Consider the following 70,529-nt stretch of genomic DNA (forward strand, 5'->3'; position numbering starts at 1 on the left):
GGAAGTTGGTTTGGCTGCAATGCACTAGCATCCAGCGATCTTAGTCCTTTAAGGTGAGAATTCTATTAACATGCCCCAAAAAGTAGGGAGAAATGGGCAATAGGACCCTGTGATTTTCGCAAGGGAACGTGGCCTGCTGGCATGTGCCCGCCCCTCCCCACACTTACCCCCCACCTCGTGGGGCAGGATTCTGGTTTCCTCACTCACCACCACCCGCCCCCCCCCACCCCCGCCAGGGGCAGACACAGGTGGCAGCCAGCCCAACATCCATCCATCCCCCTGCCACATCCCAACGAACAGGCCAGATAAGGCTCCTGGGGAAAGGACTGGCAATTCACTCTCTCGAAGCTCGGGGTGGCCGCAGGACACTTCTGGCAAACAAGACGTCAGCAGGGACCTGCTGGGGCTTTGGGGAACACGTCCTTCCCTGAAACAGGCACCTCCTTCTCCCCTTCCTCCTTCCTCCTTGGACCACGGCAGGAGCACCTGGAGCAGCGGGCGCCGTCTGTGATCACAGAGCAATGGTCTGAGGAAGGACCATCATCATCGGGGATGGTAGGGGAGGGTGCTGGAAGGGGTGCGGGTCCCTGATGGCACCGTGGGGCCACTGCCCCAGAGCGGGACCTGGGTTAGTCAGGGCGCATGTTATTGGCAGGTGACCCAGAGCTCCTATGAGGTTTATAGTAGGATCGGGATAGACGGGGGCTGGAGTCAGGAGGACGTGTTGGCCTCCCCTGTATTGTTGCTCACAAGGACACAGGAGGCACATGGCAGGACACCGAAGGGGACCCCCGGGATGAGCAATGACTGCTGAAGTGTTGGGGGGCCCCGCCTGCCCCCAGAGCCCTGCACACGTGGCTGGATGCATGTCTGGGCCGCGAGTTCTACGGGGTCCACCACTAAGGTGTACGGCACAAAGGCAAAATCTCCGCTTCCCTGGACCTCAGCTTCTGTTTGCTGGATTGGCTCTATTCGTTCTTCCTATAGGTTAGAGCTTCTTCTGCTGGTGGCCTTCCCTCACCTGGCCTCGGGGGCAAGGGGGCCAGTAGGTGGGGGTGGGGAGGGACAGAGAGAGATTTCCCTGGAAGACCTTTCCTGATTCTGATGAACGACCATGTACTGTTGGGGTGTCAGCAGGAAAGTGTTTCCACATAAAACAGAACTATTTTTATCAGAGAAGTGTTTTGTTTTCCTTCCTGTTTTACAAGAATGTACACAAAGTATATAATGGGGTTGGTATGAACTCGGTCACCCCCACACCCAAATATTTACATTCCAGGTGACTTAATGTTGCTCTCACGTCTGCTGGATCAGTGCAGGTGCCGGCATGTGTACGGGAAAGGATGCCCCGCCCGAGATGGGGGTGGCTGGGGGCTCCCGAGGGCAGCCACGCAAGGCCCTTGACCCCCACTTGCTGGGTGAGCCTGCTGAGAAACCACAGAGTGTTTCTGTCCCCACGGCCCTCGCTCTGCAAACACTCCATCTCAGGCCAGACCCATCCGGCTGCATTCCGTGAACTGACGGAGCAGCAGGACAAAGGACACAGGACACAGGTCACAGGGTGAGGTGTCCCTCTGCCTCCCGCAGGAAGAGCTGCTCTGGGCTCCCCAGGGGCCGCCTAGGGACACTAAGCCCGGTCACTGCTGTAAGACACGTGTGCTGGCTGCCCGCTCTGGGAGGCCCTCTCACCTGCCCCTCCTACTTAGCATCAGTGCTTCTTACTTCTATTACTCCTGTGCCTCGACTGTTGCTGGCACAGTCTTGCCGGGGCAGGGGGTACATGGAGGAGACTCTGCCGCAGAGTACCGAGGATACACACATCCTACATCCACATTTTATCGAGACTCAGATCTTGGGGCACCCGGGTGGCTCAGCGGTTGAGCGTCTGACTTCAGCTCAGGGTGTGACCCCGGGGTCCTGGGATCGAGTCCCACGTCAGGCTCCCTGCAGGGAGCCTGCTTCTCCTCTGTCACTCTGCCTCTCTCTCTCTCTCTCTCTCTGCATCTCTCAGGAATAAATAAATAAAATCTTTAAAAAAAAAAAAAAAGACTCAGATCTCATCCAATCGTAAAGATGCCTCATGATTTTACGTACCTCTCAGCAAAATAGAACAGCTTCCAGCTAGACAAACTGTGCTATGTCATCACCTGAGAGACATCTCCCTTTTCGGAGGCCTGGAGTCAATGAACGTGGCCTGGAGTCCATGAAATAGTTATTTACCTTGGGTGGCTCAGCGGTTTAGCGCCGCCTTCAGCCCAGGGTGTGATCCTGGAGACCCAGGATCGAGTCCCTCATCGGACTCCCTGCATGGAGCCTGCTTCTCCCTCTGCCTGTGTCCCTGCCTCTCTCTCTCTCTCTCTCTCTCTCTCTCTCTCTGTCTCTCATGAATAAATAAATAAATAAAATCTTTAAAAAAAATAGTTATTTATCTTGACTTGGCTTGTGCTGCCGTTTGGAGAGACCAGATTTATATGCATGAAATGAATTTAAAAACCGGGACACCTGCACCCCGATGTTTCTAGCAGCAATGTCCACAATAGCCAAACTGTGGAAGGAGCCTCGGTGCCCATCGACAGATGAATGGATAAAGAAGCTGTGGTCTCTGTATACTGTGGAATATTCCTCAGCCATCAGAAATGATGAAGACCCACCATTTGCTTCAATGAGGATGGAACTGGAGGGTATTATGCTGAGTGAAGTAAGTCAATTGGAGAAGGATAAATATTATATGGTCTCATTCATTCGGGGAATATAAAAATAGTGAAAGGGATCATAGGGGAAAGGAGGGAAAATGAGTGAGAAATATCAGAAAGGGAGACAGAACATGAGAGACTCCTGACTCTGGGAAACGAACAAGGGGTGGGGGAAGGGGAGGAGGGCGGGGGGTGGAGGTGACTGGTGACAGGCACTGAGGGGGGCACTTGACGGGATGAACACTGGGTGATATGCTATATGTTGGCAAATTGAACTCCAATAAAAAAATACAAAAAAAAAAAAAAGAGAAAGAAACACAACCTGTATTTAAATGTATATGGTACTTAAAAATCTTGATTTTAAAACATACACAGGGGCAGCCCGGGTGGCTCAGTGGTTTAGCGCCTGCCTTTGGCCCAGGATGTGATCCTGGAGTCCCAGGATCGAGTCCCACGTCGGGCTCCCTGCATGGAGCCTGCTTCTCCCTCTGCCTGTGTCTCTGCCTCTCTCTCTCTCTCTGTCATGAATAAATAAATAAGATCTTTAAAAAAATTAAAAAAAGAATAAAACACACACACACAAGAAAAGAAAAGTTTCCAGAAATAAAAAAGGATCTGATTCTTCATATTTTACAAGTCCATCAAGTACTTGGGAAAATTGAACTTCAACAATCAACTCCAAGACATATCCTAGCAAAATTATTAGACTTCCTTAAAGAGAAAAATCCCTAAGTGAAATAATAATAAATTTATTGGATGTTGTAATAATGTAATATATATCCTAAATGTGGGATATATATGCATAATATAAAATTATTGGACATTAAAAAAATTTAAAAATAGATAAAAATAAAAACCAAGACACTTCACCATTATGAACTCCATGGTTTGGCCCAGGGGACAGATGGCACTGGGATTCAGAAAGAAGTGCCAGCCGGTGCTAAGGGAGACGGGGGAAGGTTTGAAAAGAACACGAAGCTACTGAACCCTGAAAGGAGAAGCTCAGGGGTGAAAGGGGAGGCCAGGTAGTGGAGTCGTGGGAGCACCCCGCTGTGGCACGGAGAGGGGGCCGAGGGTGGCGGGGGCACGGCCGGCCAGACGACCGCAGCAGCAGCCACTGTGGGAGGGGTGCTCACCTGTACGCGACACCCCGCAGGCACGGAGCGCTCCGCACGCTGTCACCTCTCGTCCCCATCGCGGCCCTGGGAGTGACGCAATTCTCCCAGGAGCCGAGCCAGTGACGAGGACACGTGCACAAGCCCAGGAGCGGGGCAGGCAGCCCAGGAAACTGGAATAAGAAGGTAGACAAGATGTGTGGCTTCAGGTCAAGTTCGTTCCAGCCTGATCCCAGGGGGAGGATCTCAGCGTAAGGAAGCTGGGGTGGGGGTGCGTGGGTGACCGTAAATCCCCAGCTGGGTGGTGACAGCAGTGCTCCCACGGAGCCCTGGGTGGGGGGGTGCTGTCAGTAGCAGACCCTCACGGGGGCAGGTGTGGTGGGTGACAGGCCGGAGAGCATCTGGGGGCAGCACCAGTGGGATTGGCCGCAATGGGCCTTATTACCCTCCTACACCGATGGACTACCGGAAACACACGGAGAGCGATTATGGTCCCCAGGGGGACACTGGGAGGACCCAGAAACGGGCTCTCTGACTCTAAAGAAAGCACTTCCAGAGCACCCGGGTGGCTCAGCGGTTGAGCACCTGCCTTCGGCTCAGGGCCTGACCCAGGGGTCCTGGGATCAAGTCCCGCATTGGGGTCCCCGCAGGGAGCCTGCTTCTCCCTCTGCCTCTGTCTCTCATGAATAAATAAATAAGATTTTTTAAAAAAATAAAGCACTCGTTGCATTTATCCATTCTGTGATCGATTACTTATATTTTTCACTTGCTAACCTTAAAAATAAAACTGCTAGTTGTTTTACCAGCGAAAGATGGGTGCATTTGGGATGATGGAGAATTGCAATCCGGGACAAGTGAGAATAGAAGAGAGGAGGCTCTTTGATAGAGGAGTGGGGGCGGGCGGTGGTTTAGGGAGACTGTTGTCAACTGAAAGCCCTTTGGCGGCGTAAACTGGGAGCTGGAAGCGTCCAGGCTTTTCTCATTGGCGGGGCTGTTGCCATGAGCAGAAGAAAACGTCCTCCTCCTGGGGGGAGTAAAGCTGCAGCAAGAGCAAGAGCAGGGCCCCTCTCTTCCCGCTGGCTTTGGGATTGAAGAGGAGCTGTAGGGCCCTCAGCTCCCCGCTGCATGCCCCTCTACTCCATTTAGCGAAGTTTCTCTTCACTAATATTCACACACTCTTTTCACTACACCCAACTACTGGGTAAAGGGTTTGGTCGTACGATGAAGAAATTGGAATTAAGATGGAAAAGACTGAACCACCAGAGAACTGTAGAATTTTTCGATTATCTGATGCTCCCCTTGTTTTTTGTTTTTTGTTTAGATTTTATTTATTTATTCATGAGAGATACACACAGAGAGGCAGAGACACAGGCAGAGGGAGAAGCAGGGTCCCTGTAGGGAGCCCGATGCGGAACTCGATCCCAGGACCCCAGGATCATGACCTGAGCCAAAGGCAGACGCTCAACCGCTGAGTCTCCCAGGTGTCCCTATGTTGCCTTTATTCTATATTAAGATGTATAGACGATAGATAGATAGATAGATAGATAGGGAATGAAAATGCCATAAGGAAAGTGTAAGACAAAAAAACAAGATAGGAAATAATATTCAGAGCCAGTACCATAGAAAATGTGCCATATCCCTAATATTTAAGAGCTGCCAAAAGTCAGAACAGAAAGACCAGTGGTTGAGCCCTTTCTCACACCATATCTAAAAAATCATCTCAAAGTGGATCAAAGACCTAAATATAAGAGCTAATGCTATCACGCACTAGAAAGAAACCGTAGGGGTGAACCTGCATGACCTTAGAGTTGGCAACGGTTTCTTAGATGTGACACCAAAAGCACAGGCAACAACAACAACAAAAGTACATTAATTGGATTTCACCAAAATCTAGAAGGTTTATGTATCGAACCAAGCATGCTCTCCAGAGAGTGAACAGCCAGCCCAGAGAATGGGGGAGATACTTGCAAATCGTCACTCTGATAAGGGTCTAGTGTCCACAGCCAAGAGACAAACAACCCAATTAAAAATGAGCTAAACACTTTGATGGACATTTCTCTGAAGAAGATACACCGACGTCCGACAAGCACTTGAGAGGAAGCCCAATATCCACTGGGCATCAGGGAAAATCGAAATCACGATAAAATGCCACATCAGCCCCACTAGGGTGATTGCAATTTAAAAAAGAAAAAAGAAAGAAAGAAAAAAGAACAGAATCAGGGCATCTGGGTGGCCCAGTGGTTGAGCGTCTGCCTTCAGCTCAGGTCATGACCCCAGGGTCCTGGGATCGAGTCCCACATCGGGGTCCCCGCCGGGAGCCTGCTTCTTCCTCTGCCTGTATCCCTGCCCCTCTCTCATGAATAAATAAATAAAACCTTTTTAAAAATTAGAAATAAATAAAAAGAACAGAACAGAAGCAGCATCGGGGAGCATGTGGAGAAACCTTGCCGGTGGAAAGTAAAAAGGCACAGGGGCTGAGGACAGCAGTCTTCTGGAAGTTCCTCGAACGTTCACACTGAGTTACCACGGGACCCGGCAATTCCACCGCTAACTGGGAATCTGAAGGATTCGAATCTTGTATTTGATTCTTTCGTACCTTCTCCTGCCCCGGTTGTGAGGATTTTTAAAATCATACTAACCTTTCGCCCACCGTGCATCCTGCCAATATTTTCGGGCCGTTCAGTATCTTCAATTTATGTGCCAAAGAGATTCCCTTTGGGCTTTGATTGAAATGACACCAGTGAAGACGGATGGGTGGGGGGGTGGCAAGTAGAAGACGCCGCCGCCCTGTGTTTCTGACCCGGTGGGCACGCACTGCCCGGGGTCTTTGGTCAAGTCGTCCTGTTCTGTGCGTGTCTCACCCTCTTTACGTTGCTTGGCGGCGCTTCACAGTTGGGCCTGCAGCGGTGCTGGGAGTCTCTCCCCCGTGTTCACACGCTGGCGCGGCCCGTGCGTGGGTCCCGAAGGCACAGCGAGCCCCCGCGTGAGGGTGACCTTAGAGACCCTGGCGGCCACTCCGCCAACCCCGCCTCCAGTAGTTTCCACAAGTTGTGTGGAGCCAAACAAAGCGCAGACTCGGGAAAACAGCCTCCTGCAACCCACTCGCTGGTTTAATGAGTAAAAACTAATTGTAGAAAATAAAGCGGCGCTAATGAGGGGTCCCCTGCGACCAGCGCTGGGCCAACACGGAAGGGAGGCGTGGGGAGCCCGGGCCAACACACACGCCTGGGGGGTATAAAAGCTGACAGATGGCTCAAGCACCTCACACTCACACACTCACACCCGCACCCACACACCCACACCCGCCCCAGCACCCACACCATGGCCGCCTCCACCCTGTCCGTCTGCTCCAGTGACCTGAGCTACGGCGGCCGCGTCTGCCTGCCCGGCTCCGGCGACTCCTGCCCCGACCCCTCCTGGCAGGTGGACGACTGTCCCGAGAGCTACTGCGAGCCCCCCTGCTGCGCCCCGGCCTCCTGCCTGACCCTCCTCTGCACCCCTGCGAGCTGCGGGTCCAGCCCCTGCCCACCAGCCTGCCCCGGCTCCTGCCAGCCCTCGTGCGGCAGCTGCTCCCCCTGCCAGGAGGGCTGCGGTGTGTCTGTCTGCTGCAAGCCCGTGTGCTGCACCCCCGTCTGCTGCAAGCCCGTGTGCTGCACCCCCGTCTGCTGCAAGCCCGTCTGCTGCACCCCTGTCTGCTGCAAGCCTGTGTGCTGTGAGGCATCCCCTTGCTCAGCCTCCCCCTGCTGCCAGCAGTCTAGCTGCCAGCCCTCCTGCTGCAGCTCCTCCCCCTGCCAGGAAGACAGCTGTGTGTCTGTCTGCTGCAAGCCCGTCTGCTGCACCCCCGTCTGCTGCAAGCCCGTGTGCTGCACCCCCGTCTGCTGCACCCCTGTCTGCTGCAAGCCTGTCTGCTGTGAGGCTTCCCCCTGCTGTCAGCAGTCTAGCTGCCAGCCCTCTTGCTGCAGCTCCTCCCCCTGCCAGGAAGACAGCTGTGTGTCTGTCTGCTGCAAGCCCGTGTGCTGCACCCCTGTCTGCTGCACCCCTGTCTGCTGCAAGCCCATGTGCTGTGAGGCATCCCCTTGCTCAGCCTCCCCCTGCTGCCAGCAGTCTAGCTGCCAGCCCTCCTGCTGCAGCTCCTCCCCCTGCCAGGAAGACAGCTGTGGGTCTGTCTGCTGCAAGCCCGTGTGCTGCACCCCTGTCTGCTGCAAGCCCGTGTGCTGCACCCCCATCTGCTGCACCCCTGTCTGCTGCAAGCCTGTCTGCTGCCAGGCCTCCCCCTGCTGCCAGCCCAGCCCCTGCAGACCCTCCTCCTGCGTGTCCCTCCTCTGCCGCCCCGTGTGCAGGCCCGCCTGCTGCGCCTCCCCCTCCCCCTGCCAGTCCAGTTGCCGCCCCCAGGCCTCCAGTGTGTCCCTGCTGTGCCGCCCCGTGTGCTCCCGCCAGGCCTGCCGCCGCCCCGCCTGCAGCTGAGCAGCCTGAACTGCCCCGGGAGCTGCCATCTCAGCTGCTGAGCCCCCGGTCCCCCAACCCCGGGACCCCCTGCCCCCGGTGGACATGCGGCTGCTGCCAACTGGGAACCTGAACAGGCCGCCCGCCCCTCTCTGGGGAGACGGCCCGCAGCCCTCAGCAGGGGCGACCTGCGGCCCCGAGGCCCTCGTCTGCATGAGCCGTGGCTTGTAATCCGTGTGACGAAGGCCAATCGCCGTAATCAATAAAGCGTTTGTGTTGTGAAGTAGAGATGGGCGTGTGTCTGTCCCTCCTCCTCTGTGACGAAGGCCAATCGCCGTAATCAATAAAGCGTTTGTGTCGTGAAGTAGAGATGGGCGTGTGTCTGTCCCTCCTCCTCCGAGCCTGAGAGCCCCCAGTTGGAGCCGTGGCTGCTGTGGGTGGGGCCGCAAACAGTGAAGACACAGTCTCACGTCCAAGCTCAAAGCATCTGAGAGAATGTGGATGTCACCTGCACGCACCTGGCCCTTCCCCTCCCAGGACCCCCCCACACCCACACCCACACCCACACACACCCACACCCACCCACGGTGCGGAGCCCTCCCAGCCTGGGCCTGGGAGGTGAGCAGGGCCGCAGAAGGCCCGCACCCTGAGTGGCCTTCAGGCTCTGGCCCACCCGGCCCCCTGCCCTTGCAGGTGAAGGGGAGCTGCACGACCCTAACTGGCGGGACCCCGAGGCTCAGTACCCAGCACCGTGCTGACTCCCCTGGGGAGGGGTCCCCACACAGAGGAGCAGCCGCTTGCTGGGTGGGCACAAGGGCTGGCGCTCTGAGTAAATCCCCGTAGGCCCCGAGAGGGGTGCAGGGTGGGTCAGGCATCATCCACTCTACTCAAGGCTTCGAGGCCTGATTAAGGAGATGGGGGCCAAAAGGTGCCTTGTGGACAAACCCTCGGGACAGCGGGGGAGGACGGGCCTGCAGTCTCAGGGGACCACAGCGCTGGGGGGCCAGGCGGGCACCAGGCAGACCAACCAGGCCGGCATCAGGCCCCCCTTATGTCTTGTACCAGGAACAGGGGGGAGAGGCCCGGGGGCAGAAGAGCAGAGGCGCGGCAGGCGGGAGAGGACAGGCGCCCCCTCAGAGGCTGGCTCCCCTGGCCCCAGGCGGGCTGTACCCCGGGGGAGGACCCAGAGCCAAGGGGCCTCGAAAGGGAAAGGGGCTGGGCTCTTAAACCCCTCAGTTCGCCTGAATTTATTCAAAACCTGTGCCCGTTACTTGTTCATTTAAATTTTAAGAAAACCAGACCATCTGCACAGATAAAGGCGGAGACCCGGGTGGATTCCGCACCCCGAGGCGAAGGGAGGCTCCACACCCCAGACCCCAGGGCCGTGAAGGGCACAGATGTTGACTCCTGAGGAAACCAGCGGCCCACAACGGTGCCAAAATGTGCGCGGGAGGGTTGGGTGGGGCCCTGCAGGAGGCACCCCTGCCCTGGGCTGGCGGCTGGACACCCTGGACCACCTGACGGTTCCTGCAGGAGGCTCAGTTACCCTGTAAAGGCCTGGCCAGCCTGCCTGTGGCCAACGGCTCCTGGCCGGGGTGTCTACACGGTCGGCTGGACTGCTTCCAGACGGGGCGTCTACATGGCCAACCCAGCCACTTATAGATGGTATCTACACGGTCAGCTGGACTGCTCACAGATGGGGTGTCTACACAGCCAGCCAGACTGCTTACAGATGGGACATGTACACGGTCAGCCCAGCTGCTCCTAGACAGGGCGTCTACACAGTCAGCTGGACTGCTCACAGATAGGACGTCTACACAGTCAGCCTGGTTGCTCCCAGATGGGGCATCTACAAGGTCAGCCAGACTGCTCACAGTTAGGGCATCTACACAGCCAACCAACTGCTCACAGATAGGATGTCTACACAGTCAGCTGGCTGCTCCCAGACAGGGCATCTATACGGTCAGCCTGACTGATCACAGATTGGGCATCTACACAGTCAGCCTGGCTGCTCACAGGTGGGGTGTCTACACGGCCAGGCAGTGTGCTCATGCAGGGGCCTCTACACAGTCAGCCACGCTGCTCATAGTTGAGGCGTCTACACGGTCATCCAGACTGCTCACAGACGGGGCATCTACACAGTCAGCCAGACTGCTCCCAGACAGGGCGTCTACACGACCAGCCAGCCCCGGTTGCCCAAGGAGAGAATGCATCGGAGGTGTCAGCGTCCACGATGCCTGTTCCGCTGCAGAGACATGGCTCAGCGCTCAGAGCCCCCACCCCCCACCCTCCGAACCCCCACCCCCCTCCGAGCCCCCCCCCTCCGAGCCCCACCACCCCCAGCCTCAAAGCCCCCACCGCCCCCACCCTCCGAGCCCCCCAGCCCCCACCCCGACCCCGGGGAGCCCCTCTGCGGGCGGCGGCCTGGTGCACCCGGGAGCAGCGCGGTCCCCCTCCCACCCCTCAAGGGCATCCCCGGGGCGGGGCCTGCGCGCTGCCTGTGGCGGGCCCGGGGGCGCCCGGGGGGGAGGGTCCCCGGCTGGACACATGGTGGGGCTCTCGGGGCCGGGAGGAGGGAGCCCCGCAGGCGCCCCGGCCCGACCCTCACATGCTCGCGACCCGAGGCCTGGGGGTGCCGGGCGCTCCCAGAACCGTGGGTGCGCGGTCCCGGCGCGGTCAGGACCCCGCGGGAGCTCCCCGGGGACCACGTCCTGGTTCAGGCGCCCCCCGCCCCCCCCGCCCCCCCGCTGACCCCGGCTCCCCTGGCGCTGCCCTGCCCTCGTGTGTCCCCGGCGGCCCGCGCCCCGGCCCGGGGAGTCAGCCCGAGGGTGTCCGCGGTCCCCCGCAAGGGGCGCAGGCGCGTCGGGGCAGGGCGGGTTGGCGGGTCGGGGGTCCCCACCCCGAGCCACGCGGGCCCCACGCGGGAGCGCGGACGGCGGGCGTCGCGGCTGGCGACGCAGGGGCTGAGTCTGCGCGGGGGCCACGGGGACGCACGCACCGGCGCTGCGGGAGCACCGACCCCGGCGGACGCTCAGGTCCCGGCGGCCGCGCTCTGGGGGGCCCGGTCCTTGCGGAGCGCCCGCACACCTGTCCCCCGGCCCCCGGGCGCAGCGCCGTCCCCGCGCGGGGCTCCCTGCTGCGTGCTCCCTGCTCGGGGCTCCCTGCTCCGTGCTCCCTGCACCCTGCACCCTGCTCGGGGCTCCCTGCTCGGTGCTCCCTGCGCGGGGCTCCCTGAACCTTGCTCGGTGCTCCCTGCACCCTGCTCGGTCCTCCCTGCCCGGTGCTCCCTGCTCGTTGCTCCCTGCTCCGTGCTCTGTGCGTGATGCTCCCTGCTCAATGCTCCCTGCACCCTGCTCGGTGCTCCCTGCTCGGGGGATCCCTGCTCCGTGCTCTGTGCACGTTGCTTCGTGCACGGTGCTCCCTGCTCGGCGCTCCCTGCTCTGTGAGCGGGGCTCCCTGCTCCGTGCTCCGTGTGTGGTGCTCCCTGCTTAGTGCTCCCTGCACCCTGCTCTGTTCCTGCTCCCTGTTTCATGCTCCTTGCTCGGTGCTCCCTGCTCCGTCTCTCTGTGTGGTGCTCCTTGCTCAGTGCTCCCTGCACCCTGCTCGGTGTTCCCTGCTCGGTGCTCCGTGCTCCGCACTCCATGCTCCCCACTCTGTGCTCCAAGCCCGCAGCGCAGCATCCCGTTTCCCACGGCCTCCTCTTCCGTGCCCCCTGCCCATCTATCTTCTCGCGAGTCCGTGGATGACGAGGGCCCACCCGGCCCACCCGGCCCACCTCCCAGTGCACGAGCCTCAGGTCGCCCGTCTGCGGAGCCGCCTCGCCTGCAGGGCTGTATTGACCGGTCCTGGGGAGGGGGACGCTGGCGACTCCGGGGGGGAGTTACCCCCAGAGCCCTGTCCCCGTGGACGAAGGAGGAGCTGTGCTCTTCCCCGGAGCATACACGTCCCGGTTTTCGACCAGGTTGGCCTCGTATGTCAGTGGCTGAGTGGGGACCTTTGTACCTAAAAGGCAGGTGGGAAGGTTGGAGACGCACCCTCAGTCCCTCCCAGCAGAGCAAGAACGAACCTCGGTGGTTCGAGGGACAAAGTGGGACCAAAGGAAGCCCCGGGGGCGCCTCAGGCTGAGCAGGAGGCCCACTCGCCCCCTCGCCGCCTGGGCATGGCCATCTAGTAACCGGGGCGCCTCGGCAGAGGGAGCACTCCTGGATCCTGGGGAGCCACCCGGAGAAAGCAGTTTCGAGAAAGGCACTAAAGGATACACGCCGCGCACACTTGGGGGCTTTGCACACGCTCCGGGATTTATTAGACTCTCGTGGGGGCAGCTGCAGAGCCTGGGCACTTGCACCAGCCAGCTGGGTGCTGTGTGGGTGACCCAGGCCGGGGGACCCAGTGGGCGACCCGCTCTGCCTGGTTAATGAGGATCAAGCGGCTTTGCTGGAAGATGATCCAGTTGGGTCCAGAAGGTCTGAGATGGATGATGCCTGGGCTGCCTGGTAGGAGCTCAGAGCAGCTACTTCTCATTGCAGGGAGGAGGGGGTCCTAGGAGGCCACAGCTCAGCAGCAGTTAGGGGTGCCGCAGGGGCCAGGGGTGCAGACCAGGGTGGGGCGGGAGGGCTGGCAGCAGCCAGAGGACTGACAGGAGGAGGCCACATACACGATGGGCTTGCAGCTCACGGGCAGGCACACGGCAGGCTTGCAGCTCACTGGAAAGCACACAACTGGCCTGTAGCTCACGGGCACACAGCTGGACACCTGGCAGGAGCTGGGCACGCAGCTGGACACCTGGCAGGGGTTGGGCACACAGCTGGATACCTGGCAGGAGCTGGGCACGCAGCTGGACACCTGGCAGGAGCTGGGCACGCAGCTGGACACCTGGCAGGGGCTGGGCACACAGCTGGACGCCTGACAGGGGCTGGGCACGCAGCTGGACACCTGGCAGGAGCTGGGCACGCAGCTGGACACCTGGCAGGAGCTGGGCACACAGCTGGACACCTGGCAGGGGCTGGGCACACAGCTGGACACCTGGCAGGAGCTGGGCACGCAGATGGACACCTGGCAGGGTCTGAGCAAGCAGCTGGACACCTGGCAGGGGCTGGGCACACAGCTGGACACCTGGCAGGAGCTGGGCACGCAGCTGGACACCTGGCAGGAGCTGGGCACGCAGCTGGACACCTGGCAGGGGCTGGGCACGCAGCTGGACACCTGACAGGGGCTGGGCACGCAGCTGGACACCTGGCAGGGGCTGGGCATGCAGCTGGACACCTGGCAGGAGCTGGGCACGCAGCTGGACACCTGGCAGGGGCTGGGCACGCAGATGGACACCTGGCAGGGTCTGAGCAAGCAGCTGGACACCTGGCAGAGGCTGGGCACACAGCTGGACACCTGGCAGGAGCTGGGCACACAGCTGGACACCTGGCAGGAGCTGGGCACGCAGCTGGACACCTGGCAGGAGCTGGGCACGCAGCAGGCCGGCTGGCAGCCCTCGGAGCAGCTGGTGTGGCACATGGTGGAGTGGGGCTGGAGTGGAGTCGGGGACGAGGACAGGCTGGTCTGGAGGCTCCTCCCCGGTGGCCTTTATACCCAGCTGTGGCGTCCCTTCCTGCAGTTGCCTGATGGTTTTCCTCCTCCTCCTCCGCGTCTCTCCCCGGAGTTCCTGGTGCGAGTGACTCAGTTCAGGAAACCCCGTGTCAGCTGCAGGCTTGCCATGACCCAGCGGCCCCGGGAGTTCTGGATTCAGAGCCCGGGTAGGATGGTGAAGGACCATCAGCTGGGGACAGGGGACCCCCACATCGGGATGTTGGGGGGCCTCCCTGAGCTGATACACCATCCTCCATCCACACAAGCACCGTCCCCCTCACCAGACCGGGATCGATTCGGAAATTCCGTGATCCAGAATCTTCCCGACAGACCAGAGCCGAGCAGCAGGACTCCTCGTGGCCGGCGGCCATGGCCACGTCACACATGTCACACTGTCCCAGCCCTGCACCAGGCGCCGTGCGGGACCCTTGCACATGGATCCGCTCATCCCTGATTAGTCACCAATCCCTGTCACCATCCAAGGGGTGGGGGGGACCCCACTTACACGAAGGTGCAGTCAGAGTCCCTGATGTGTGGGCCTTCTCACCACCGGGTGAAGCAGCAGGAATCTGAAGCTGCTCGGTTGCACCCTGGAGTCCGGGGCCTCGACCTCAGTGCCAGATTATGTGGGACTTTAGGGGTTTTCTGAGACTCTTGGATCTGTAAATTAGAATTTAAATAAAAACAAATTTGTGGGGGGAGTCCTGGGTGGCTCACTGGTTAAAGATCCGACTCTTGATCTCAGCTCAGGTCTTGACCTCAGGGTGGTGAGCTCAAGCCCCCCGTTGGGATCCACACTGGGCATGGAGCCTACTTGAAAAACCATCGGGGACTTTGGTCCACTATTTACGTCTCAATATCATTCTCTGCTCCTCCTTGGGTTGGGATCGCTCGTTGTTAGACTTCCTGATATGGTCCCCTAGTCACTCTTCGTGTGTCTTAATTCTGTTTTCTCTTCTTCACATTGGGTCTTTCCCACTCACGTGTCTTCCCGTGGACAGTCTTTCCCATCCCATGGGCCCGGGTGTGCAATGCCTGGACCTCAAGCGTGTGGGCTGAGCCTGGCCCCCTGCAGCCCAGCACCCCCTCTACAGGATCGCCCGCTGTTCCAGGAATGTGCCTCTTTCTGCGGCAGCGTCCTCACACCCCCACAACTGCCTCTGCTTGGAACCCTGCCCCCGCCACGTCACCTGCATGCCAGCTCGGCATCGCCTCCCCCCGGGGGGGCCCCAAACCACCCACCAGCACCTTCATTTTTCTCTACCTGCTGAACCTGTTTTTCTTTCTGGGACTTGGCCTGCTCTGGAATCATTTCACGCATTAACTTTCACACACTCGTTCATTCCTCGCCCGCAAGGCTCACGGGGCCAGCACGTCTCTGTGGCCGGCACACAATACATATGTGTTGCACGAACAAACCAGCTGTTGCATAGATTACTAGGAGGCAGAAGGGGTCACCTCTCCATAAAGGGAGGAGAGTAACTATTTCAGGCTGGCAGTGGCCTGCTCTCGATAAGCACCCCGCATTACAGAGCAAGCCCCAGACAACACGGAAGCAAACGAGCATGACTGTTTCCAATAAAACTTTATTTACAAAACAAGCAGAGGCCCGACTTGTCCCACAGACTTCCCTGCTTCCCAGCATAGGGATCCCCACTTTAATGTTCTCTGTGCAGAACAAAAGCTCAGAATGCATCACTGCCCCAAAGTGCCCCCAGACGGCATGAGGCAAGAAGGGATGAAGGATGCAGTCCGGAGTGGAGCCAGTGGTGCTGTGTGCACAGTGCGGGCCTGGAGAGATCACCCCAACCCCACGCAAAGTCAAACCAGAACAACCTGTTTACAGAAGAAGAAATTGGCCTCTACGCTAAACCTATTTATGGTGGAGCCTGACACAGGAGAGCACACCCGCGACAGGATGCGGGGGGAAGCATGCTGGAAACAACTGAGGAAGTCAACAGGCAGTCATGCTCCAGGACGCTCCAGCCGGGGTATAAAGGCCGCCCTGGGAGCACCCTCCAGACACCTCCACCCTCCTCCCTGACACCAGCCCAGCTCCACACCAACATGTGCCACACCAGCTGCTCTCCGGGCTGCCAGGCTTCCTGCTTCACCTCCAGCCCCTGCCAGGCGTCCTGCTACGTGCCTGTGAGCTGCCGGCCCTCCGTGTCCGTGCCCGTGAGCTGCCGGCCCTCTGTGTCCATGCCCGTGAGCTGCCAGCCTGCCGTGTCCGTGCCCGTGAGCTGCCGGCCCTCCGTGTATGTCGTCCCCTCCTCCCAGTCCTCCGTGTGCCTGCCCGTGAGCTGCAAGCCCCTGGTGTTTGTGACCTCCTCCTGCCAGTCCCCTGGGTCCTGCCAGCCCTCCCGCCCCACCCTGGTCTGCAGGCCCGTCTCCTGTAGCACCCCGACCTGCTTCTGACCATGAGCCTCCTGCCCAGCCACTCCCAAGGCATGGGGGCCACACCTGTACCCTTCCTGGAACAAGCCTTCGGTGGGTCTCCAGGTTCTGCACGGGGCAGATGAAGAACATGCCCAGCAGACCCTCTGAAGCCAGTGACAAGGATGGAGCAGGATGATCTGGATCCTTCTGTGACCCTAGGAAGTGTGCCCCCCACCCCTGGGAAGCCCTGGTTTTCCAGGGGCTTCTGTCTCCAGCGGGGAACCAACCCTATGTGAGCCAAATAAATTGTGCCTTCCTGATGCAGCTTGTCCCTCTAGTTTATTTTCACATATTTTGAAGTTCTTATCTCAAAGACATATATAAGTGTAAGTACAACAGCCCCTCCTCAAGGAGCCCTTTCTCCAACAGCTCAGCTGGGGGTGGGGAGGGGGGCTTGGAGGGTGTAGGGGGAAGGTGCACACCCAGCACCCGAGACTCACTTTATAGATGGGGAAGGGCAGAGGAAGAGCTACCCCCACTGAACAGGGGCCGGGAATCAGAGCGCTGCAAAAGGCGGGGGGGCAGGGGAAGCTCACATAAACCCTCCCCAACTACAAAGTGGAGTCTGGCCTGTTTTGCAGGGAGAAGCAGTAGGAAGTGAGAAAGCCTCACCCTCCACGACCCAGGCACATAGGCCTGCTCAAGACTGACCCTGGGCCAGGACAACAGAGCCCTCCTGGTCCAACTCAGCCTGGCTGGTAGAGCTGCAGGAGGAGGATCAGTCATTGGAGGGGGAGGCAGGCATGTGTAGAGGTCCCCTCCACGTGCCAGACACACGAGGGCAGGAGAAAACTCAGGGCAGAGCAAGAACACTGTGCCTCCAGCCCTTGCCCTAAGCACACGGCCCTGGAAACCCACCATAAAAGAATCTAAACTCTTAGGTACCTTGAAGGTCATCACAATAACAATAAAACCCAAACCAAGGTCAACATCTGAGCAGGTTGATCCAAACTTCCCCCCCATCACACACATAACCTGACTGGAGAGACCCACCCATTTCCAGGAAGAAACACTAGCACATGATATCTGATATTCAATCAAAAATGAGAAGACAGGGCAGCCTGGGTGGCTCAGTGGTTTAGCGCCGTCTTCAGTCCAGGATGTGATCCTGGAGTCCTGGGATCGAGTCCCGCATTGGACTCCCTGTGTGGAGCTTGCTTCTCCCTCTGCCTGTGTCTCTGCCTCTCTTTCTCTCTGTGTCTCTATGAATAAAAAAAATTTTTTTTAATCTTTAAAATCCATAAGGAAGAGAAGATACTTTTACAGTACTATGCTATATTTTTTTTTTAAATCCAGGCCATTCAGACTCATGTTGTTCAAGAGTCAACAGTGCTGTAGGATCTCACTTATATGTGGAATCAAAAAAAAAAGAGAGAGAGAGAATTTCAGAGGTGGGGGCAAGGGGTGAGTGAAATGGGTGAAGGTGGCCAAAGGTTACAAACTTCCAATTATAAGACAAATGAATTAGGGAATGTAATGTACAGCATCTCTATAAAAGGAGAACACCAAGTTAATGTTTAAAGAAATAAAAGACAGAACTATAAATATGAAAACAGAGTGAGAACCTATTAAAGAAGAAGAAACAAACAGATGTGAGGGAAACAAAGACAACTTCTAGAAATAAAAAAAATCAAGTAATGAAAATTAAAAATTTAGTGAACAACCTAAACAGAATATTAGACTCAGCTGAAGAGAGAATTAGAGAAATCAGAAGGCAGATCCAAAGAAAATATTCCAAATGCAGCAAAAAGAGTTTAAAAAGTAGCAAATATGTAAGAGAGGTTAAGAGATGGACTAAATTATTAGGAGGGATATGTGTGGTAAATTCATAAATAAAAGCATGGGAATGATAAATGTTAAATTGAGAATAACAGTTATATTCAGGATGAACTGAAGCATTGAATCATGTGGGAGATGTAAAGCTTCAAATAAATAAGTAAAATAACTAAGATTAATATGTTAAATAATCAGGAGTAAAACATGGATTCCATATATGAACTGATGGAGAATTTTGGCAGAGAGTTGCGCACTATACGAAAGAGTCAAAAAGATTATGTAAAAACCAAAATGCAATATCAAAAATAAATTCCTTCAGTGGGCTCATCAGTAGACTTGACACAGCCAAGTGTGGAATCATTAAAATTTAAAGATAAGGGATCCCTGAGGCTCAGCGGCTTAGAACCTGCCTTGGGCCCAGGGTGTGATCCTGGGGTCCTGGGATCGAGTCCCACATCAGGCTCCCTGCATGGAGCCTGCTTTCTCCCTCTGCCTGTGTCTCTGCCTCTCTCTGTGTCTCTCATGAATAAATGAATAAAATCTTTTTTAAAATATAAAATAAAATAAAATTTAAAGATAAGTTAATAGATATTCCCAGTACTAAAACACAAGGAAAAAACAGTAGGGGAAAAAATAAGAATAAAACCTCAAAGAGCTCTAGGACAGTCTTAAGTCATCACTAATGTCTGTAATTAAAGCCCTAGAAATAGGGGAGACAATAAGGCAGAAGAAATATTTAATTTCTTCAAAATTATCATTAACTTTCTAAAAATAACAAAAGTCATAAAATTATAGATCCCACAAGCTCAGAGCACCCCAAGTAGGATAAAAATATCAGCCCTCCACTCCTACAAAAAACAATGACCTGAGCCCATCATTAAAAGTCTGACTATAAAACCAAAAGAAAAGAAGAAATCTTGAAGGCATCCTCATGAAAAAGACATGCTCCATACAGAACAAACATAAGAATTTCTTCAGAGTCTAACTAGAAATGATACAATTCAAAAGACAATGGAAAGACATCTTTAAAATACTAAAAGAAGGACGCCTGGGTGGCTCAGCAGTTGAGCATCTGCCTTTGGCTCAGCACATGCTCCCAGGGTCCTGGGATCGAGTCCCCCTTCAGGCTCCCCACAGGGAGCCTGTTTCCCCCTCTGCCTGTGTCTCTGCCTCTCTCTGTGTGTCTCTCATGAATAAATAAATAAAATAAAATCTTTTTTAAAAAATAAAATACTAAACGAAAAATCCGTCAACCCTATGAAACTTTTAAGATAACATCTTTAAAAATTAAAATGAAACAAACACTTGCTCAGATAAACAAAACTTAGCCAAAGACATACACTGCCAGAAATATTCAGAAAATTTCTTCAAGCTAGTGATTCTGAGAGCAGAGAGAACCTGGGATGTACACAAGAGAAAAAAACAGCTCTAGAAATGATTCTAGAGAGAAATTAAACCCAAAAAGCTTTATAAGATAATTGACTGTCTGGAGCAAACACTGTAATGGGGGTTCTTCACATGTGTAGACATAAGCAAGACAACACTCACTCAGACAATGTGATGTGAAAGGACACGGCTGTAGAGTCCCGGCTCTACAGGTGAACAGCAAAATAGCATCTGGGGGTAGATTGTGTTCTATTAAAGGTGTAAATTATGAACTCTCCAGAGTGGACCAATCCACTTTGAAAAGATGTGTGACTAATGAGGCCAAGAATAGAGATGAAATGGGATAATTAAAAAAGAGAAAAAAGAACAGATGGCACAAATAGAACACGACCAGCGAGATGGCATTTTACCTTTAAGTATATCAACAACTTCCACTAAATGCGAAAGGCCTAAATATCAGAATCAAAAGGCAGAGATTTTTAAATTGGATAAGAAAGCATGATCCAACTATCTGCTATCTACCAGAAATCCCACTTTAAATATAAAACTGTAGTTAATTATTTCCTATATATATGTTTCTATATATGCTTATGTATTACATATGTAAATAAGCACAATGTGTATGCTTATGTGTACATATATAATATATGCATAAGTATACATAATCAACGATATGTGGGTATTATCATCGTGAACAAACCCTTATGCCAAATCAATTAAAAATAGGAAAAATAAAAATTGTTCTTTTCATCTCCACTTATTCCTTCATTATGCTGCCTTACTCTATATAGACCAAAATTTCTGACCTATATCACTTCCTTTGCTCTAAAAATCTTCTTGCAAAGCAGGTTTACTGGCAAAAAAAAAAAAAAAGAAAGAAAGAAAATCCTTTAGTATGATTTGTCTCAGAAAGTCTTTATTTTTCCCTTCATTTTTGAGGGAGAATTTTGCAGGGTATAGGATTCTCAGGTGATGGGTTTTTTTTTTCCCCTCTCAACACACTTTAAATCTCTCTCTCTCTTCTTTCCTTGCTTACATGGCTTCTGAGGAAAAGCCGGTGTAATCCTTGCCTGTGGCCCTGTGTAGGTAAGGTGTTTCTTTTCTTTGGCCTCATTCAGGATTTTTCCTTCATCTCTTATTGTCTGCAGTTTGGAAATGATGTAATGATGTGCCTGGATGTAGTGATTTTTGCACTGACCTGGGTGGTGCTCTCTGAGCCTCCTGGTCTGTGGTTTGGTGTCTGACAGTAGTTTAGGGGAGCCTCGGTCATTATTTCTGCTCCTCTTGCTCTTCTCCTCTGCCTTTCCCACCTCACAGAGGGTATGTCCCCCATGTCATCCCACAGTCCTCAGGTGTCCTGTTCTGGTGTTTTGTCTTTGTTCCCTTTGCATTTCAGTTTTGTGGGTTTCTGCCAATAAATCAGAGAGCATCAGAGATACTTTCTCACCTGTGTCCAGTCTACTAGGACACCCATCAAAGGCATTCTTCATTTCTGTCTCTTTCTGGTTCTTTCCATCTCTCTGTTTACGTTTTCCCATCTGTTCTTGCCTGCTGTCTGCTTTACCCATCGGAGCCCTTGCACATGTGTCAGAGTGGTTCTGAATTCCTGGTCTGATCATTCCAACATGTTGGCCATGTCTGCTTCTGTCTCTTGCTCTGGCTGCAAATGTGTTTTTTAGCCTTTTGCCTTGTGATTTTTTTTTTTCTCGATAGCCAGACATGATGACCTGAGTCGAAGGAACTGCTGTAAATAACCTTTAGTACCATGGTGGTGAGGTGTTGGTGGGGAGGGACGCGTTCTGTAGTCCTCTGATCAGGGCTCAGGCTTCCAGTGAGCCAATGCCTCTTCTCAAGAGTTTCTCAGGCCTCCCCCCTTACATGAGACAGGTTGACTAGAGGGGCTGAGTTGTGTATTTTCCTTTCCATAGGTCAGTGAGGCTGATAAAAACCTATGTGGTTAAGCCCTGGTGAATATTTTTTTGTGAGGGAGCCTCATTAAGAATTCTCTACTGTATTTCAAGGTGTTTCTTTTATCCCTTCACCCTGCCAGAAGCATGAGGGGATTTTCCTCTGACACCAAGAGTTCTAGGAGGTAAAACTCACAAAAGTGCAGAGACCATCCCTCATGACTGGGTCCCCTGAAGTTCTCGATCTCTCAGGCTTGTCTACACTGAGCCTCCAGCAGTTTGGGAATTACAGTCGGGGTCTCCTAGCCCTGGCCACAGCCCCAGCAAACTGTAATTCTCCGTATTCATCTGTGGGTGCCTCCACTTTGAAGGGCAGTGGTTTGCCCTGTGACCTCACTTCTCTTACAGATCTAAGAAGAATGACTGACTTTTCAATTCTGCTATTTACTTGTTGTTGGGACAGAATGGTGACTTTCAAGCTTCTTCCATGCTGGACCAGACTACCAGGACTCAGAGAACAGCTCCCATGAAGAGGCGCTACACAGTCAGGTAGACAAAACTACAGGGCCAGCAGTGGCTAGCCAGTCTCTGAGGCCAGCCCAGAGGATGCGTGAGTGCAGGAGGCTATGCAACTGCAGGTACTTCCTCTTTCCTGAGACTGACCTAGCTGTCTACTGCTGCTGAGTGCCAAGCCTTCCAGCAATAGAAACCACGAGTGATCCTTGCTCGGACACAACTCCTCAAGGAGACCAGTCAGCCACAGAGGCTAAGTTGACTGCACTAGACACTGGGAGAGGTAATAATACATTTAACAAAAATAGGCATATATTCTGGGCCTGGGTTGGGAATTCCTGACTGCAGAAGCTCAGCCAGAACCACCGTCTCTGAGTCCATAGAGCACTTGATCCACCGGCATTACCTGCATTGCATTTGGACCAGGGGACTCAGCATTCAACAAACGGGATGGATGAATGGGTACGTGGCCGTGGGACCCGTTGGCCACATCACATACCACACCGTCCCAAGGCTGTCAGCCCAATACCACTGGATATGACCTGTTGAAGACCATTTTGGAGGTGACATCTCATGAGGAGGGTGCACCATCCTCCAGAACATCATCAGACCCTCCACATCAGTGGCCTTTATATGGTCCACAATAGGTAGAAAGCAGGAGTCTGGAAACCAAGGGATGGAAAGTAGGAGGGTCCCTACTTACCATTTCACCCAGTGACCCGGTTGGGGAATTTGTGTGCGCCAACCCCCAACCACTGTGAGCTCTACGGATTTAGAGGTCCCAGTTCCCGAACGGGGACTGCTTCCACCAGGGGACACCACAGGAATCCCACTGAACTAGGTATTAGTTTTCCACTGTTTATAGGCTAGTGTTTCAATGCGTCTACATGCTCCCAGGATATATGTTACATAAATAGACTAGACACGCATCTATCCACACACAGAGTTTTATATGGTGCTTATCCGTCAATTTGCTCCTCTGGGTAAAACATCAAGGACCTCTTCCACACCCACACACCTAGATCTACCCTGCTCTTTTTAGTGACTGTGTAGCGTCTCCTTATTCAGAGATGCTAAAATAACATTATGCCTCCATTAATGGTCTTCCTCTTGTCTGTTTGGCTGTTACTGTTGCTACGGCAAACACTGTGAATCTAAACACGCATATCTTTGTGCAAGCACTCCTGCTGGGCTGATTCCTGGGAGAAATATCCACTTTTTAAAAAAGATTTTATTTATTCATGAGAGATACAGGCAGAGGGAGAGGCAGGCTCCCCACAGGGACTTGAGACTCGATCCCAAGACCCGGCTATCACGACCTGAGCCAAAGGCAGATGCTCAACCACTGAGCCACCCAGGTGTCCCGAAATATCCACTTTTTAAAGCAAGCATCAGCAGACTCTTAAAGACTCGTTGCCCAGAGGCGGCAGTCAGTTCCTAGCTGAGCAGGTGTCTACAACCAGAGGTGCGATCCCAAAAGCTGGTCCCCACTGGGACCTCCCACATCGCCTCCTGCTCAGGGGACTCTCGGAGACGGGAAATGGAGAGGGGACTGCGGTCGTGTCCCACCCTGCTGACAGCCACTGCAAACATGTGACCGTTTGAAACCTGCCCTCGCCGAACCTGGGGTTCGTGAGCCTCCCCATGGCTGCGCAACGCTGGCATCCAGGGAACAGGTGGAGCCCGTGAGCCCCCGCACTCGGTGCTGGCGCAGTCCTGGCGAGGCGGCCGATGAGACAGCGGGCAGGCCCAGTGCCCCCAGGGAGCCCACTTGGTAACACACACCGACCGCACCCAGGGGCTTCGAGATCATTCCATTGACTGCAGGGCTCTGGAGGAGAGGAGAACTGAGTGGGTGGCCTCAAGAGAGGCTCCTCTGTCTTGTCCCTTTCCAGCAGGCAGTGGGGCCGTGACCTGGGAGAAGGCTGTTTTTCTGGTATCTCCTCCAACCTGTTTTGTCCACCTCTGGTGAAGGAGGTGTTGCCTAGCAACCGGAGAAGGGCGATGACGTCCTTGGACACTATTCGGTCCCACTCCTGTGACACTTAACCCTGGTGGATTATTAGCACACAGACTGTGGAGGCGACAGTCCTCCTTAAAGAAAAACGAGTTGTCTAAAGCCACCCGGGGGTGGGGGTGGGTGGGTGGAGGTGGGCAGAAAGGGAGGCTTCTAGCCCCCCTCTGGGAAGGGGTCTGACAGGTGCCAGATTTTTTTTTTTGTCTCCGAAAGAAGCTTTCTTCCCAAACCAGGCGAGATTCCTTGGGCCAGCGGACAATAGGTGTTAAGAAAACTCTTTGAAATATGATCCATTCCATTTGCTTTCTAATCTGTAAAGCTGCCATACAAACGAGAGAGATTTCCTGGCCTGCCTCCCCGGACGTTTATATAGCCTTTAGGCTTTGTAAATATATTGAGCACCTACTAAATAAGATGGGGTAGGCAACCCTGACACACCATAATGGGCATTCTGCATCTTTTTCTCCATAAGAACGTGTTAATCATTTACATCTAGCTCAGAGTTACTGTTGACACAGCGCGGGGAAAGGCTTTTCGAGGAGTCACTTCGATCACCAGGCAAATAATCCTAGATAAGCGTTTGCTTATCCTGAGACTCAAGTATCTCGGAAACTTTAAGGTATGCCCTTGGGAAAGGCAGTCTGGCTGCGGCTCTCCTCCCACGGTAAACTGGCACCAAAAAAAAAAACAAAAAAAAACCAACAAAAAAAACAAAAAACAAACAAAACCCCCCAAAAAACAAATACAAAGAATACGCCCCCCCCCCACTTGTCCACACAAAGGAGACAGGGTGCTTTCACAAAGCTCAGGGTCCCAGACTCGAGAGAGGGCCAGCGTTGTCTTTGCTCGGTGCCACAGGACAAGCCGCCGGGTTTCCGTCCATCCTGCAGGTCAAAAACCCCCATAAAAAAGGAAAGAGAAAAGAGAAGTCATCCCACATTCCCACTCCCTAGAGAACCACTGTTTAGACTTCGGTACACTTAAAAAAGAAAAGCAAACACCTTTCTCTGCACTGTGTGAGGTGGGAGGCAGTTTGCTTGTGCTTCTGACAAAGTTCTGGTCGTGCCGTTGCTCTAAATTGGTTTCCTGGTTTTGTTTTTGGTTTTGTTTTTTTGCCCCCCCACCCAAAAAAAAAACCTTGTTTGCGATACAGACCTGCTGCCCCGTGGGGTGGAGAGGCAGCGGTCAGAGGCGCCCGAGCCTCGTGGGACAACCCCTCCACCCCGCGGTCACCGTCTGTGGAAGGCGGTGCTTCCCCAAGGAACCCAGCCCTATTCCTGGAACCTATGAATGTGGCCTGAAAAGGCTAATAATAATAATAATAATAATAATAATAATAATAATAATGGCTTTGCAGGTGTGATTAAAGACCTTGAGATGGGGAGATTGTCCTGGGTCATCCAGAAAGGCCCTAAATGTCATTGCATGTCCTTGTGAAAGAAAGGCAGAGGTTTCACACACCGGACAGGAGGAAGCCACGTGAACACAGCGAAGCAGCCACCAGCCAGGGATTTCTGGCTGCCACCAGAAGCTGCAAGAGGCAAGGAACAGAGCGACAGTCTGTTGACTGTCTGGTGACACAGGTCTCCGCCTTCCGGTCCCCAGAACCGTGAGAGAGTCGACTCCTGTGCTTCCGAGCCATCTGTGTGTCGTGCTTTCCTCCAGCTGCCCCCGGGGGAGCTCCCCTCCGTCCCATACCCTGAGGGTTCCGCACCAGGACACTCGGGCGCCACACAAGGAGCCCCACAGAACATACAGCCTGCAAGATAAGTGCTGCAGATGTGACCACGGCCGAGGCCACCCCACAGCGCTACTGACCCCAAACACCGTCTCCTTTTTTTTTCCTGCGTGTTGATCCGGGGCCACCCGACCTGTAAGGACACCTTCATTCACCTGCAGTGCGCAGCCCCTTCAACCTATAACACTGGACAGACGGGCCTGCAGCCCAGAAAAGGTCTCATGGATTTGGGGCCCCGGGGACAGGTGGCGCTCCCGCTCTGTGTCCGTTCCTGGAAGTGACAGGCCATCCGGGGCTTCAGCGGGGCCGCTTCGGCCGAGGCGAGGGCCGGACCTCCTCCGGGGCGGGCCTGGGCTGCTGTTAGCCTCTTGCCTCCCCGTCCTTGTGCAATTATTTGTCTTGCCTTTGTGGCTCATCACGCCCGTGTGCAGAGCAGCCCCGCAAGCAGCGGGCCTCGCGCCGATGCCTCTGTGAGGCCCCAAGACGAGAGGATCACTGGAGCGTTGGCACAGCAGCTTGGTCGTTGTTTGGTGCTCGGTCACCTGTAAACCCAGGCCACGCGTGTCCTTTTGCCAAGAGTAAACCTTGGCTGGTGGCAACAGGGTGTTGTCAGGAATGTCAGGGCAGAAGCGCACTTCATATGGTAGCAGGTTCCAGAACACGCAGTGAAATTAGTAGCCCGAGGACATGCTTTTTTGCTTCCTCATCCCCAGCAGCAGACTCCGGCCGCGGAGGTCGGGGGGACCTAGCCTCGGCACTTTGGCATTTCCTCCAACTGTGTCATCCAGCTACAGGCTTTTGCCACCTTCACGATTGAACCCGGTGCCACCTCCTCCGGGAAGCCTGCTTAGAGGAGATCATTCACGGGTGAGAAAGGCTGAGATGGAGACTCAGTGGGATTGAACCCTTGTAGCCAAGGCGATCCGGGCTGGTGGCCGGCTCCATCCCTCATGGATCACCGTGGGAAAGCCACTCACCGCCTGAGTCTCCGTGTTATCAGATGATAGTTGAGGACACCAACACGATGGGGCTGGGGAGCCGCAGGTGTTTCACATAAAGCCCTGGGCCGGGGGCGGGCACATAATTAGCAGGAGGCGAGTGTCACTTGTCCCTGCTGTTGCTGCTGCTGCTTCCAGTCGGCTCCACCCCAGTGCTCAGCGCTGGGCGGCCGGCGGGCTCCAGGCAGGCCGGCCCTCGGTGATGCCACCTTGGGGTGCTCACCTCCTGCACCGTCCCTTCCCCTGGAGCCGGGGCCGGTCCTACTGACTTGCTTCTCATGGACGGAAAGCAAGAGTGATGGAGCATCACGTCCACAATTATTTTCAGCACCAACTTGCACCCTGCGGGGCCCTCTCTCGATGGCCTGCCCTGCCTGCACGCTCCAAGGAGGCGAGCAGCCCTGTCCCAGAGGCCCGAGCCCCCATGCCGGAATCTGAGGGGAGCCTCTGACCAACAGCCCGGCTTCAAGGAGCCGAATCCCGCTGATGTCTGCTGAGTGAGCGGGCCCAGCTGAGCCTTAGGATGATCGAGGCCCCAGGCGACCTTGCTGCACAACCTTAGGAGGGGCTCTGGAGAAGGGACACTCAGCCAAGCCGTTCCCGGATTCCTGACTCATGAAAGCTGTGAGGTGATAAGTGATCCAAGCACCCTGGGTCAATTTGTTACGCAGCAATAGCTAACGTAACCATATAGGGTCATGCCCTCTTCGTGCCTGCAGAGTTGTTCATTCAGTCAACAAACACATTTCTTCAACTCACCCCACGCTTATGAACCCCGACCACATACAAGGTGCATGTAGGGGATCACAGGTGAAAGCAAGAGCCAGTCCTACTCTTAGGAAACGATAAGGCCCCACGGTGTCTGCAGAATGGGTGATGGGGAGCACAGAGAGCTGGGGGGGCAGTGTGTGCAGAGCTGAGGGTGGAGACAGTGCTCAGCTGGATGCACCTGCAGGGCTGTGCCTCGTGTCCCTGAAGCAAGTCCGGTCCTAGTCTAGCTGCTTCCCCAAGACCCTCCAAGTGGAGTCCTCTCCAAAGAGGTAAGCCCTGGCTCAGGGGGTCCCCAGGGCCCTGCTCTACACCACGGCCAGAGTCCATCTGATGGATCCGTGCCTAGTGCCATGCAGCGGTGGGGGGCCGAGCTCTCTCTCCCCCTCAAGCTCTCCAGCTGGGCCCCAGAATTCAGCGGACATAGGGCAGAGGACAGGAGCAAAGCACACTCTCATTTATTGCAGGTTCCATGGGGCGTGCGAGCCTTCATAAGGAAATGACCCCAAGAACGGGCACCACCTAAGTGCATTTACAGCAAGTTGAGCTGAGAGGGGAATGTGGACGTCGCTATAATATATGGCGGGCGGGCTGGGAGGGCAGAGGTCGGAGTTATTTTAACAGGGGCTGTTTGTGTGGAACTTCCTGCCTCTGGTGACGGGAAGGCGCCCTTCTTCCCGGCACAGAGAGGGCACCATTCCTGTGGGACTTTGCTCCCCTGCTCTTAGGAAGGAAGGGGACCCGGAGAGCCTGTCTTCACAGGCTGGGTTTCAGGCACCCTAATCTCAAAAGAATCCTTATGCCAAAGCGGCAGCCTGGGGGAGGCGTACCTGCCACCGATCGCAGCGGTGGGGGATTGGGGGGGTGATCTGGCCTCAGTGGGCCGTCCAGCCACCCAGAGGTCACCCCTGTGCTAGTCGCACCCAGTTTGAGAATACCTGGTGTGCAAAGGTCCGGAGTACCCTGTCCTCACCCCACTCACGGCCCCGAGAACCCTTTTATCAAATAAGAGAAGACGTCCCTGTCCGGTACAAGGTCAACTGGCCAGGGACAGACGGGGGTGGGGGTGGGGGTGGGGGGGTGACAGTGGGCAGGGCCCAGGCTCGGGCCTGGCGGCTCGTTACTGGAGCCTGCATGGTCTAGCTGAATATTTGAAGTAAGAAAACCCTGGTTTCCACGCCGGCTGTGCCGCACGCCCCCCAGGAGGGGGCCTCGGGAGAGGCGCGGACCCGCAGGGCAGTGTCCCTCAGCAGCGAACCAGGACAGCTCCCAGCGTGCGTCCCGCTCCTGACTGCTGGGCCCCTGGCCCCGCAGTGGATTTTGATTTGATTTGATTTGATTCTATTTATTTTATTTTTTAGAAGATTTTATTTATTGATTCCTGAGAGGCACAGAGAGAGAGAGGCAGACACACAGGCAGAGGGAGAAGCAGGCTCCCTGCGGGGACTCGATCCCGGGTCTCCAGGATCAGGCCTTGGGTTGAAGGTGATGCTAAACCGCTGAGCCACCCGGGCTGCCCCCACTTTGCCTTTCTCCCCCTCCTCACCTCCCCCTCTGCTTCCAAACCCAGATAAATTTCTCTTCCACCCTGTGCTAGCTTGCCCAGCTCGCTTCCCCCCTGATTCCCTCTCTCCCTCTTTTTATGTCCTATTTATTACCCTAAAGGTGACTTCAGATGTTGGCACTTGGACTCTAAAGCCTCAGAGTCACACGGCCCTGACTGTTGGGTTTCCAGTCCACTCGCCGCGGCTGCAAGTGCACTTGGACACACCGGTGTCCAGTGAGGGGGCACGTCCGTGGAGGGTCGGTGGTGGCCTCCACCTGCCAGCGGCCTTTCTCGTGGGAGGCACGAGGAGCTACCTCCAAAGCCATGAGGTCCCCTGCGTTGGAACAGTGATCAAAGTCCCCAACACGTGTCTCCATAGAGAGCCACTAACTAACGTCAGATGTATTCGCCGTGTAGGACGCCGGGAGGGGGCACTAAACAGTGGTCCCCCCAGAGTTTAGCACTAAAAGGCTTCTTTGAACATTTAAACATATTGCACAGTGGCCCCCACACCGAAAGCAAGATGCTGTCCCGCCGGCAGTGGGGCAGGGGAGCCGGAGAGCCCCCGCCCTCCCTCGTGGGCCCAACAGCCCCCCAGTTTGGCTCCCAGCCTCCCTGGGCTGAGCCCACAAACACACCAAGGCCCCGGGGTGGCACAGGGCTGTGGGTGCTGTGCTATCAAGGCCACGAAGCAGGACCCAAAACCTTACCCTTTCAACTTCTGCTTTAGAACTGACTGGCTCAGCCCGTTGGGGCTGTTGTACCCCAATACCATGCTCTGGGGGGCTCACGAACCATAGGAATGCGCCTCCCACACTTCTGCAGGTTGCCTGCATGGCGGGGTGAGAGTGCTCTTCCCACTGCATCCGCACAGGGGAAGGAAACGGGGAGCTCTTTGGGGTCTCTTTCATTAAAAAAAAATTTTTTTTGAAGATTTTATTTATTTATTCATGAGAGGCAGAGCCACAGGCAGAGGGAGAAGCAGGCTCCCTGCGGGGAGCCTGATGCAGGACTTGATCCTGGGACCCTGGGATCACGCCCTGAGCCAAATGTAGCCCCAGGGGTCCCTCTGGGGTCTCTTTCACGAGCCCCACCCTCCTCACCCCAGCACCTCCTGAGGGCCCCGCCCCCTAATCTCACCCCAGACATCAGGGTTTCAAGATTTGAATTTTGGGGGCACGCAAACATTCCAGCCCTAGCACTTACCTACAGGAAGTGCTGGAAAGACCCCAACAGGTTACAAGTGATTTTTTTTTTCTTTTCTGGATGGTGAGAATACAGGTTGCTTTAAGCTTTTGTTTTTCCCCCTGGAATTTGCACACACACACAAAAAATTAGCATGAGACTATATTAATTTTGTATTGAGAACAGACTCCATAAAAGTTAGTACATCACTGATCGTGCGGCGATGATAGTGGCTGAAGTGGATGGCTGTGGCTGAGGGGAGCGTGGGGTGAGCAGAGCACAGGCCAGGCTGCAGGGCCCCATGGGGGCGAGGACTCTGGGCTCGGCAGGGGGTGGGGTGCTCAGGCAGGGAGGGATGGATGAGACCCCTTGAGTCTACTGTGGAGGACACAGGGGTTACTTATGAGCCAGGGTGGGAGGCCACTCAGAACAGGATGGCTGGGAGGGACGGGCGGGATGGTGGTGGGACCACGGGGTGCATTCCACCGTGGGGGCCTTCCTGAGCCCGCCCTGCCGCGATGGTCTTCGTGCACCATCTGGTCTGCATTTCCCTTTAAGGAGTCGCCAAATGAGCGTGGTGACCGCCCCAGGTTCCAGCACCACCCGGTTGCACCATCCATGGAATTCGGACTCTGCAGCCTGTGCTCCTTCTAGGCTCTGGCAGGGAGGGGGCGGGACAGAAAGGGACAGGCCTGCAGAAGGGGGTCAAGGCCAGGCTTGCAGAGGTGAAGCCCGCTGAGTGTGGGAGTTGGGGAAGGTGACCTCCTGGTGGGGGCAGGGGGTGCTCAGGGCAGGGAAGCCAAGTCCTGGAGGAAGTCCTGGGGCAGCGGGTGGAGAGGGGTGGGAGGTGGCAGGGGCAGGGGGGAGAGGGGAGGGGTAAACAGATGGGAGCACGCACTGTCTTGAAAGAGAAGCAGAGTCCCAGGTGTGCCATGAATCACGTCCTCCCAAAACACACGCTGGTCACTCTCAAGTGACCTTATTTGAAATTAAGGTTTTTGCAGGTGTGATCAAGCTTCCCATGAGGTCCCCCAGGATCGGTGGGGGAACGGGGGGAGGCCCTGGGCCAATGACTGGAGTCCTTGGAAAGAGCTAGAGACACACAGATGCATGAGGAGGCCACGTGACCACTGAGGCTGGAGCGAGGAGGGGGGGCAGGGAGGAATGACCCCCCCCCTGCAGCTCTCAGAGAGAACACAGGCACGCTGACACCCCGGTTTCTGACTCTGGCCTCCAGACTGCGAGGGAACACGATTCGGCTATTTATGCTCCTGGTTCGTGGCCGTTCCTTACGGTCACCCCAGAAAACGAATGTTGGTCCTTGGGGTCCCTGCCCATCATATGGGGGTGCAGAGCCCCTGCGCCCCTCCCCTGAGACCTGTGCTCCACGGTGCAAGATCCTGAAGGCCAGGTGGGGGAGGCGGGGTGAGGTTGGGAGAAGGAGGCCTTGGGAAGAGCTGCCCGCAGCGTCCAGCCTGTGCTCACGGGGGTGGGGGGCCCACAAGCATCCAGGTCCCCCACCCGCCTCTTTGGGCTGCAGAGGTGCATGTGCTCCAGCAGGGAGGGCTCACTATCCGGTTGTGCCCACGCAAGCCTCGCGCCGTCCCATCTCCTGGGGCAGCGTCAGGAGACACTGGCTTCTCCCGGCCACACTCTTGCTCCCGGATGAGCCGACCAGGCCGGGCCCGCCAGCCGATGCCAACCAGAGAGCTTCTGGAAGAGACGCTCGGTCTCCACCTCCATGGGCTACTTCCTATGACGGTGGGCTGGAGGCCTCCAGGGACACACAGGCCATTCGGGGAGGCCCCAAGCCCCCAGGCCCACAGAGACACAAGGCACCTGGCACTCCGGGGCACCTGGACACCCCCCAGCGGCCGCCTGCTGAGGCCAGGCATGGTCTGGGCAAGGCCATGCTGAGCGTTGCACGCTGTGACCCCTCGTCCTTCTGGCTCTCAGGTGCCCCTGCCCAGCAGCCCCGTCCCCTGTCCTTTTACCTCGCAGGCCGGGGCTGATAGCACCTGTACCTGCAGCCCCCCCAGCCCCTGGCCCCGGCCCCTCGCTCCTTCCCACCCTCCTGGTAAAACCCTGCAGGCTCACAGGCAGGAAGCACTGAGCCTTCACGCTTTCTGGCTCCACCAGCCTCGACGGGCCAACATGATGACCCCACCACCTGCCACCCTCTGCTCTGGGCCAGGAGGTGTCGCATCCCCCACGGTGGTCGCCGCCATCTCAGTGCTGGCCCACAGCAAGAGAGGCCCTCGCTCCCTGCGCAGAGAGGCCCAGCCGGTGGGGCCACCGGGCTTTCCGTCATCCAGGCTCGGCCCAGCCTCCGAGAGGAGCAGGGAGATGGGGAGCTCCTCCTTTGCCCCCCACCCCCACTGTGCTCCCCGGCCTCGCTCTGGGACTCTCTCCTCTGTCCTCCCCTCCCTGTCCTGATGGCCCTACACACACTCAGTCCTCCCCATCCTTAGTGGGGACCCTCCTCCCTGTCCCCAGGAGCCCCCACAGCCCGGCCCCCGGCCCCCAGCCAGGCTCCTCCGATGAGATTTCTGCCCCTTCTCTGGTGCCCACCCCCACTCATGCGAACACGGATCAGCAGCCCAGATTCTGGGGTCCGTCTGGTGTGGGGGTTTACACCCAGGTACTCCCCTCTCCTGCAGGTTCAGAGGTCACATACCTGCTCTGATGCAGCCTGAGTCTGCGAGAGGGAAGCTCAAGGGTCCCTTTAGAGGGGGCAGCAGGGCCACATGCTTTGAAGGGACCCGGGGCAACATGAACATGCAAGGCCTTTGTTCAAGTAGTAATGAGACCTTCTGAGTGGCAGGGGCATAGTACTGAGCCCGGCAAGGGGCCCTCTGAGGACAGACCCTTCTGAGGCCAGGGCTCTGTGACCCTGGGAACCCTGTGAGCTGGGGCCCCATGAGCTGGGGACCCTGGGGCCCTGGGACCCTGTGAGCTGTGGACCCTGTGAGCTGTGGACCCTGTGAGCTGGGGACCTGTGAGCTGGGGACCCTGTGAACTGGGGACCCTGTGAGCTGGGACCCTGGGACCTTGAAACCCTATGAGCTGGGGACCCTGTGAGCTGGAGACCTATGAGCTGGAGACCCTGTGAGCTGTGGACCCTGTGAGCTGGGACCCTATAAGCTGGGGACCCTGTGAGCTGGAGACCCTGTGAGCTAGAGACCCTGTGAGCTGGGACCCTGGGACCTTGGAACCCTGTGAGCTGGGGACCCTGTGAGCTGGGGACCCTGTGAGCTGGGACCCTGTGAGCTGGAGACCCTGTGAACTGGGACCCTGAGACCCTGGAACCCTGTGAGCTGGGGACCCTGTGAGCTGGAGACCCGGTGAGCTGGGGATCTGTGAGCTGGGGATCCTGTGAGCTGGGACCCTATAAGCTGGGGACCCTGTGAGCTGGAGACCCTGTGAGCTGGGGACCCTGTGAGCTGGGACCCTATAAGCTGGGGACCCTGTGAGCTGGAGACCCTGTGAGCTAGAGACCCTGTGAGCTGGGGACCCTATGAGCTGGGAACCCTGTGAGCTGTGGACCCTGTGAGCTGGGGACCCTGTGAACTGGGGACCCTGTGAGCTGGGACCCTGGGACCTTGAAACCCTATGAGCTGGGGACCCTGTGAGCTGGAGACCTATGAGCTGGAGACCCTGTGAGCTGGGGACCCTGTGAGCTGGGGACCCTGTGAGCTGGGACCCTGTGAGCTGGGGACCCTGTGAGCTGGAGACCCTGTGAGCTAGAGACCCTGTGAGCTGGGACCCTGGGACCTTGGAACCCTGTGAGCTGGGGACCCTGTGAGCTGGGGACCCTGTGAGCTGGGACCCTGTGAGCTGGAGACCCTGTGAACTGGGACCCTGAGACCCTGGAACCCTGTGAGCTGGGGACCCTGTGAGCTGGAGACCCTGTGAGCTGGGGATCTGTGAGCTGGGGACCCTGTGAGCTGGGACCCTATAAGCTGGGGACCCTGTGAGCTGGAGACCCTGTGAGCTGTGGACCCTGTGAGCTGGGACCCTGGGACCCTGGAACCCTGTGAGCTGGAGACCCTGTGAGCTGGGGACCCTGTGAGCTGGGAACCCTGTGAGCTGGAGACCCTGTGAGCTGGGGACCCTGTGAGCTGGGACCCTGGGACCTTGAAACCCTATGAGCTGGGGACCCTGTGAGCTGGGGACCTGTGAGCTGGGACCCTATAAGCTGGGGACCCTGTGAGCTGGAGATCCTGTGAGCTAGAGACCCTGTGAGCTGGGACCCTGGGACCTTGGAACCCTGTGAGCTGGGGACCCTGTGAGCTGGAGACCCTGTGAGCTAGAGACCCTGTGAGCTGGGACCCTGTGAGCTGGAGACCCTGTGAACTGGGACCCTGATACCCTGGAACCCTGTGAGCTGGGGACCCTGTGAGCTGGAGACCCTGTGAGCTGGGGATCTGTGAGCTGGGGATCCTGTGAGCTGGGGATCTGTGAGCTGGGGACCCTGTGAGCTGGAGACCCTGTGAGCTGGGACCCTATAAGCTGGGGACCCTGTGAACTGGAGACCCTGTGAGCTGTGGACCCTGTGAGCTGGGACCCTGGGACCCTGGAACCCTGTGAGCTGGGGACCCTGTGAGCTGGAGACCCTGTGAGCTGGGGACCCTGTGAGCTGGAGACCCTGTGAGCTGGGACCCTATAAGCTGGGGACCCTGTGAGCTGGAGACCCTGTGAGCTAGAGACCCTGTGAGCTGGGACCCTGGGACCCTGGAACCCTGTGAGCTGGAGACCCTGTGAACTGGGACCCTGAGACCCTGGAACCCTGTGAGCTGGGGACCCTGTTAGCTGGAGACCCTGTGAGCTGGGACCCTGTGGGCTGGAGACCCTGGGACCGTGGGACCCTGGAACCCTGGAACTCTGTGAGCTGGGGACCCTGTGAGCTGGAGACCCTGTGAGCTGGGACCCTGTGAACTGGAGACCCTGTGAGCTGGCACCCTGTGAGCTGGAGACCCTGGACCCTGGGATCCTGGGACCCTGGAACCCTGTGGGCTGGGGACTTGTGAGCTGGGGATACTGGGGCCCTGAGACCCTTTAAGCTGGGACCCTGTGAGCTGGGACCCTGTGAGCTGGGGACTCTGTGACCCTGGGACTCTGTGAGCTAGAAAACCTGTGGGCTGGGGACCTACGAGCTGGGGATACTGGAGCCCTGGGACCCTGGGACCCTGGGACCCTGGGACCCTGGGGCCCTGGGACCCTGGAGCCCTGTGAGCTGCAGACCTCAGGTCTTTTGACCTCAGGGCCCAGTGAGTTCCACCCTGTGAGATTGCCAAGGTCACAGCCTGTGAGGTCGGCCTGGCCAGAGGCTTGGTCTAGGGAACCCACGTGGTCCTCACCGTGCAGAAGGGGGCAGGGTTGCCTTGGGGACTGTGAATTAAGGGTGTGAATTAAGTAAACAAGGAGGCCGTCACACTGAGGTGACTCCAGTGCTGGGGCCTGCCTAAGCAGAACGCAAACTGAGTCTGCAGATGCCTCAAGGTCGCCAAGCCAAAGCTCTAAGGACATCCAATCACCGCAGCCACCTAGGCTTCACGCTGCAGCCAGCAAACCATTTCATTTTCGTCTCCTCACTTTGCATAAATCTTTCTCCTGGCCTCTGTCGGGGGTGCGCCCCCAGCACCCCTGCTTGGCACTGCCCCAGTCAAATAAGCAGGCTCTTGGAGTTGTTACTATGTCCCCATTTATCTTTTCAGGCAGGGGCTAGAGTGTGCCTGGCGCCCACCCTGGAAGGGACCCCGGGAGTTATGTCACTCGTTATGCGAGGAAAGGAAGGCCCAGAGTGACAGGTGAGCGGGGACCCTCCGAGCGAGCGCCAGGCCCCGCGCTGCAGCATGAAGGGCACGGTGCCGGCCACCCCGCACGGCCCTGGGGGCGGTGCTCGCACTGGCCCACTTTACAGGAGAGCGAGCCACCCAGGGCTGAGCACCTTTGCCAAGTCCCTGAGGCCGCACAGGCAGAGCTGGGCTGGAATCTGGGAGACAGGTTGATCCCGAGCCTGGAGCAGGACTTCCAGCTGCGGGGACGTGCCAGTCCCGCCCCCCCCCCGCCCCCCCGCCCCCGGAGTGCGCAGAGGCGGGCCAGGACCCCAACCCGCAGGCTCCTGACGCCCAGCTCAGCCCGTCCGGGGCTCAGGCTGCAGGAGCGCAGGGGCTCAGGGGCTCGGGGAGCAGGTCCCAAGGGCTTGAGAAGGACCTAAGTCAAAGCCGCTGCCTGTGGGCACAGGTGCCCCTGGCCGGGGAGGAGCTGGGCAGGTGGCTCGCAGCCCCGGAGCCCCAGCCCCTGCCTGCCTGGTGACTTCGGTGGGGAGCCCCAGGGAGCCGGAGGCCGGGCGCACGCGGTGCTGGCCGGGGTTAAAAGCGGGTGGGAGCCTGACACGAGACACGGGGGGAAGACACCGCGGCCCGGGGCATTGTTCTGGGGATGCTTTGATCCGGGACTCTCACTGTCTCAGGTTAAGGAAGTTTGGGGCTCTGCATTCTTGAGGTTTCTCAGCTACTCCCTCACCACGCCCCGGTCCCTGGGGAGCCTTTCTCGTTGGACGGCTAGCTCCCCAGGGCCCGAGGGGCAAAGCGCGAGGCCCGCATTGCGGCATGTGGGCTTCTCTCCCGTCGCGGGGGCTTCCCCGCGTCCCGCAGAGAGCTGGGGCTAGGTGCCAGCCCCGGGCGCCTGCGGATGCGCCCTCGTTCGGAATCGGGGAGACGTAACCAAGGTATGAGGCGGCCGGTCTGGACAAGGCTGGGCCCCAAATCCAACGATGGTGTCCTGGATTAAAGAGACACAGGCGGAGAGATGCACCAGGACACGGGCGGAGGCGGGGGCGACGCGTCTACAAGCCAAAGGATGCCGAGAGTCCCCAGCCACCCCAGCAGCTGGGACAGTGGCCGGGAATCACTCTGCCCTGGGGCCTCTGGAGAGAGCATGGCCCTCCGCAGGCGCCTCCCTCTCTGGCTTCCAGCCTCCAGTCCCAGCGTGCGGACTTCCGCAGGGGACACATGCCCCGATGTGGCCCCACCTCCTCCGGCCGACTGCGGTGCTTCCCCCACCCCCATGTGGCATTGCTGCGACCCCATGGAGGGCAGGAGCTCTCCCAGGCCACGGTGGCCCTATGCCAGCTCGGAAGGAAAGTGCAATAGAGAAGGGAGAGCCACGCTGGAGGGCAGGGCCTGGGCCTCCTGCAGAAAGAGCCGTGGGTGCAGGGGGAGGCAGGGAGGGCCAACCCCGGATTACCTGGACCCTGCAGGCTACGCAATCCCCCGCCGATAGGCCCAGCTGACCACGTCCACGCAGAAGGCCCTAGAATGGAAGCCGTCCTTCCACCAGCCCCTATCCTGCCAGGGCGTCCCTAAGTCCAGGTGTCCCCGGGACTGGGGCTCTCCCGGCTACACCCTGGACTGGGGGCGTCTGTCCCCCAGCCCAGAATCTGCACCCTCTTCCCACACCTGCTGGAAATTTCCAGCACACTGTCCCGGAGTCTGCTCAAGCTCCACGGCTCCTGGAAGCAAGCTCCCCTCTGCTGCTCAAACCCGGCCCAGCTCTGTTCTCTGTCCTGGGCCACCTCCAAGGTCAGAAGGGGTGAGGTTCTCCCCCCGAGGCCCTGGAGCTGCCCCCTTACTCCCATAGCCCCTCCTGGCCACACGGGGCCTTCATCCTATGACCCCTCCCCTACCCCTCCTCAGCCCTACACAGCCCTGCCAGTGGCATCCAGGGTAAAGCCCTGCTCCAGCCCTTGCCCAGTGCCGCCTCCCGCTAGGCTCCCAAGGGACACTGTGTGCCCAGCCTGACTGATGCCTTCCTGCCCATCTGTGCCCTCTCACTCCCTTTAGCCTGCTCTCGAGGTCTGGACACCCCGTTATTACGTTGCCTCCCCCAGGAAACCTCCTGGGAAGCCCCCGCATTGCAGAAGGAGCCTTGACGCTGGTGTCTGTGCACCTGTGTCCCGTGCTGCCCACAGGGACCTCCCCGCAGGCGGGGACTGTGGTTCTGCACCTGCGCCCCTGCTCAGCCCGGGGCTCGTTCTGGAGGGAGCTCCGTGGAAGTGAGGTGAGCAGACCGGCCTCCGCAACCGGCCGGGAGCCAACCCTCTTCCGCGGTCCACATCCTCCCAAGGCGGGGTCTTCTCTTGGCCTCGAGTTGCTGTGCGTCAGTGAATAATGGTGACTTTGGTCTGCAGGTCCTCAACCGGAGGACAGAGGAAAGCAGGCTGCCACCAGAGACGGAGTCAGAAGGGCAAGGGGCAGGGGGGATGTGGGGGCCGGCATCGCCAGCTGGGGCCGGGCCTGCGGGGAAGGAGGGAGAGGGGAGGCCGGGAGTGGGACAGAGACTGGCGGGGCCAGCGGGCATCCTTCTACACTGGCCGAGAAAAGGCACTTTTTTCTATTTCATTATTATCTTTCTAAAAAATGTGTGTGTGTCTAAACATATATATGCAGACAGTTATGGGCTGTACTGTGTCCCCTTAGAAGCCATATGTTCCAGTCCTAACCTCTAGGACCTCAGAATGTGACCTTATTGGGAAAGACCCTACCTCTCAGAGATGGTCCTCTTCCTTTTTTTTTTTTTTTTTTTTGCCATGGGTACCAAGCTGGGTTTAGACTGTGCACTTTTCCTTTGAAATATCATCACCATTTTTCTGTGTAATTAAATATTCCTTGAAATGGGTCTATAATATCCCATCAAACAGCTAACCGATTTTATTTAGATTGCTTCCAACTGTTTGCAATTTAAAAGTAATCCAAGGGCAGCCCGGGTGGCTCGGCGGTTTGGCGCCTGCCTTCAGCCCAGGGCGTGATCCTGGAGACCTGGGATCGAGTCCCATGTCGGGCTCCCTGCATGGAGCCTGCTTCTCCCTCTGCCTGTGTCTCTGCCTCTCTCTCTGTGTCTCTCATGAATAAATAAATAAAATATTTATAAACAAACAAACAAATAAATAAATGTAATCCAAAATGAACATCTTCATGCATAAATCACGCATCCTATATTTCCGGGGGTTTCCTTAGGATCATTTCTAGAAATAAAGTCAGGTCAGATGCCACCGCCACACAGGGTTCCTGCAGGGAGATACTTGCAGCCTCCTGAGCTCCCTCAAGTCACGTCACGGTCACAGGTTTGAGGACGGAGGCCTCGGTCGGTCGAACGCAGCCAGATGAGTCTGTCTGAGAGCCCAGGGATTAGTCGGCGACCCTGACCTAAGGTTATCAGTACACAGAATTCCCATGACCAGACAGATGCTTCAGAAATGAGCCTGCAGGCAGCTCACTGCTGTGAAGATACGGGTGACATTTGTCCCCATTGAGGCCTGAGAGAACAAAAAGCTTTTTGAGACACATTCTGGAAGCGAGAGTTCTTTTCTCCTGGGTGGTACCGTATGAAGGTGGGATACTTGGAACTGCAGCAGCCTCTTTGTCACCATGAGGGAGGCCCCTTGAGGCAGGCAGAGACTATGTCCACAAGTTCTCAATGCCACTGTTGAGCGTGTGGATCAAACCACCCCGGGATTCCCAGACTTCCCGGGAGTGAGAGCCATGGAGTCTCATATTAAAGCCAGGTTGAGTTGATGCGCGCATCACACAGTCCCGGCAGACGCAGCCTCTGCCAGCTGCCACACACAAGGGGCAAAGCTAATAAAGGCAGGCCAGCCCTTTCCGGTCTCACTGCACGACCTGCGCTGTCAATGCTTGTCTCCACCATCCAAGTAGGTGATATTAGTAAAAGGAAAGAGCTCAAGCAGCCCGGGTGGCTCAGCGGTTAGCGCCGCCTTCAGCCCGGGGTATGATCCTGGAGACCTAGGATCGAGTCTCACATCGAGCTCCCTGCATGGAGCCTGCTTCTCCCTCTGCCTGTGTCTCTGCCTCTCTCTCTCTGTGTCTCCTGTGAATAAATAAATAAAATCTTAAAAAAAAAAAAAAGGAAAGAGCTCTGGGCGTGGCCTGTGTGCAACCCATGGATGAGCTCCTCCTGTATTAGCAGGTGGGCCCTGCCCCCCGTGACCGGTGTCCTTATTGGAGGGGGAGAGGTCACAGAGAGACAGCTGTGCGAAGGCAGGGCTGGAGGCTGGAGGGGGGACACCCACGACCCGAGGAATCCCGGGTGTCCACAGAAGAGGGAGGAGAGACAGGACATGTGAGAACAGAGGCAGGCGGCTGAGTGCCGGGTGTGCGAGCCCAGCAGCTACCCCAGAGTTGCGGCAGCCCCAGAAGCCCTGGCCGGGGCAGGGAGGGGGGAGGTGGAGCAGACTCTGTCTCGGGGCCTCCAGAAGGGACCAGCCCTGCCCACATGCCGAGTTCGAATTCTGGCCCCCACGGTGGTGAGAACACATTTCTGTTGCTTCCAGCATGTTGTGGCCCTTTGTGTCGCCGTCCCGGGCGCCCGATCTGTCCCGGCGTTGCTCTTTGGTGCTGAATCTAAATCAGCCCCCCCCAACCGAAAGCCCCGTGATTACAGCTCCCCGGGTGCCGCCCCGCATCCCTCACCCGTGCCATGGTACCCAGGCTTTTTGGCAGATCTGAGTTAAATTCTCGGACAAAGGAAAGTGACACTCCTTGTTTCCAGCTCGAAGCTGAGTCGAATGCTGTGGCATGAAGTTTATTTGGCGGGGAGGGGTGGGACTGTGGCATCTGCGGCTCCTTCTGTCTGGAGCTCTGTGTCCCCTCGGACCCAGCGGCCGGCCGCGAGGCTGCTCGGAGGAGGTGCCGTGGGGCCAAGCGCTCACTGGCCTTCGGAGACAGCGCAGACAAGGTAAAATGTGTCCTTATTAACGTTTGTACCATTACATGGTGAAACCATAGTATTTTGGATACGTGGGGTTAAATCATACGATTGGAATTAATTTTACCTGTTTCTTTTAACCTTTGCCAATGCAGCTCCCGGCAAGCCTACCACCACACCCGCGGCGCCCGATCGCGGCCAGCATTGTATTTCCGCCAGGCCAGACGGAGTTTCCTGATGCGCTTGACCCAGGTAGGAAGGGAGGCCTCACCTTGGCCGCTATGCACCCCCCTGGCTCCCCGGCTTCCATGAAGGCAAGAGGTCACCTTGCTGGGGCCTGAGACTTGCAGCGTAAGTTCCAGAGGCTTCACACTGGGGTGCATTGTCCAGACTGGGCCAGGGGGCAGGGGTCGCTCATTAAAGCGCCTTAGGTCGTGATGGCCCATGGGGACAGTGGGGAGCCTTCCTCCCCCTTGCCAAGGAGCAAAAGGCCCACTTTTTCCCCTCTCTTTCCACTGGGCTGAGCCTGTGCAAGCTCACTGGCTCCCCAGAGGCCTGGGGATGGGGACGTGTCAAGGGCAGTCTGTGATTACCTCCCACCCACTCATGCCCCCCCTCCAGCTGTTAGGATGCAGGCGGCAGGTGGGGGGGGGACGGGACTTGGTGCTCTCTGGCCAGCAGGGGGCAGGGTGGCACGTGCCTTCTCCCCTGGGCTCCCCGGCGACCTGCACCCTGACCTGTGCCAATGATCGGCCCTTTCCTGAGAAGGGTCAGGCTGTACCTGGGGCTGTGCTTCTGCTGCTTTCTTGGAGGCCACCACGGATGGTCTGGAGGGATCACAGGGGCTTGAGATGATGTAAATTCATTTTCTTTTAAATAAAGATTTTATTTATTTATTCACTAGAGACACAGAGAGAGAGAGGCAGAGACACAGGCAGAGGGAGAAGCAGGCTCCATGCAGGGAGCCCGACGCAGGACTCGATCCCAGGACTCCAGGATCATGCCCTGGGCCGAAGGTGGCGCTAAACCACTGAGCCCCCAACCCGGGGTACCCTAAATTCATTTTCTAAAAAGCCTCGATTCCTTGTTTCAAAATGAATGGAGTCCAGGTCAAATGATAGGAACGCGCTGAGGAATGGTCACGGGCAGACTGCGGCAGCGGGAGCACGATGTTGGAGAGGAGAGGTGAGCCAGGAGCAGCGGGAAACCACCAGCCCGGGGTCATGCGCTCGGGAGAATTAAGGTACGAGGGATAAATTGTAAATTAGATAATTGATAAATATCGTGTAATTAGATATTGATAAATTAGGTCTTGATGAATTAAGTATTGATAAATTAGATATTGATAAATATCGTGTAATTAGATACTGATAAATTAGGTCTTGAATTAAATATTGATAAATTAGACATTGATAAATATCGTGTAATTAGATATTAATAAATTAGGTCTTGAAATAAGTATTGATAAATTAGATATTGATAAATATCATGTAATTAGATACTGATAAATTAGGTCTTGATGAATTAAATATTGATAAATTAGATATTGATAAATATCGTGCGTCTCTTCAAGGACTAAGGTCTAAGAGTCACTCCACGTCTCTAGAAGGTGTCCAGGGGGAAGGAAGTCAAGGCCCAGGACTGCTCCTGTTGCTCTACCGGGACATCCCAGAACCTTCTCTGGGGTTTGTCTGTTTACTTTCATTTACACCTGTTTGCCTGCTTTTAATTTCTCAAGTCAGCGTCGCAAACGTCGGCTTTGGAAGACGCCTTCCTCTCCTGGCGTTTCCCTGCGGGGTTTGTGGGCCGCCCCGAGGCTCGCCTGGTCGAAACGTTCCCACTCTGTGACCAACGAATCCCCTGGGCGCGAAGGTGCAAATGTGGGGTCCCAGGTCCAGCGAGTTAAAAGATAATAAAACACCTGCCCGGCCCCTTTGGGTATGATTGTCTCAGACACATTTCTCTCATCCTGAGCCTCTTCTTCCGTTCTGGCTTCCCTTCCCACCAGCACCGTCAGCCCTGGGGTCCAGGGGTCCTGGGGTTCCAGGGGTCCCCCTCTCCAGGGCCCGGGATCCGCTTTCTCCTGCCTAGCGGCTTCCACGCTTGCCTCGCGCGGGTTACATCTAGAGACATTGTGGTTTATTGCACCGGGTTTTATATCACCTTGATTGTTCAATTGCCTCTAATTTTTATGAGAAGGGGGAATGCAGTGAAAGGCTACATCACTGAACAGCACCCATGTGGCACAGAGATGGCAAGGTCTTGCCCTAAGCCGCCGGCCAGTGAGGCGCATCTGGACCCCGCACGACAGGGGCTCAGTGGAGGGTGGGCAGCCAGGCGGTCCCCGGGCCAGAAAGGCGGCGTGGCACCAGCATCAGCCCCTCGGGACCAGGGACACAGCCCAGCTTCTGGGCCTCCACCCGACACGTGTCGTGCACAGACAAGCCGGTCCTGTGCGCCGAAGGCTGTCTGGGACTCCTGTTTGCTGGACCCTGGCTGAACCTGAGCAGAGCACACACCTGGGTCCAGGAAGCTGCAGCTCCCAGACGAGGGAGCTCTAGCCCTTGCCTTGACTCAGCCAGCGTCGCCCAGACTCTCCCAGATGCCTGGGCTTACCCAGCCCCAGAAACGCAGGGTGCTGGGCGAAAAGAAGCACCCGTCCCCAGGAAATGGGGGTGGAGAGGCAGTGGAAATCCTGAAGTGAAGCCCCCCTCTTGTCCCTTTGCAAACACCTGCTCTGGATTCTGGGGCATTCAGGAAGGCGATCCGAAGGCTCCCTGCCCTTGTCTTGAGCGCCGCAACGATGAAAGAGGCTTTGGCTCTTATTTTTTTAGCAAAACCGGTTCCTGCTAAATGCCCTGAATCCAGTTGCTGGAGCTCTAGGCTTCCCGTCATTGCTGAAGCTTCGCTGAGCGTGGGCAAACCAAGGACGGCGGGCCGAGTCCTCTAGGGGTGGCGCGCCGGGGAGCAGAGGGTCTGAGTGATGGGGGCCCCCACACGCGGGCACAGGCGGGAAGGATGGGGACATCAGGTGGAACCACAGCGGGGGCACCGTGGCAGTGTGGCCCACAGCCTTGCAGCCCCATGTGGCCCACGGCCTTGCACTCGGGCCATCCCGCCAGGCCAGGCCTCAGCCTCTAGGAGAGCATCTGTGCATCTGGGTTCAGAAAGCGTCCTCGAAACAAAGGCAGAGCCTCCCGGATCCCTGCCTGCCCTCTGCCAGGACGCCTCCTGCCAAGACGCAGGAATGTGCGCCCGCCTCCAGCAACTCTAGCCGGAGGGCCTGGCCGGGGCTTTGATCTGGGTCCCGAGCGCAGTGTGGGAAGCTCTGTGGCTCGGGCTGGGAACAAGCCCCGGCATCCCAGCCCTCGCCCTCCCCTGCGGTGCTGGGCGCAGGCGCCGCGAGGACAGCCAGAGGCACCCCAATCTCACTGGGGTGGGGGGGGCTCCAGACATCCAGGTGCAAACCCGTCCTGGCTTCCGGCCTGGATGCTCAGAGAGCGCCCGTGCGTTCCCACGAGGTCACAGAACGCACGCTCCTGGCTCCCCGTCCCCTGTGGCCAATGAGCCCGTGCCTGCTGGCCGCTCATGCAGTCACCCATCCACCAAACACATCGAATCCTCCCCTCCCCCCACCCCCCGGGGGGCATGCTTCATGCTGGGATGGAAAAGGCATCCTTCCATCCGGGCCTCTGCCTGGATGAGTCCTCGGAGCCTCACCCGGAAGACTGTGACAAACGGGGGCCCAGAGGGGAGACTTTGGGCAGTTGGTAGACCACGGTGACGCAACATCCCTGGGGATGGAACTTTTTTTTTCATTTAATATTTTATATATATTTTTTGGAGCCATTTTGGGGTTATGATAAAATTGAGAGCAAGCCAGAAGAATTTTCCACGGACCCTCGCCGCCGCATTTGCAGACTCCCTGTTACCGACATCACTCACCCAAAGGTGCCTTTTTCGCCAAGGACGACCCTACGTTGACGCATCATACTCACCCAGACTCCATGGTTTGCATGGTTGCCTCTTGGTGCTCTATGTTCCGTGGGTTTGTACAAGGATATGGTGACATGCGTCCACTGTGATAGCATCGTATAGGGGGTTTCCACTGCCCGAAATAGCCTCTCTGCTCTGCCTGTGTCTCTTCCTCACCCTCAACCCCTGATTTTGACCGTCTCCGTGGTTTTGCCTTTCCCATAACGTCATAAAAGCTGGAATCCTACAGCCTGCCACCTTTTCAGGTTGGGGGCTGCTTCCACTTAGTGATAGGCACCTAAGATCCCCCCTGGCCTCCTCACGGAGTGATGGCTCATTCCCTTTTAGCGCTGCACACTCTCCCATTGACTGGATGGACCTCAATTTATTCATCCGTTCACCCACTGGAAGGGCAGCTGGGTTGCTTCCAAGTCTTGGCAGTTATGCATAAACCTGCTAGAAACGTCTGTGTGCAGGTTTCCATATGGACATAAGTCTTCAATGCCTTTGGGGGAACACCAAGAAGCATGATTATTGCTGGATCATATGGCAAGAGTGGGTTTAGTTTTGGAAGAAACCACCAAACTGTCTTCCAAGGTGCTTGTCCCATTCTGCTTCCCCGCCAGCCGTGAATGAGCGCTCTCGTCGCTCTGTCGCCGTCTGAATTCTGGATTCAGGCTATGCTAGTAGGTGCAGAGTCGCATCTGGATTATTGTTTTAATTTGCTTTTCCCTGATAACATAGGACGTGGCAGGAAATGGACACTTGATTAGACTACGACTAGGGTCTCCACAGGCATCAAAAAAGTCATCCCTTCAGCATATGTTCAATGTCAACTCTCTTTCTCGGTTCTATTTAAGTAGCTTATGCACGTCTGTTAAATAAATAGACTACTTGATATATACAAAATATATCTTTATAAGTACAAAAATTAAAAATTTAGAAAAAAAGGTCTATCACTTCAAAAAACAGTTCAAAAAAATTTTTAAAAAAAGATCAAAATGGGGGCGCCCGAGTGGCAACACCATATGTATATTTTCACCCAGTAATCTGACTTCTGGAATCTACTGTACACCCCTACTTGTGTGCAAAGGGATATTATGTACCAGATTATTCATCACCATGTTTTTAATAATGATGCAAGTTTGGAAAACAGCTATATATGCATTAGAACAGAGGAGTGAGTGGAGCCTTGGTGGCTCAGCAGTTGAGCGTCTGCCTTCAGCCCAGGGCATGATCCCGGGGTCCCAGTTTCGAGTTCCGCATTGGGGTCCCCGCAGGGAGCCTGCTTCTCCCTCTGCCTGTGTCTCTGCCTCCCTCTGTGTGTCTCATGAATAAATAAATAAAATCTTTAACCAAAAAAAAAGATCAAAATAGAACTTTGCATGATATATTTTCTTCAATGCACTTTGAAAGAACTACCCCTGGGTGTTCTGAAAAATGCTCTGAAACCAGTATTACAAGTCTGAATAGTGCTACACTAGAAAACAGAAGTAAATATTGATAGAAAACTTAGAAATCTAAAGCCGTTTCTGTAAAGGGACAAGGGGGTCCTGTGCGCCCAGCAGAGGGCTCAGCCCTTCCTGCCTGGCATCATACCTCAGATACTCTCGTGGGCCTTTTTGCTGCTGTTAGTAAATTTCTTTTTCTTACTGAGGGATGGACAAACTTATTTTGGGGTGGATGGTAAGAATTCAGGGGAGAAAGTATAAGGGAATGGAAAAAAAGTCTTTAAGGGAATGATGTAATTGTGAGATTATATATAAGATCCTCAGACAGCAAGGAAATCATAGAGGTCGTATGCTCTATAGCAAAACTATTTAAAAAAAAATTTCTATTTATTTAAATTACTTTAATAAAATATAATACTTTTATACTATGTAATATAAAAATACAATGTTTTTTTTTATAAATGTAAAGTGAGTTTAAAACAAAATTTATTATTTTGTTTACAATGTTGTCATTTTCAGTTCTGATCTCATGAGTAATAGTATAAGGGAGGGAAAGGCATGTTTAGTTAAGTCCCCGGAAGACGGAGTCCAAGTTGAGACAGAGGCAGGTCAGCAGGAGTGGGAGAGGGAGGGATGAAAAGCTGCCCGGCCTCCACGGTCGGAGGATACTAAGATGGCCTAATGGACTGGAAATGAGGTAGCAGGTGACACTGGGTTAAGTTCGGATGCGCTGTGTGGACATGAGGTCTGACCAGGTGGCCTGTTCAGGGCTGGATGCGTCCGAGGCTGTGCTGGGCATGGTCCCTGCCTCTGAAGCACACGGTCCAGCAAGCAAGACGATGAACAAGTAACAGCGCCAGGAGCTGCAGCAAGAGGCTTGAAGGACAAGCAGCCGGGGGGGACCCCCCACCCCTCGGGCTGGGCAGGGGGACGGCGCCCCAGGGAGCCCAGGCCTGGCATCACAGAAGGAGCAATGCACGGAATGGAGACGCTGTCCTGGCAGAGGACAACAGAGACCCCAAGGGGAAGAATCTGGTTTCTCCCAGTCCCCAGAGACCCTGTGTGCAGCCAGAGGAATGACCCCCCAGAGAGCCTACGCCCAAACCCCTGTAACACGTGAAAACACCGTGTCACACAGCGAGGGGGAGTTCGGGTCGCAGGCAGAACTGGTTTGTTGACCAACTAACTGACCCTAACACAGGGAGCTCGTCCTGGGTGACCCAGGTGGGCCCCACATCACAAGGGGCTTTAAACATACGAGGACCTGGGGCACGTGGGTGGCTCAGCCGCTGAGCATCTGCCGTCAGCTCAGGTCGTGATTCCAGGGTCCTGGGATCGAGTCCTGCATTGGGCTCCCCACAGGGATCCTGCTTCTCTCTCTGCCTGTGTCTCTGCCTCTCTCTCTGTGTCTCTCATGAATAAATAAATAAAATATTTTTAAAAAATTAAAAAAAAAAAAACAGACATTCTTATTTCCCGGTCTTTTTGCACAGCCGACAGCGCGCTGTTGTGGTGCTGGCTGCCTTCACGTGCTAGGCCTGGCTCTATGTGCTTTCCTGTATAAGTAATTTAGGCTTCAAGACAACATCGGGCAGCAAATAAATTATTGATTCCATTTAACAGATGAAGAACCCGGGCCCCGGGAGGTTGGGTTACTGGGCCCGGTCAGCCGTGTACACAGAAAATGATCTGAGCCTCAGTGCTCCCTGCTACTGCCAGCAAAGCACCTGCTTTATCTCCTCCTGCTCTCTCCCTCCCCCCATCCCTCTTTCCTTCTTTCCCTTCTTTTCTTTCTTCTTTATTCAGACCTGCTTCCAGGTCCCACTGCCTCAGGCATCAATCAAGGACCCTGGTGATGCCACTGAGCCCACCTGGATCTGCCTGGATAATCTCATCTCCATGTCCTCAACCTGATCATATGTGCACAGTCCCTTGCTGTGCAAAGTGAAACAGTCACAGGGTCCAGGGATCAGGACACGCATATTTTGGGGGACCATCATTCCGCCTATCGTACCCAGAGAGCCCCATTATTCCTTTTCTTTTCACAGATAAGAGAGCTTCCATTGCAGAGAAATTCTGTAAATATATGTACTCACTCTTCTGGTTTTTTTAAAATAGATTTTATTTATTTATTCATGAGACACACAGAAAGAGGCAGAGACACAGGCAGAGGGAGAAGCAGGCTCCCTGTTGGGAGCCCGATGCAGAACTCGACCCCAGGACCCTGGGGTCACGCCCTGAGCTGAAGGCAGTTGCTCAACCGCTGAGCCACCCAGGCTCCCCTCACTCTTCTGTAACGGGATGCATTTATAGCTGTTTTCCAAACTTGCATCATTATTAAAAAACATGGTGATGAATAATCTGGTACATAATATCACTTTGCACACAAGTAGGGGTGTGCAGTAGATTCCAGAAGTTAAATTATTGGGTCAAAAGATACATATGCATTTGTAGCTCTGATGGAAAGACCGGCTTGCCCTGCACTGCAAACCCTCCCCAGCGACCCCATGCCGTCCCCGGGTGCACCTCCCCGGGGTGCACGCATCCTGCCTTGAGACTGCTGCCAGCCCAGGGAGGCCACATCGCGTGAACCTTCATATGCAGCGCCATCCCTTTCTCCTCTGGTTTGGCAGGAGATTGGGAAATGCTCTTCCGCTGGCTCTGGAGCGATGCCAAGCGCCCAGCCTCACCTTATTCCTCCGTGAAGTGTTCCTTTTTGGGGTAGGGCAGAGCGAGAAGAGTCTGCTGCTTTCCTGAAGAGTCTTCACTTGAAACAGTATGAAATTTGAAAACTCAGCATGGATGGTAGGCCATCCAACCGACGTCGGACCTAGAAATCAATCAGCCTAACCCAAGGAGGCCGATTCCATATTTTGTGTTGCTCTTTGAAGAGAAAACCAAATGCTCCAGTTAACAGATGAGATGACTGCATGAGAAGACCGGACGTAGAAGAGCCGGTGCAGGCCTCGCGCACACGCAGGCCACCCCTCCCATGCAGCGGGCAGCTTGCCAGTGGGAAAGACCAAAAGATCCCCTCAACAGACTTGAATCTGTCTGAGTGATAGGATGGGCATTTCATTAGGAGCCCACAGGTCTGCTCCCCAGTGAGTAGAATTTTCTGGGCCTGGAGAATTCTAAGAGCTCATATATTGGGATGCCTGGGTGGTTCGGCAGTTGAGCATCTGCCTTCAGCTCGGGGAGTGACCTCAGGATCCGGGATCGAGTCCTGCATCAGGCTCCTTGCAGGGATCCTGCTTCTCCCTCTGCCTGTGTCTCTGCCTCTCTCTGTGTGTCTCTCATGAATAAATAAATAAAATCTTAAAAAAATAAAAAAGAGCTCCTATGTTATTCAAGGTCTTGATGAGTGGAAACAACCCACATGCCCATCCAGGGTTGCATGGCCAATGACTGTCCCATGTGGTCCTACCTCCCAGCCTCCAGGGACAGTCTGCTGTGGCCCCTATAACATACCCAGGCCTGAGCCCTGCAGACCAAGGCAGAGAGCTCTCAGGTCAGCTCTGAGGGCTAGAACGGCCCCTGAGTCACTGCCCTCCTCTCTTTGAGAGCAACTTCCACCCCCCAACAGTGTGTTCTGGGGTCCTGCCTCACTTTCTCTTTATAGTCCTTCTGTGGTCAGGCAGGATCATTCCAGGAGCCCACAGTGCCCTGGCTGGCTCTAGTGAGTCCCTGGTCTCCCTGTCCCTCTTATGAGTTTTGTTTGTTAAAATTATTACTTTTTTTTTTCTTAAAGAACTTGGTCTAAACTCCAATCCACATTTTGATGATGCTAAACACGTTAAGAGTCTACTCCAAAATAGAACAAAAAATTAACTTGTAATGAGAAAGTCTACACTGTGGCTTTTGTTTGTTTTTTCTACTATACTAAGTGCTAGTGAACTGCTGGAGTTTCTGTAAGGGGAGAACCCTCCAGTCTGCCCATCCCGAGCATGAGGACGGTCCTCGATGCTAGAATGCAGGGCAGGCTCTTGGCGTGAGCATTGCTCCTTGGGTCTGCGTCAAGGTGACTTGGGCTTGCTCCATGTGGTAAGCTAGAAAGCCTTCGTTCATACACTGGGACCAGATGCCAATGTGGTTGTCATTATAAAACCGTGTAGCTAGATGACAGGGTCATGCGGTGGCTGGCAAGTTAGTGGTCATTCAGATAATCCAGCATGTATGCAACATGACACGTGAAAACATACAAGAACATGTGCACATGCCACACGCACGCACACATACGGGTTTGCACACACATGCTTGTAAACATCAGAATGAAAGCACACAATTAAGATGGCACCACGAGGTCAACCTGCCTCTGAAACAGTGTGCTCAAGGTCTTGTAAATAAAGATTTGGGTCTTTTTTAAAAAATATTTTATTTATTTATTCATAAGACACACACAGAGAGAGGCAGAGACACAGGCAGAAGGAGAAGCAGGCTCCCTGCAGGGAGCCCGATGCGGGACTCGATCCCAGGACCTTGGGGTCACACCCTGAGCCGAAGGCAGATGCTCAACCACTGAGCCACCCAGGTGCCCCATAAATAAAGATTTGAAAGCATCTCTGGTGATAACATTCCTGGTGCAGATGTGAGCAGAGTCACACTCTCGTACACACTTGGAAGGATTGTAAACCGGCGTAGCCTTGAGAAGGGCCACTGGGCAAAGTCTAACAAAATGTGAACCTTTCATACATGTTGACTCAGCTCTTGAAGTGTATCTGTCGCTTACCCAAGGCCACAAAAGTGTGCATGCTGGATATTTATTGCAACACGTGTGTTAAGAGCCAAATCTGAGAACGGCCCACATTTTTATCAGCGAAGGTATAATTGCATAAATTATGGCACCTCTACACAATGGAAAAGGACACAACCCCTGAAACAATGAGGTTAATTTGTACACACTTACAGGACAAATGTGCCGGATCTTTCCACTCTGTGGTGGTGAGAAACCACAATTAATTTTTTTCTTTTTTTTTCACAATTATTTTTTTAATTAAATTTTTAATAGTGCACACAGGGTGCCAGGCATCATTCCAGGGGCTGGTGACACGGGCTCCGCCCCCACAGGTGGATACTTTCCTGGATACACAGACGATGAGGGGTACAGGGTGCCACATGAGCTGGGGTGGAAAGCTGTTGGCCCCCATGCCGAAGAGTAAGGTTGGGGTTGCTAGTGAAATGGGGTGAGTGGTTTCAGAGTTAGCATCAGCCCTCCTCCACCCTTCCCACCCGAGAGAAGGACAGAGAGGCAGGACTCTTCTGGCAGGCGGGACAGGAGGTGTAGACGCCCTGTAGCCAGCAGAGGAACAGGTGTCCTTTCTCTTGGGCCATCCACCCAACCCCTTGTGGGATATTAGCTGCCAGTCGGGGTCACAGGCCACAGGCAGGAGGGGCGGCCACGGCAAAGGCATCTCTGTCGGGGAGTACCTGGGCAAAAATCCAAAACTGTGTGAGAGAATGAGACTTTCCAGGAGGGGACAGTTCCAGGCAGAGGGAAAAGTGAATGAGTGAATGAATGAATGAATGAGTGCAAGCATGAATGAACCAACACATGAATGATTGGAGGCCACTCCTGAAAGTGCACCCCTGAATTACCCTGTGGTTGCTGCCATGACATTATCCTGCATCCAGCCTCATCTCTCCCCATGTAGACATCCACGAAGGTCCTGGTATCTACCCTGCCTGCCCCACCCGGTGTCCTGGGTGTGGTGCCTTGAGTCCTCAGCCTGCTGTCCCATCCTGTCTGAGCCTTCACTGCTTGCACAGAGGGCAAGAATGGTGTGCACACATGCCTTTGAGGGGCTTGTGTCCCCAGGGCATTTGTGACACCCAAGTTCAGTGCTTTTTCTTGAACTTGGTTGAGGGGTGCTGAAAGCATGGTAGTTTCCATGGTAGTTTCCAAATCAGAGGAACACCTCTCTCCAACCTATCTGATTGGCCCCCCCCAGAGCTCCCTAACATAAGGCCAACCAGGGGAAGGGGGCAATGGGGCAATGCCCCATGAGTTTTGCTTGGAGCAGGGGGACGTCCTAGGAAATCCACCAGCTGTGGAAGCTCTAAGACAGCTCGCACCTGCCCATTGCCGGTGACACTGACCCACACCACACGTCCCAGGAGAGGATAGGCAGAGGAGTGTCTGAACAAGGAGACCTGCTCCTCTGCCTTCCTCCTGTCCTGCCAGGGGGCAGAGTCCACCCTCTCTGTCCTTTTCTGGGGAAAACCAGGAGGAAGGGTGGAGGGCTGATTCTGACCTTGACACTGAGCTTCTGCAAACATTATTGCAAGTGACATGATGGGAAGAGCCTTGTGATGGGCATTCACACCCCAGGGCTGCTGTTTCTGTTCTGGGGGGCTTGGAGAAAATCTCTGAGGTTCCTTGATCATCAGCTTCCAGGCCACTGAGGCTACCGATGGCTCCCTTTGCCAATATCTGGGGCCTTTCTACCTCCTTTTAGTGTTTGTGATGTCTGCAGGGCCCACTTGGGGAGATGGGGTGGTGGAGGAAGCAGCTTGAGGTTGGTGGTCTGTCTACTCAGATATCCAAAATCAACAAAGAAATGTTAACCTGAGGGCCATTTCAGCAAGCGAGGAGCAACATGACTCGCTGCTCTCATCTGTGTCCTGCAGCCTGGCTTTCAAACTCCTTTAAGAAATCCACCATGAGATTAGGAAAAGGAAGATTTTAAAATTATTGCCCAAATCTGAGTCACACTCAGATTCTTGAAGAATCTTCTGAAAATGGTCTCTCACTCAGGGATGATCTCTAGGGTAACTGGAAGACTTACAGCCTAGGGAAAGTGGCTGTCCTTGTCCCTGAGTTATGAGAGCTGATGAACTGGGGATGGTGGGATTGGGCCCAGGTCTCCTCCGGTGGTCAATCCATGTGTACAACCCCATCCTATCCCTCCCCATTGGACTCTTTGCCCAGAGCTGCTGCCCCCAGGGGCTTGTTCAGACACTCATAGAATTCCACAGCCCAGACTCATCCCATTGAAAGGCTGAAGCTATTTTCACAAGCACACGAGGACATTCAGAAGGAGGAATTTCTCCTGAACATTACTGGCTGGACTTCTGTGACAGCAGATCTTTTCCCACATGGCAGCAAAGACTGTCACTTCAATTTATCCCAGGGCCAGGAGCACTATTCATCACCACCATCATCACCATCACCATCACCACCATCACCATCACCATCAACACCATCATCACCATCATCATCATCATCATCACCACCATCATCATCATCACCACCATCACCATCATCACCATCACCACCATCACCATCATCATCACCATCACCACCATGACCATCACCATCATCACCATCACCATCATCATTACTATTATCACCATCATTACCACCACCATCACCATCATCACCATCATCATCATCATCATCATCATCACCACCATCACCATCAGCACCATCACCATCACCACCATCACCACCATCATCACCATCATCATCACCATCAACACCATCATCACCATCATCATCACCATCAACACCATCATCACCATCACCATCATCATCACCATCACCATCACCACCATCACCATCACCACCATCACCATCATCATCACCATCATCACCATCACCATCACCAAGATCACCATAATCATCACCACCATCATCACCATCACCATTACCAACATCACCATCATCACCACCACTATCACCATCATCAGGTCCCTGTTCTCTTTCACAGTCACTTGGCCAGTTGTAATGAAGTGAGAGGGAGGGAAAACGGAACCTGCAGGGTTAATTCATCACTACCTGTGACCTGGGCTCTGAGGGGAGACTGTGATATATGTTGCATTGGTGTCATGGGGCTGCTGTGCGCATGACCACACCCTAGGGGGCTTGACATCACAGAAATTTCCTCTCTCACAGTCTGGAGGCGTGAATTCTGAGATCAAGGTGTGGTCAGGGCCGCATTCCCTCTGAAGGCTCTGGGGAGGACCCTTCCCACTGTGCCCAGCTCCTGGAGGCTCCAGCCTTGTGTGGAGAACTTTGGCTTGAAACACATCCCTGGGAGTCTGACTTCTGCCTCCGCCATCACATGGGCGGTTTCCCTCTGTGTGTGTGTGTGTGTGACATTTTGTAAGGACACTAGTCACGTTAAATGCACTATGACCTCATTTTAATTTAACTGCTTACATCTGCAAAGACACCATTTCCCATTATGGTCATATTTGGAGCTCCTGGGTGGACATGAGTTCTTGGGGCACGCTACTCATCCCAGCGCCCAGGTGGTGGATTAGATACAAGTGACACGGGTCCTAGACACATTTCTTCTGTGCAGCAGACAAGTGCTGAGCACCCTGTGGAGTGATGCGCTCCACATGGGGGACTGCCGTCTACTCCGCCTACCTGGAACGGGCATAGCCACCGCGGGCCCGGCTCTCTCAGGAGGTGACCGTGTGAGAGCTGGCACTCATGGGCTGAACTGACACAGGTGACAATGAGCCTTCCACCATCAGCCCCTCGCCAGCACTGCCTTCCGAGCAGCCCTTCCCTGCACGTCGGGTCTGAGTCAGGCCCGGGGAAAGTCCCTCTGGTCTTCCTCGCAGCTCAGCAGGCGTGGGAGCTGAGTCAGGCCCGCCCGTGGGGTGGTGACACGCACACGTACATGGTAAGTCACAGCTGGCATAACACGCACATGGACATGGGCACAGCCGCCAGGAGAGGAAGAGGAAGGAAACAGAGATGGGTAGACATTCACGTCACCCCTACGGAGGCCCCCACCCCAGAATATTGCCTGGGAACATTGACCAACGCCACTCGGCCTGAGCCTGACAAAACCACAAACACACCTTCCCGAGATTGCTGTGATGTGATGGCAGACAGGCTCTCGCCGGGCTTAGCGCTCGAGGTGCTGACCTTGAGCAGGGGCCAGGGGACAGGCTGCGTCTCCGGTCAGCTCCAGCCTGCAGCAGTTTTGAAGCAATCTTTTCTTGAAAAGTTACTCGATCTCCCTGAGCCTCGTGACCCTCTTCTTCAAAATGGAAATGCCGTCCTAATTCAGAGGGTGGCTGAGGGGACTGCACAGGGTCAGTGTAGGGGTGGGACCTTCACGGTCAGACCCACCCGACCAGAGGGGACAAATTCCCTGCATGGCCAGATCTGTTCCTGCACTGTCAGGCTCTGGGGCAGAGCTGTAGCTCGGGGCTAGACCACCCACCGTCCTCCTCCCTGCTCCCCCATGGCCTCACCCTTTGCCAAGAGTGTTTTGTGAAATTTCTCTTCTTCATCATTCTTGTGAAATGAGAGCCATGGCTACTTTAGCTGATGCTCACGACCCCATTTCCTTCAGAGAAAGAAAGCAGGCGCCGAGCCAGGGATGTGTGGGGCTTCGGAAGCAGAGGGTGGGGCAGTTGGGGTTGGAGAAGCTCTTTTGGCTAAATGGTCACCCCTTGTCCACCCCCTTCCTGCCATGTCTCCAGCTATGGGTGACCCTCTGCTCTTGGGGGTCAGACTGTATGAACCTGAACCTACATTAAATCAATCTCCAGAATCATTTCGATGCTGGTAAAAGCCACGTGCAAGGGCAAGAAAAGAAACACCCTGTTTTCGGGCTTTGCCAGCCCATCCCGGGCGAGTGGGCAACTTCTCAGCTTTCTCCTCAATCTGGCCTGAGGATCCTTCTCATGCTTCTGCACCAGGGGGCCGGCAGACGCAGCTCCGGCCCCACCGCCCGCTTTTATAAACAGTTTTACTGGAACACACCTGCTCGCTCTCTCACGGAGGGCCTGTGGCCACGTTTGCATATATTAGAAGATCTGAGTAGCCTTGATGGAGGCCGGATGGTCTTCAAAGACGGTTCACTCTTGATACTGTACCTTCTGTGAGTTGTGACCATTTGTTTCATTGCTTCGCTTTAAAATGTATTATTATATGTTGGCAAATTGAATTTAGATTTTAAAAATGTAAAAAATAAAATCAAAGGAGGTGTATTATTATTATTTCTCTTAATGCCAAAAACAATTGCCGGCTTCACCCCAAGTTGGAACAATACAGACCATATCAAGGAAGCCATGGGAGGTCCCCCATTGACATCCTGCTTTCCCAGGGGAAGTGAACACAGCCTCCCGGGGTTGCACATGTGCTGGTCTGGGGGTTTCTAAACAGTGTTGTCCTAGACATGACGCCTTGAAAGTGGCTTACCCCCCACCCTGAACTACGTTCCCTGGACATCTTCCCCAGATTTTTAATGGCTGCTGGATATTCTATTGGCTGTATGTACCATTGCTCTCTTGCTCATGGACATTTAGATGATTTCTGATGCTCTGTGCTCACGATCTGCACTGGGATGCATATTCCCATCCGTTTATCTTGAGGCACTTTGGGTAGCATTTCTGTAGCATAGTTTCCAGGAACGAGACTCTCCAGCCAGAGAGGATGAGCGTGTTTATTTTTGAGAGAAATAGAACAAAATGCCATCCAGAAAGCTTGAGGCAGTCACCTGCCATTCTTGCACACACAAAGTGGAGACTGAGATATGAATCTCAGGGTGCTGGGTGCACATGAGGGAGGATTCAGAGGTTTAGGGCATACCTTGCAGGCTTCCGGGAGGAGATGGGTTATGGGAGGGTATAACTGGGATTCACAGGGTCTGGAAGAGTAGAAGGGGAGGGAAGCTGGTCATCTCCAAGTAAGAATCTGCCCAAGCAAAAACTGGGCCCTTTATGGACCTTGAGATCATAGGCTGCACCCTACAAATTGCATAAAGCATATGCTTTCTGGAAGTGGGGATCCAGTAGCCAGGGCTGGAAATTTGGTATAAAGTATACCCTCAGGAGGTTAGAGAGAAGGCACAGAGCAAGGACCACCACCAAGGGCATTCACAAGACCGAGCAGGCTGGTCCTCGCCCTTGTCGTAGTCGTACGGGGTGCCCAGAGTGGAAGGAGGGCGGAAGAGAGAGAAAAAGCTGGAGAGAGAGAGAAAAAGTGGAGGAGGCGGCAAGGAAAGAAAGAAGAAAGGGAAAAAGCAGGAATGCATTGGCCATCACGTAGTCCCCGGTACGACAAGGACAGAAGAGGACAGACTGTTCACAGCCATCTATTCGTAACAGTGCAAAACGTCAAATAGCCCAGAAATGTTAGTAGAACAGATACAGTGTGATCCATGCATGCAGAGGCATACTGTATGGCCACGGAAAGGGACGCAGTACTGCTGCACACAACACCACGGACAGATCGCGGGGGGCACGGGGGCACGGGGGCACAGTCCCGGCTGCCGCTGCCCTTCCCCCGCCCCGAGCTCCCCACCACCACCAGACCCTTTCCTCCCTTCTACCACCCATCTACCACCCGGTAACAACCTCCTGGTCATAATTACCACCTAAGCACACCTCCCTAAATAGCAGGTGTTTCCTGCCCAGGGCACTGTGGGTGGTGGGTTCCCACAGGAGCCGCTGTGTGAGGGTCACAGAGGCTTCACTCTACTTTGTGATCTTCCGGGGAGCCGAGCTTTTTTGTTTTTTGGGTTTTTTTTTCTTTTGCATGTTCTTCTATGTAGGTCATATTTCACAATAAAGAAGTTTCTCCAGGTTTAAAAATCTGAAAACCACTGGGCTATTCCCAGTCATTATACTATGTCTATCGTATAGGCAATGAATGGAACACCCACCTATTGTGTGTGTGTGTATATATATAGAGAGAGAGATGTAGAGAGAGCCAGAGGTACACAACGACATATACGTGCATATAGAACATCCCTATTTGGGGGCACCCGGGTGGCTCAGGGGGTGAGCATCTGCCTTCGGCCCAGGCGTGATCCTGGGGTTCTGGAATCGAGTCCCGCTTCATGCTCCCTGCATGGAGCCTGCTTCTCCCTCTGCCTGTGTCTCTGCCTCTCTCTGTGTGTCTCTCCTGAGTAAATAAATAAAATCTTGAAAAAAATAAAAAAGAACTTCCCTATTTCTATAGGGCTACACTTTAAACAACAACAAAAAGAAATGGCCAAATGGAGAAATGCCCCCCACCCACGGAAGACAGCGGCCTGGGGGCCTTCTGGGCCGTGCCAGGCTGTCTCCCTGCCTTCCCCCGCCCCCCACCGTGAATCAGGGCTGCAGCGGCCCGGCCTGACAGGCACAGCCGTGACTTACAGCTAATCTTCCTGAGAAGCCGGCTCACCAGCCATTCATCTTTAAAAACCCTCCAGTGACTCATGAAGCTCTTTACAGGACTCCTGAGAACGTGGGGAGGCAACGTGTTCGCTCCCTTCACAGACCATCTAAGAAATGATGAGCAAGCCGGGCCGCTATGATTAAAGAGAAAAAAAACAAAACAAAACAAAACAAAACAAAACAAAACAAAACAAAACCTTTTCCATCATCCACGACTGCCGGAGAAGCCAAAGCACGAAGGGCTGGAGGCTGTGTTGGCGCGATCTCAGCCATTCCCTGCTAGGGATGGGAAGGGCTGTGTCATCACGAGCCAAAAAATCGTGCCGGCCACCGTGTCCGACCGCAGTGTGAGGGTCAGAGTCATCCACCCCGCTGCTAGCGCCCTGTCCGTTGTTGACAGTCTACATCATCCCCCGCCCCACCCCCGGACACTGGGATTTTATTTCATTTTTATAGATCCCTCCTTCCCTCCCCTAAAAAGGTGGTTGATTCCTAGGGCTGCTGCAAAACTGCCCCAAACCGGTGGCTCAAAGGAGCAGAGAGGGGTGCTCCTTCAGCTCCGGGGGCCAGAAGTCAGGGGTCTGCGGAGTGGCTTCCTCCTGGCGGCTCTGAGGGCAAGTCCATCCCAGGCCTCCCCCAGCTGCTTGTGTGCGCGGCAGTCGGGGCGCTCCTTGGCTGTTCCCCGTGGCACCCCGTCCCCGCCTCTGCCCTCGCACAGCTTCTCCCTGTGTGTCTGTGCCCACTTTTCCCTGTTCCTGCACGCACAGGCGCGGGTCATGGGACCTAGGCCCACCCTAACCACCCTCCAGGCTTTGTAGGACTGAAGTCTACACAGATTGGGGGTGCCCTTTAAGGAAAAGCGTACAAAAGTAGTAAATCCGAATGAGGCGCAAATATGAGTTCGTGTTTAGAACAGCAACAAATCGCAAGAGATTGTTGGGGCTGTGGGCATTCGGATGCCTTCCCTCTGTAATCTCTTTAGGCGATTTGCGGAAGTGCCTACCTAGAATGCGTGGTGGTGTCTCTTTTGATCAGATGGCAGCGGGGGGAGAGGGCCCCCAAATGGGGGCCGATGATTGGGTGGGAGCGGGTGGTGCGGGCAGGGAAAGCATTCACCCAACGCAGGATAAAGGAGAGAGTTTATTGAATGCATCGCAAAGGGGCAGGGGCAGGACAGCAGAGGAGACACTGTCCCCCGTGAGGCCGTGGGTCGGGGCTGTATTTGAAGAGAGAAGGTGCAGAGGTTTGGGAACATAGGGCACGTTCCTATTTTCGGTTGTAAGTAGCCTGTTGGTCACTTAGGGCCTATGGATATTTCCAGGTGGGTCACCCGATGGGCTTGTCTGTGTTCAGCCAGGTGGTCGCCGTGGGCCCTTTCGCCTTGATCAAGTTTCCATCGTGCAAGCCTGTTGTCTAAAAGCGGCCTCTTCACAACGCACCCTGGACTTTCCTCCCTGCCTACAACACCCTATGGCTCCCAGGACCCCTGCACCCTCCCGGGGGCTGTGCAGATGGGAGCCCTGGGGGCTCAAGCTCATTCGATTCCAGCTAAAGCCCCTCAGCCTACAAAATGATGCTTCTCGGCCAGGCGGACAGGAAAGGGGGTGGGAGTGCGGTGAGTATCAGAGCCTCAACAGAAAGAAAGAAGCGGCACCCTGGCACCGCCTATCGTTGGAGGTCACCGTCCTGGGAACCTGGCCCAGCTGGACAGTGGTCGCCATGCTCCCCTTGCACCTCTCAGCCTCCTGCTCCCTGTGCACCCCACAGAGAACCAACCCCCAGAAAGGGGGCTCTCCCCCAGCACCAACCTGCAATTAGTACCCCCTTTGCCCCAGCTCGGAGAGCTTCACTGGCAGCTTGTAAAGTCATGCCGCAGCTTGAAAGGCATGCTCTCAATGCTTCGGTTTTACGTCCTTCTTAAGATGGAAATGTAATAATCACAGCCCTCTGTTATGATTTAGCCAGAGGAAAGATGCCAGTATAAGGACAGGTGGAATGGGGCCACCTGAAGCCCCATCAAAGGGGCAGAGCCAGGCCCCAGGATAGACTCTCCCCAGGACGGCAAACCTGGCCTGATTTGGGGGGAAGGGTGGAGCAGAGCTTCCCCTTTCTCTCTTGGTTCTTCCTCTCCCCAGCCCTGCACCTGTCTGTCCACACCCTATGACTCCCAAAGGCACAGGTTGGCCCAAGAGTCCTGGGTGGACTGCTTGTGTGTGGCAGCAAGTGCGGCTCCTCCCTATACACCACACATTTAAACTTGGCCCTTTTATCGTACTATTGAATAGCCTGTGACAATGGGGACTTTGGCAGGATCCCACAGCTGTTCCTTATATCTCATAATCCTGTTCATTTTTCTATCCACCCACCCATCCATCCATCCATCCATCCATCCATCCATCCATCTACTATCATCCATCCAACCATCCACTATCCCCCAACTATCCACCCATCCATCCATCATCCATCCACCCATCCATCCATCCATCCATCCATCCATCCATCCATCCATCCACTATCCCCCAACTATCCATCCATCCATTCATCATCCATCCACCCACCCACCCACCCATCCATCCATCCACTATCACTCATCCATCCATCTATCCATCCACTATCCTCCAACTACCCACCCATCCATCCATCATCCACCCACCCACCCACCCATCCATCCATCCACTATCACTCATCTATCCATCCACCCAACCATCTATCCATCTACCTACTATCATCCATCCATCCATCCACCCATCCAACCATCCATTCACTAAACATTCATCATTCATCCCTCATTATCTATCATCCATTCGTCATCCATCCACTTTTCATCATTCATCCATCTGTCCATCCTTCCATCCCTTATCCACCATAAATCATCTATTCATCTCCTAGGAAAGTCTTGAGCGCCTGCTAAGGGGCCAGGAGCTGTGCTCGCCCTGGGAGTTACAAAGCTTTCAAGAACAGACTCCTACTGCCGTGGGGCCCTCGTACTAAGAAAGCACAGGGAGTGTGTGCGACAGGCAGTGTCAAAAGCAGGGCGCAGCTCTGGCCTGGTCCCCCCACCCCCCACCTCCACCTTCATTCCTGGGCTCTTAGTCGTGTTTCTCAGTAGCTCTGCATTCAAAGTAGGGCGGCCCCCTCCACCAGGGCTGCCCCCTCCCTCCTCCAAAGCCTGGGAACCTGCCGGAGGAGGACTCCCTGCCCCAGGCAACGGTGATTAGCAGCCTCACCCCTGCTGTCTGCACAGGACTTCCCCTGAGGCCACGGCAGCTCCAGAATGCTCTGCATTTTTCTCATTTCAATAAAGGTACAAAGGGTACTTACTTCTGGAGTGAGAAAGCCAAGAAATCACGCCCTTTCGGGTACATTCTTGGCTGCTGTGCTAGAAAGTGTTTTTCTGAGGGAGAGGGCCGGAGAGGGCCGCTTTATTTGACAAATTCCCCGCAGTGACTCAAGCCCGAGGAATGTCGCCCTGCCCACCGCCTGACCCACAGACCCCTGGGCCCTGCCCGGTGACAACAGGCCCTGGATTGAGCATCTGGGGCAGGGAGCACCGTGGAAAGGCAGCTGCAGGGAGGGAAGCCCACCAAGGCAGAGGGAGGGACTGAGGGGGAGCGGGGTGGCTTGACACTCCAGTAGTGAGCAGTGCAGGGAGGGGGTGGCAGCGAGCCCGCAGATCTTCGGGGGCCCTGCTTTGCCCCTGGTTTTCTTCTACCCAAGGATAAAGCATGTGCTCCAAATCCTGAGAGTGTCCCCATCCCCGTACAGCCTGACGCACGGAGGGGCTCAGGAGGCACGGCTCCCTGCCCGGACGCGAGGCTGGCAGCCCCTGGGACCTCCCGGTGCGTTGTGAGAGCCGGTGACTTACTACTTCTTACAGAGGCAAGTTGGGACACTCTCTGAGAGCTTGGGCAAGGCAGGGCACACCACACGCCTCGCCAGGAAGGCGGCTGCAACGGAGGGAATGATGCCCTGTGTGCATCGGCCGGGCCCCGCCGGAGCTGCCCGCGACCCGGGGCCAGTGGCTCCCCTTCTCTGGGTCTCGCCCTCCTGCCTCTGAGGCGGTGAGGAAGCTAATAATAGTATCTCCCTCGATGGCATGTGTGCAGCTTCACAGTGTCAGTAAAAGTCTTTGAGATCCGAGGAGAAAGGCGCCGCGGAGCCACAAGGTGTTATTAGAAGTAATTGGGCCTGCAATTGGGTAGATCTTCAAAGCTGCCAGACTCAGTTTACTTCACCTCGTTTCTCTGTCTCCTCCAATCTCTTCACCCTCTCCACTTGGCTATTGCTTCCCCTTCTCACCCCCACAACCCCTTTCTCATTCTTGTCTCGCCGGAAAGTTATGCTCACGCTTCCCTTCCTAGCTTAGGAGCCTCCGCGATGACTGTTCTGCCTCTGAAGTGATGGAAACCAGACAAGTAGGACTGGCAAGGCCCCTGGGGAGTATTGAATCCAAAGCTCAAGCCAGAGAAATAAAGGCTGTTTATCCATCCATCCATCCATCCATCCATCCATCCATCCATCCATCCACCCATTCACTCATTCATCAATCTATTCACATATCCATCCATCCACCCACTCGCCCACCAATCCATTCACCCACCCATCCATTCACTCATCTATCCATCTATCCCCACCCAGTGCTGACTTTTCAAGGTCCATGTTAAGTCCTGGGGGTCACCCGGATGAACTCAGACCACCCTCCAGTTCCCAGCCAAGAGGCAGAGCACAGGACTCTCCTGGTAAAATAAATGTGGGACAGTGCCCTGGCTTCTCACAGGGAGCCCCCTGTCCTGCCCTACACATCCCCAAGAGGACTTTCTTCATTCTCATTGCTTTGATCTATACTCCATTTGCTCCTCTACAGGGGTGAGGATGTTGGGGAACAAGGAGATGACCCCAAGGCCGCTTTCTGCACCCTTCTGGTTTTTGGACAATCTCTGGTGGGGGGAGCGGTACAGACAGTCATGTCTGGGCCCTGGAGGAAGAATCCAAAGCTAGGATCAGTTTCATAAAAAGGGAGATCAAGCCAGTGGAGGGTGAGCAGAGGACCTGGAAGTCCTGCTGTCTCCTCACCAGCTGTAGGCTGTGGGTTCTGAAGGACTCCCTGAGCTCAAAGGGTGGTCCAGGGAATACCAGCTTCAGAGTTCCCCAGGAGTTGGGACGTCTGGGTGGCTCAGGGGTTGAGCATCTATCTGCCTTCGGCTAGGATTGTGATCCCAGGGTCCGGGATTGGGTCCTGCATCAGGCTCCGTGCAGGGAACCTGCTTCTCCCTACGTCTCTGTCTCTCTCTCAGTGTGTCTCTCATGAATAAATAAATAGAATCTTTTAAAAAATAAAATAAATATAAAATAGAATCCCCCAGGAGCTTGTGCAGCGTACACACACACCTGGGCCCAGCCCTTCTGAATGAGGACCTGAGACAGCCCAGGCATCAGCGTGAACAAATTCTCAGGGACTCCTTGTGCTAAGTGTTTGAGAACTGCAGCTCCGGAAGTGTGTGCTTGACACTCTCCTGGGATGTCCCGAAGCCCCTGAACCCCCTGGGGCCGGGCCTTGCCTGCATGGCAGAGATCTGTGGGCTGTGAGGAAGCCCTTGATCCTGCTGGCTGTGGGTTTCCTCTTCTTGCTATCAAGGGTGCACAAGCCAGTGGGATAGAGAAGGCTTGGATTTGCAAAGGACAGGGAGATGGCCTTTTCCATTACTCAGGACGAGGGCCGGGGTGTGGGGCCTGGCCACCCAGTTAGGGCCTCAGTGCTCTAGCCCCTCCTCTGGCCCTTCCTTGCTTTTCATCTGCCTCCCCGGTCAGCTCCTCTGCTGTTTGCCTTGCTTGTAGACAAGGGAATCTATAGATCAGGGACTTTAAATTACGGGGCTTCCACCATAACCGGGTCAACTGGCCCAGTTGTTTCATATAACAGCCTGTGAGCTCACTCTGCCTTCCTTTCTCCCCAAAATATTTCCTTGCTGTGTGCCTACTGTGCCTTGAGAAGGGCTGCACCTCACGGAACTCACATTCTCACGCGGGAGACTGACACACAGACAAGCAGGGAATCGGAGTATGTTGGACAGAGGAAGTCCTTTGAAAAAGAGTCCTTTCAAAAAACTTCAAAAAAAAGTTTTTTGAAAAAAAAACTGGAGATGAGAGGGGCTGATGGGGAGGACCACACTTTTCAATCGGATGTTCAGGTGAGATTTGAGCAGAGACATGAATTGGTGAGGGAGGACCCCAAGCAGTTAGTAGGGGAAGAAAAATTCTGGCTGGAGACGAGCAAGTGCAAAGGTCCTGAGGCTTGAAGGTGGAGCCAGCAGGGGTCCCAGCAAAGTTCAGTTGAGTGTGTGCTGTGAGCGAGATGGAGGACCCTGAGGCAGGTGGTCCTGCGTCTGGTGTTCGAGAACAGAGAGCAGTCCGGAGTCAGTGAGATGGAGTGAACGAGTGAATGCAACATTTTGGGCTGCGGCATTTCAGGGTTGGGCTTCCCTCCGCTTCCTCTTGGCTTGAACAACCAGAGGATGGAGTTGCCACATGCTCAGTTAGAGAAGAAACAAGTTCAGGGTTTGGTGGGTAATCAGGGCTTTGGTTTGGCCCCGTTACCCTCGGGATGCTCGTGAGGCATGGGGCAGATGTGCAGGATGAGAATTCAGGGGAGAGAGGTTGACCCTGGAGAGGTGAGTCTTGGGTTGCAAATAGACACATCAAGCCTGGGACTGGGGGAATCGGTGAGGGGATGAGGGCAGGCGAGAGAAGGAGGCAGGGTGGTGAGGAGGGTACGAGCCCGGATCGAGGAGGCACGGCCGGTGGGCAGGGGTGCGAGCAGAGGATGACGCCCTCGCCCTCAGTGAAGGAGGATTGTTGAGAAGTCAAAAGCGTGACTCTTGGAGAGAGTGGGCACCTGTCAACGATTTATCGGTCCCAAGCATGAGGAGGCCCGGGGGGTGGTGACGCCGGTTCCAAGAGTACAGAAGAGACGCAGGACAGTAATCTGTGAAGGACGGACCACATGGCCTAGGACCCTACACGGCGTCACACAGTCCCTGTTGGGCCGTGGTCTATCGGTGGACAAGCGATTAGCATCTCTGCAGGACAAAATCCAGTTGTGCTGCCATCAGAATTATTCAGCTCGCTGTCCATTAACATGAACCCCACCCCGATCAATATAAAATCACCAAAACAGTGGACCCATGCCCCTGGGGTTCCTGGGATGGCCGGCATGTCGCTGGGTAGTCCTCGGGCTGGCTTGTGAGACCCTGCTCCGCCGCCAGAGATGGGAGACGGGGACCCAGTGTGCCAATGTGGCTGAGATCCAGTCCCTGGGTGTTGGCTGTTACTGTCTCTGGTTACAGAAGAGAAATCTAGGCTGGGTAAGCTAAGCCGAGCTGAGGTCACATGGCCAGAGAGGACGAGCCAGACCCAGACTCAGCAGCTCCCTGTTGGCCTCACTCACTCCTGGGACATGCCCACAAGGAGAAAGCAAAGGTGAACCCCAAAGGAATGATCTGGCAAAGAAGTGTCTGGGCTGGCGGGGGTGGGGAGCAGCACTTGAAACACCCTGCCCGAAAATGCAATTTTTATCCGCTTTCCTTTGCACAAAGTTCATCGCTTCCAAAGAGCAGTTCAAGACCAACTACGCATGGAAGGTTCCAGCACTTGGCATGGCCCAGTGGCTCGCTGGAGCCAGATCTTGGCCTTCCCCCTGGGCAAGGCCGGGCTCGGGGTTGGGGAGGATGCTTCTCTGGGGGAATCTCACGGCGGTAGGTGCTAACATTTGGGGCAACAGAGCAAGACAGGCTCGCACCGGATCTGTCTTTTCAGCAGAGGTAATGAAGATGTTGAAGGAGAGAAGCCGTCGCCTCGGGAATCGGTGGTGGGGGATGCAGGAGGAAATCGCAAAAGGCAAGAGTTCCAGGGGTTTCTCACAGCTCCATCGTGGGAGTGGAGAACACATGGGTCTTCCCAGAAACCCCAAGGTGAACTGGTCGACCTCCTGTCCTCCATGGGGATGCTCGGGTAGGACCAGCGGGAACACAGTATTCTCGGGTCCGGCCTCCCTCGGAGTTCGTCACTCGCACACAACAAGCAAGGCAGCACACGTGTTTGTTCGTTGAACTTGTGTTTGCCGCTGTCTTCTCCTTCAATACGAATAAAGACAGTCCCCACATTCTAAAACTCGACTGCAGTGGGCAATAAATAGCTCAGTAAAAAAAAACACCCAAGAGAGTCACTTAGTGGCAAACTTTCCTGAGTTTTATTTAATAACCTCGTCAGCTTTACCCCTAGAGAGGACCTTCCCACACCTCATTCCTTGTGCTCATGTGCAGGACAGAGTTACTAATGCTTCTCCAGGTGGCCAGACTTCCAGGTACGGATGGATGCATCAGGAACAGGTCAGATTCAGAGGAAAATGTCTATTTTCTCATAGAGCAGTCTTCTTTTTTTTTTTTTTTTTTTTTAAGATTTTATTTATTTATTTGAGAGAGAGAGAGAGCAAACATGAGCAGGGGGAGAGGCAGAGGGAGAGGGAGAAGCAGGCTCCCCGCTGAGCAGGGAGCCCGATGTGGGACTCGGTCCCAGGACCCTGGGGTCACAATCGGAGCCAAAACCAGATGCTCAACTGACTGAGCCACCCAGGGGCCCCTCTCATAGAACAGTCTTAAAGGAATCCGACCAGAAAGCCATATTTTCCACCCAAAACCACAGGGCAACTATCCAATGCACATGGAATTCCCTTGGGTGAGAGGTGACATGGTGGAGAGGTGGTGGGAAGGGCACGAGCAGGGTGCCCCCTGGGATGATGGGTCCTGTGGGCTGAGGTCCAACAACCACAGGCAGAGGAAAACCATCCATCAGTGAGGCGTTGGGGGTCCTTGAGAGATGATTTTGTGGCTAGAAAGACCATTTTTGTGTTTTTTTAAATTTTAGATTAATATCAAATATATTATTTCACATTTTGACATCCAGTTTTCCTTGGGTTTTGAAGTTCAATCTACAGATCCAATCATTTTACTGTAAATTCAGATTTTAATATCACCCTCGGGGGGGAGGGAGGCTTAATCTGATCAAATATTTGAACAACTCGGTTTGAACTCCCAAACTCCCTAAAATAATCAATTGTATTTACAAACTTAATAAATCCAATTCCCTTAAGCATTTTAATTTGCATTGTAAACTTTTTTTTTCTTTTTTACATTACTTCTGATGGCTTGAAGAAACTAAAGCTCCCCAAGTAGAGGCCACTCCACTAAATCTAACAGAGTTTGAACGAGGTGAACACCCGTCCTTGACTGTCCCAATATCAGGTATAGATTTAGCAAAATGCTCTTATGCTTTTCCAATGAAATCACACACCTAAAACCAACTACTTAATGACAATTTAAGCCCAATCACAGGGCTGATCCAATGGTTACTATAATGTGCCAAATCCTCTTAATATTCCAAACTCTTTAAATACCAAAATAAATACCAAACATGCCCAGTATTTTTGTTGTGAACCTAATCCCGAAATACTAGTATTTGTGGTTGATTCACCCCATCAGTTCCACACTAAATTCTAAGTCTTCCCAGTATTAAAAAAAAAGTCTTGTTAAATAAAAATAATAACTTGACCTTCCTGGACAGACTGAGGTTCTCCTCCAAGAAGACAAAGTTGATTATTAACTGCAGATTTTCAGCTTGGACTCCGGGTCTGATTTTCCCGATTCGCAGGCAGCCACACTGAGCCATGCAGTGGCACCCCAGCGCCCGGGGAATGGAGACCCACTTCTGTCCAGACGGAGCCCTCACCTCCCCTGTCCCTTCTCTTCTTCCTCTGGGCATACAGCCATGTAGAGCAAAGACAGAGATGGCCCGACTCCGATTCCTGCGACCAAGGTCTGGTTGTGGATGTCAGTGGCAGGCCATGGTGCATGTGGGTGTTCACATGGTCTCCCCTTGGATCCGGCATGTTCATATGGCTTTGTCTGGCTGAACATTAACAACACTGAGGTTATGTCATCCACCACATCAGTGGATGAAAATTTAAGATAAAACGATGCAAACATAGGGTGATGTCTCCATGGATGTCTGAGGCCAGGAGATGGGGAACAGCAGTAGCAATGGTGGAGCAGGAGATGAACGTTTGCCCTTCAGGATGACAAATGAGCAGCTGAGCACTGGGGGGAAGAGGAGGGATTGAGAAGGAAGACCCCAGTGTCCAGGAGAAAGACCCCAAGTGCCAGGGTTTCCCTGTCCCTCCTCCTTTTTTTTTTTTTTAAAGATTTCATTCACTCATTCATGAGAGACACACATACACACAGAGGCAGAGACACAGGCAGAAGGAGAAGCAGGCTCCACGCAAGGAGCCCGATGCAGGACTCGATCCCAGGACTCTGGGGTCATGCCCTGAGCCGAAGGCAGATGGTCAACCACTGAGTCACCCAGGGATCCCTCTGTCCCTCCTTCAACTGGAGCATTTCCCAAGTGTAAGTGGAAAGGGAACCATGATGTCACAAGACCAGCCTGTACTGTCAGCACCTGAACTACTCATAGATGGGACCCTTTGTTATTATGTAATCCTATATTCAGTTCAGCCAAAATATTATCTTTTCCCCTAAAATTCCTTCATTTTGCAGAAGTTCCAAGTTAAGGAACCTCATTCAGCAATGAATTAAAATAAAACAGTTTACTTGGGAGGCCTGGGTGGTGCAGTGGTTGGGCACCTGCCTCAGGCTCCGGGCGTGATCCCTGGGTCCTGGGATCAAGTCCTGCATCGGGCTCTTTGCGTGGAGCCTGCTTCTCCTTCTGCCTGTGTCTCTGCCTGTCTCTGTGTCTCTCATGAATAAATAAATGTTTTTAGAAAAAGTAAAAAAAAAAGAGACAAAAAAAACCCAGTTTATAATAAAAAAAGTTATAAAGAATTGAGAACCACTAATTAGACTCTGATTAAATAAATTATAAATCCATATAATACAATAGTTTGTCGCCGTTAAAAAGGATGCAGAAGAATATTTATTTATTTATTTTCTTCTCATTTTTAAAAAAAATATTCTAGTTAAAAAAATGATACAGAAGGATATTTAATACAGAAAAATGTTCATGGTCTGTGACAAAAAGCTTTATGTACAGCATGATCCAAATTTTGTATAAACACTTATTGGTAGTTTTTAAAAGCTACATTTTAAGCAACAATAACAAAAAAGATTTACCAATAAAGATCAATCACAAGAAAATAATTAAAAAAGAAAAAAACCTGGGGCACCTGGGTGGTTCAGTGATTGAACATCTGCCTTTGGCTCAGGTCATGACCCCGGGTCGTGGGATTGAGTCCCACATTGGGGTCCCTGCAGGGAGCCTGCTTCTCCCTTTGCCTGTGTCTCTACCTCTCTGTGTGTGTCTCTCATGAATTTAAAAATATATATTTTTTAAAGATTATTTATTTATTTATTTATTTATTTATTTATTTATTTATTTATTAGCTGGAGAGAGGGCAGCAGGAGAGGGAGAAGAAGGCTCCCCACTGAGCAGACAGACGGATGGTGGGGCTTGGGATCATGGACCTGAGCTCAAGGCAAAGGTTTAACCCACTGAGCCACCCAGGCGCCCCCTGAAAACCCTGTTTGCATCAAGGTTCACCCATTAATTTTCCCCAGACACGCTCTCAACTGAGTCTGATAGAAACCAGCGGAGCCGGGAGAGCTTTGTTCAGCTGGACAGTGAGATCTCAGCCACACGTGGGGTACGCGGTTGAGGCTCCTGATCATGGGATTTCCAAGAAGCGTGGGGTTTCCACACCATCCGGCACTTGCAGGATGACGGCAGGACGTCTGCTGTGGATTCAGGAGACTTGGATATTTCCCCCTGCCTCGGCCACTAACTATGTACTTGACCCTGAGCACGGCCCTCGGTGTCAGTTGACGTCAGCGGGGGTGGTGGGCCGCTCCTCCTGGCTCCAGGCCTTCTCCGCAGGCGGAAGGGCAAGCTGTGGGCGAGCTCAGCCAGCAGGTCAGGGAGCTGCAAGGGAAGCTCTCTTCTGTGGCCCCTCAGCGTCCAGGGACTGGGGCTTGGCCTGGGGCTTTTGTCTGTGTGTTTTAACTGAAGTACAGGTGACGTGCAATATTATACTAGTTTCCGATGTACAACATGGTAATTCAACGGTCAGACCCGTGAC

The 70,529-nt window shown here is 54.6% G+C and overlaps 1 protein-coding gene and 2 long non-coding RNA genes across 3 annotated transcripts; 1 reads left to right on the forward strand and 2 right to left on the reverse strand.

Moving 5' to 3' along the window:
• Positions 1-3,001: 3,001 nt before the first annotated feature.
• LOC140621426 (uncharacterized) lies at positions 3,002-3,972 on the reverse strand. The gene is made up of 2 exons (XR_012021094.1): positions 3,830-3,972; positions 3,002-3,211 (listed from the first exon to the last, which is right to left on the reverse strand). It is a non-coding gene; the product is annotated as an uncharacterized lncRNA (long non-coding RNA).
• A 3,116-nt stretch (positions 3,973-7,088) lies between these two features.
• On the forward strand, positions 7,089-8,272 carry LOC140621821 (uncharacterized). Its single transcript, XM_072807290.1, has 2 exons — positions 7,089-7,849; positions 7,910-8,272. Exons 1-2 carry the CDS (start codon positions 7,130-7,132, stop codon positions 8,270-8,272), a joined length of 1,083 nt encoding a protein of 360 aa, XP_072663391.1. The 5' UTR covers positions 7,089-7,129.
• An 8,743-nt stretch (positions 8,273-17,015) lies between these two features.
• On the reverse strand, positions 17,016-44,982 carry LOC140621359 (uncharacterized). The gene is made up of 3 exons (XR_012021074.1): positions 44,828-44,982; positions 30,123-30,223; positions 17,016-17,469 (listed from the first exon to the last, which is right to left on the reverse strand). It is a non-coding gene; the product is annotated as an uncharacterized lncRNA (long non-coding RNA).
• Between the last annotated feature and the right edge of the window lie 25,547 nt (positions 44,983-70,529).

This window comes from Canis lupus, chromosome 30, assembly GCF_048164855.1.
Source record: "Canis lupus baileyi chromosome 30, mCanLup2.hap1, whole genome shotgun sequence".
In the NCBI taxonomy this organism is placed as follows: domain Eukaryota; kingdom Metazoa; phylum Chordata; class Mammalia; order Carnivora; family Canidae; genus Canis; species Canis lupus.

Bases quoted from the DNA above. Each gene is read 5' to 3' on its own strand.
- LOC140621821 (XM_072807290.1), top strand. From the start codon at position 7,130: ATGGCCGCCTCCACCCTGTCCGTCTGCTCCAGTGACCTGAGCTACGGC. The intron at 7,850-7,909 runs GTCTGCTGCAAG...CCCTGCTGCCAG, and splicing joins CCCCTGTCTGCTGCACCCCT to CAGTCTAGCTGCCAGCCCTC.